Here is a 72,089-nt window from a genome sequence, read left to right as displayed (position 1 = left end):
TTGATTTATAATCCTAAAACCATGCTATTCCTTTCAAATTTGATGCAAAAGTGGAGGTAGTTTGCCTACCTTTCAAATTTGATGAGCATCCATAAAAATTTTGGGCGAATTCATTGATTTCTGGGCTTTATGTCCATGTGCGCCGCACGCAATGCCCAGTGCGCCGCGCGCTCTGAGTGCGTCGCGCTAGTGGCGGATTTACATGGTGGACGGGCTCTGTGTGCGCCACGCCCAGTGAGTGCGCTGCGCTCCTTTGTGTGTGCGCCGCGCGCTCTGAGATCACCCTAAATTTCTCCTAATCGCTTCACTCTTCAACTCTTCGACCTTGCACCTTTCTTCCACCGCCTTGCTTGCACAATGAGCTTGTCTTATGGTGATTTTGTGTTGACCGAATAGTAGAGGGCTAGGGAGAGGGTTTGGTGGTAATTTAGGGTAGGGGTTTTAGGAAAAATGATAAAGGGAGGATGGGAAAAATGATAGGTGAGAGGAAAAAGGTGAGTGGAGTGAAACATTGGCACTAACAACACATTTTAACAACCCTAGCCATCATTTTCTTGGTGGTTTCCTATAGTTGACCTTATGCATTTTGGTGACATTCAAACATCTCTATAAACACCATATCATTGATAAAATTTGATGAACGGGAGATGTCGTAAGGCCTACCTCTCGATCTGATAGCTTTCACCAAAATTTGGAGTAGTTTAGCAATGTTTTTCGGCCCTGGTCTGTGTGCGCCACGCGCAAAACCTAGTGCGCCGCGCGCTGGGTATGCGCCGCGCCTGTGGAAACTTTCAACTGTGGGCTGGCTCTGTGTGCGCCACGCCCGGTGAGTGCGCCGCGCTCCTGGGTATGTGTGCCGCGCCCTCTAAAACCAACTCCCACTCACTCAAACGCTCACGATTTCACACTCACACCTTTGCAATGTCTCTCCAAGGCTTGTAATAGCACAATGCCCTTGATTTGGATAAAAACATGTATATATAGCCTTGGAAGAGATGGGTTTAATTTTTTCTTCCTTGAAAACCCATTTTTCTAATGTTGTGTTTTGCACTTTTTCACTGACTTTAAAACACACTGATTTTCACTTTCCCTTTGAAATTTTGGCTCAAATGATGAAATTTTCGGCGCATCTTTGTAGGGACTGTATGACAGGACATTTGGCCACGAAAACCATGACTGCATCTGAAAAAGTCAACTGGCGATTTTTTGGAAAATTTTGTCATAAATGACACTGTTTGACTTTTCTTCAAAATAGAGTTTTGAAGAAGAGTCGAAGTCTATCCACATGACGATGAAGCTCTCTGAACCATAGCTGTGTAAGGGCCTCCCTCTGGCCTGCATGGCTTTACTGGACATGTTTCAAAGACCAAATTGATGAATTCCTAGACCTAAACATGGAAAATGACCTTTGTCCTTTAAAGGACCAGACCTTGATTGTCATGGACTTTGGTGATTGTTGACAAAAGACCTGAGCCAGCAGGAGCCAGAAATGAGGGGAAATGATTAGCATGACTTTCTCCATCAGATCATGGCATGCCCCTAGCGAAATGCAGCTGAGTGAATGGAGCGGGACACCTAAACATGAAATGCATAAAGAGTTTTGATCTCTGACAGAGGGCTGACCAGACCGACTCTAACATTGGCTCCAATGGGGGATGGTAGCTCCTTGGAGGTGCCAAGAACAGCAGATATCTAGAGGAGCTAGACAGTGCCTTTTGTCCATTGGGCTATGGAGTCATTATTTTGATAAACAACACAAGACTCTGACTTATTTATGAAACTGAAATGACCAAGAAATTGACTCAAACTTGACATTGAAATAACTCAAAAACTAACTTTACAGGCTGAAACCAAACTAAAATAAATATGGTATTTACAATGACAGTGGAAGCAGCGTTAATAAATCAGCAGTGATACCGCTTGAGCAGCCGACCATTGATCAGCCCTCCAGGACAATCTTCCCCGTTCATTTCCTTCAGAAGAAAGGAATTCCGACCCCTATATGCTGCAACCTTGAAAGGACCTTTCCAAAGATTTTCGAACTTTCCGTGCTAACCTTTCTCTTCATTCCTTGCATCCCACTTCAGCACCACATCATCCAACTGAAATTTATCTGCTTTTGCTTTTCTGTCATAGATTTTCTTTATTTTCTCCTGCAATTTGATTGTGTTCTTGAAAACTTCTTCTCTTGTTTGCTGCAACTGGATCATTTGATTCAACCTTCTCTACATGGGATCTTCTTCACTGCCGGCCTCCTGAAGAAGTCTAACCACCGAGGCAGCAAGAGAAACGGGAAATACTGTGTCAACTCCATAAACATGCTCAAACGATGACATACCAATGGACTTTTTCTGACTGATCTGATCTGCCCAAAGCGCATGGACCAACCTCTTATTCCAGCTCTTTTTATTTATTTCCAGCAACTTCTTGATGATGTTGACCAATGATTTATTCGAAGATTCCACCAATCCATTGCCTTGCGGATGATAGGCAGTTGAATGACCCAAAATGATATGATACTTATGACAAAATTCTACCATCCTCTTTGATTTGAAAGCTGCTGCATTATCGGTGATTAATTTGTTTGGACAACCAAAGCAAGACAAGATGTTATTTTCAAGAAATGAAATGATTACCGTGTTTGTAGCTTGTCTGGTGGGAGCTGCCTTAATCCATTTTGTTAAATAGTTTGTCGCTGTAAGGATCCATCTATGCTGTTCGAAAGAGGCGGGATGAATTTCCCCAATGAAATCCAACCCCCACTACTGGAAGGGAGCGCTCACCTCAATAGGCTTAAGTGGCAAAGGCTGTAATTTCTATTTTCCTTTGAAAATCTGACATTTATAATAACGTTTGACCATCTTATACACATCAGCGAACAAAGTAGGCCAGTAGTACCCTGCTCTCAAAATTTTGTTCGCTGTTGACTTCCAAAAAAGGTGACCACCACACTCTCCTCCGTGGAAGTCCTCCATGACTTTCTTTGCCTCCTCTTCCACCAAACAATTTAACAAAATGCCACCGGATCTTTCCAATACAGTGCAGAATTCAAAATACAAAACTTGGTAGCCTTCAATTTGAGTGTTCTCGCTTTATTTCTAGTCATGTCGGGCGGTGGTGATAGATTTTTCAGCACATATATTATATCTGAATACCATGGGGACAAAGAAAACATTTCAGATACCTGAATGGATGATATTTCCTCATTCTCATCGAACATGGCAGCGATCAGATTTATGTCCAAGGCATGCAAGTTTGATTCGGCCATTAGCTTCGCCAACCCCTATCCTTTGACCAGCTTTGTGGGCTTTATTTCCACATCATATTCCAACAAAGCAGCGATCCATTTGCCTCTTCTCCCTTCCGGATCGGTCTGCACTAAAACATCTTTTATAGCAGTATTAGGAACATAGGCTAGAATGTGAGAATGTAGGATATATACCCGGAAATCCTTCAATGCCTTCACCAATGCCAGGGCTTGCTTCTCAATGATGTTGTACTTTAAAGCTGCATCCCTTATAGCCTGCTGAAGAATGCAATGGGTCTTTCATGATCATCTCTCTTCTGCAATAATACCGCTACCATAGTGTGCTCAGAAGCAAATGAAAACAATATGAAATCCTGAGTGTATTCCGGGCTGCTAGCACTGGAGCTGAAGAAAGGGCCATTTTGACCAAGTTGAAAGATTTTACAGCCTCCTCTATCCATTTCACCTGGCTGTCCTTCTTAAGCATGTTGGTCATTTCTCTTAAGTGTTCTGCAAGATTAGGCACAAAGCAACGCAGAAAATTCATCTTACCATTGAATGATTGTATCTCTTTTTTGTTCCTAGGCAAATCGATTTGTTGAATTGCTTCTACGCATGCTGGGTCTATATGAATGCCATCCTTTGAAATGATGTGCCCAAGTAATTTGCCTTCCTCCATGGTGAACAAGCTCTTCTTAGGATTCAGCGATAGACCATATTTCCTGCACTTTTGAAAAACAATTTTTAGGTGATGCATGTGCTCTTCATCAGATTTGGAAAATACCATCAAATCATCCAGGTACACCACCAAAAACACATCCTTCTCATTTGCAAAAGCCAAGTTCATTGCCCGCTGAAATGTGGCACCTGCATTCTTTAAACCGAAGGGCAGTTTGGCGTAGTGAAAGGTTCCCCATGGAGTGGTGAATGTTGTCTTGTCTCTATCATCTTCATGGACAGAAATTTGGTTATATCCGGAATAACCATCAAGCAGTGACATACGAGATGCCCCCACTACTCGCTGAAGTATATGGTCCATCTTGGGCAGTGGATAGTTGTCCTTCAATAAGACTTTATTTAGATTTATGAAATCAATGCACAAGCGGATCTCACCGGTCTTCTTTCGTACAGGCACTAAGTTAGATATCCAATCTGAAAATCTGATGGGCACAATGATACCTGACTTGTACAACCTGTTTACCTCCTTTTCGATAGATGGCAGCAACTTTGGATTTATCCTTCTCAGCTTCTGTCTAAATGGTTTTTGATTGGGCTTGATGGGTATTGTGTGCTGAATAATATTGGTATCATAGGTCTTTAAATCAGAATAGTCCCAAGCAAACACATCTGCAAATGAAGCCATCAAACTAATGTATTTGTCCTTGATCTTTGGCGGTAATGCTTTAGACAATTTTACCAACTTTGGATGGGCAGTTGTACCGATGTTGACCTCTTCTACACCCTTCTCTGTTGGCTGCAATGTTGGCTTGCGGGCTACATCATCCTGATCAAAAAGTTCCTCTAGAGGTATCAAGCCTTTAGGAATGATGTTATTCCTCAGCTGCAATACGTCCATTTCATTGATCTGCACTTCATTTGTACCATTCCTTATGCCATCGTCATTTTCTACATCAATGGAGGTTTCTTTGAACTTGCCTTTGTTTAGCAGAAAATCCTTAATCTCCTCATCATCTTGAAACACTTGCCAATATCGCTGATTGTCTGGAATGGTTGGACGACGCTTGACATGGATTTCAAATTTATTGCTGGAGTTCATGGGGATCTTCAAAATGCTCGTTGCCTTGGCAAGAGCATCAACAATACTATTTTGTATACGAGGCACACATTTCAAGGTGTGTTCTGAAAATAACTTCAAGATGTCTAAAACTGCATTATGATAGGCCCGCATCCTAGGATGTTTTGCTTGATACTCACCTCTGGCCTGCTTTATTACCAATTCGGAGTCGCCATATACCGAAATCCTTTTTGCATTCAGCTTTCTGAGAATCTTCAGGCTAGCAATCAGAGCTTCATACTCAGCTTCATTGTTTGAACACTCAAAGGCCAGCTTGTAAGAGCAAACCCTCACGCTGCTAGGCACTTTTTTTGGGGCAGAGAAAGGACTATGTACCCAAATTCCAATTCCAGCGCCATCATTTCCTACTGCTCCATCGAAATCCATGGTCCACAAGCCTTCTTCTTCCTCTTGTAAGTGCTGGAAATCTGTTTGTCGTGCCTTGTCTGCTTGCTGTCCATTACTTTCAGCTGATTGCCCAACATTTTTCTGCTTTTCTTGTCCTTCTTTCTTCAAAATTTCTCTGAAATTTTCTGTTATTTCTGGAATGTTGTCTGCTTCTACTATCTGACTATCTATATCATTTAAACTATCTGAAAACAAAACAAAAGACTCTAAATCTGTATGTACATAGTTAATAGGATGATTTATAGGTTTCTCCTTGCTTGTGATCATATATTTCATTTTTTGTTCCCGATATAACTTCCTCATTTGTCCAAACACCGGGATTGTTGCATAGGAGAAATCCAGCTGTAGTGTCCCTTTCAATTTCGCTACCCAAGACCTGGAAAGAAGCATGCCAAACCTTGGAGGAATATCTGCTACCACCACATCCATCAAAACATTTTTCATAGGAAGCTAATCCAAACTCACAACCAAGTCTTTGATGAGTCATATACATCTTACTCTGCTGGAATCGAGTGAATAGAGATCATGATATTGCCGGGTGATGTCCAGACCAAGCTTATCCATGATAGCCTTGGGCATGAGATTATGAGAAGCTCCAGAATCGAACATGGCATTGTGTAACACAAAATCATGCAATCTTAAACTGATATAGAAGGGTGGCACATCGTTATCAGGAGACTCACCATTCAATGCTGGTCCCAAAATCATTTCAGGCTGATCATCTTCTACATTTACCATGTCGGACATTGGGTCCAAATTCAACATTTTAGAAATTTGTCCTCTATAACTGTTGTTCTTCATTATTTCAGTCAAGGGGATGGATACTTTTAACTTAGAAATCTCATTCTCTAAGCTAAAAGCGGGAGTCTTTTCTACCTCTTTGACTGGGATCTCTTTCTTTTCCTTTTCCTTTGATATAGCTTGCTGCTGTGATTGTTTTGCTGATTTTGATTTGCTGCTCTCCAGACCAACCGCCTCCTTTCCCTTTCTTTGTGTAGCTGATGAATCGTTCTTTGCTGCTTCAACCTCCTTCTTTTTCTGAATTGGTTTGGCCGGCACATCTCTGTTTCTAAGTGAATATCGTTGTTGTTGTGCGGATAAAGCATTCATATATCCCCTTTGATATTCTTCGATTCTTCTTCCAAAACAATGTCGCTAGCTAGAATAAAATCAGTCTTTGTGCGCAGTTGAATTCACTGCATATTCTTCTTCTTCGGTAATGTAAGTAGACAACTCATCTAGAGTAAAGAGGTGGTTTTCTTCACCTATTACATTCCCTTCCTCATCTCACTCTGGTCCATGCACAAAATTCTGTTGCAAAGGTGTTTGTACCAGCTGTTGTGCTGTCTGCTCTTGAGTTCGCTGATCTCTCTGTCTTATTCTATATTGTGGCTGCTGCTGGCCACGGAAGTTAGGATTCCTAACTTATGGCTCAGGCTTGTCAAGTTTTACCCTTTCAAGCATCTGCTCTACCTTTTTGAGTAGTTGATCCATTGAAGAAGACTCTTCTTTTACAGTGATTTTCTTTTCTGCTTTCGCTCTAGCTCTTTTGGACAGCAGATTCGCTTCAACGCTAACCGCGATTTTCTGCATATCTTCCATTGTGGCCGGTTCTCTCTCTCTTAATTGGTATGCCATGTCATCATCAAAACCATCTGGAAACTTCATCATTGCTAGTCCCACGGGTGGCTTTAGATGATCTGGAATTTCGTTATAGACTGCATTAAATCTAACACAATAGTCTTGGACTGACTCACCAGCGTTCCGTTTGATTTGTTCGTATTTGGCCAGAATTTGAAGGGGATTCTTTTTCACTTCCCACCGGTTCAAAAATTGTCTTTTTAGTTCAGCGAAGGTAGTATACTTGCTGCCGGAAAACCTCTGAACCATTTCCTCACATCACCTGCAAATGTAAGTACAAAGAGCCTCATTGCCACGTTCTCTGCATCAATCTCATGAAGTTAATAGAAGTCCGCCATTTTGTCTACATGTTGTTGAGCAGTAATGATGTTAGGAGTGCCATCAAAAAATGGGATTTTACTTTGATAATCCGTTGGCATGTCATCTAGGACTTGGGGTAGAACAAGGGGTGCGAAACGGGCAGCCATCATTCTCGGTGGATTTGGCCTTGGAGGTGTTGGAGTGTGCACAGTTTGCAAGGGGCTTGCAATTGGAGTTTGGGGCTGTGTTGCAATGTAATTATCAATTAACCTATTAGCTCTTTCTGTTTCTAGGTCTACAAGAAATTGTGGATTGGGGACAGTATAATCAACAACCCTTTCGGATTTAGACTCAAACAATGATATCTCAAACCGTTCGTTAAACTCAAGCTCTTCAAGATACTCAAAAATGTCGGGACATGAATGGGATTTGAACACGGGAGTTATGGTGCTTTCTTGACAAAGGAGTCTTGGGATCAAATTGGGGTTTTCGTAAATATGAGGAGGATCCGGGTCTGGATTGGCTCTGGTATATCGTCTCAAAGCTAGCGTGCTATTGAGAAAAATTACAGGACACAACCAACTTACTCAGCCTTTCCAATCCTAAGCTCATCATCCGGAAGCTTAGAATTATTATGAAACAAGGGGATTTGATTTCAGTTTGTCCCCAGTATGAGTCGCCACTATGTTAGCACCTAAATCTACCTTACGCTGAAGGAAGGCAAAAATTAGGGTAACCACAAACCACAGTCAGTCTGGTAGCTAGCCCTACCAAAGCACGAGAAGGCTCTCTCCGAGTCACGCTCAGTGAATAGATAATCGAAAACGGTCTCAGATGACTTACAATGTAATATTTACCTTAGGCTAGTAAGTGAAATAGGGATTTTGGAAACAATTTTTATGAATGACCGAGCTTCTGGGATGTTATGGGACCGGCGCTCAGCAAAGAACAGAGAATTTAATACAAAGGCACATATTATTCCGTGAGACAAGGTAGGTGGAAAATGTAACAATTTTAATTTGAAGTACCGCGACATGAATAGATTGCTGAAGAAAGTGAAAAGGGCATAGTGACATGAATCCTTTTCAACAGAAGAATAACACTGAACATGAAATTTTCCCACAGGCAGAGCAATAAAAATTGAATTCTACCTAATCTCACTCAGAAAATTTCACTGGAAATGAACATGAATTGAATTATGAAACATAATGAAATACTTTGAAAACATAAAAGACACATTTGCTACACTCACAACCACAAGAATCTCATGAAACAGAGCCGCTGCCTTTCATTAATTCTCTGTCAAAAATACACAGTGAAGAAACAAAGTTTCTTTCCCACAGTCTCCCAGAAGTTACAAGCCAACCAACCCTTTGCAAATAACTTGCATACAATATATAGAATGTGTGAGGAAGAGATGGAACACCTAAGGGTTTGGGAGTTACTCAAATCATTGCAAAATGGAGATGGAGAGCCAACCATCAGCTACAGGTGCAGCGCTACAAACATGACATTTGGCTTGGGTGACCGTTTGCCTTCCTTCGCCACTTGGATAGAAGCCAATCTGGAGAAAAAACTCTTTAAATGCCACCTTTGGTGCCAAAAAACCGAAGTGTAGATGAGCGGGCCCACTTGGAGAAGTCGCGAACCGAAATTTCGCGAAACGGAAGCAAATTTGCAATTTTTCCTCTGTGCGCTGCGCCATTTTCTCTGTGCGTTGCGCTACTTTGGGGCCTGTTTTGGGGGGCTTTCATGTGTCCAAAATTTGCCCAAGTGGGCTTTCTGGAAATCCTGTCCTGTCTACTTTCTAACCCAACTGGAATTTTCAAATTTGGTGCTCATTTGCCCCTCCAAATCTCCATTCTCCCAAGACTGCTTTCTGTGTGTCAAAAAAGTGGCAGAGAGGCCATTTTTTGGTGTTTTTTTACCTTTAGGAGACTCAGATCTTGCCCAAATTTCTTATCCGGACACCAGCAGTCATAATTTTCCATGCTAAATCCAAAACTGCAAGCCATTCCTCATTTGGAGCTCTAGAATTTTAGCGTCGCGCCAGTGGCGCGGCGCACAGGGAGAAAATCCCTGTTTTTTGCCCAAAAAATTACCATGTGACCAAAAATTCCCCAAATTTTTTGAAATTTGGGCTGGAGGATCTATATGGGGTGTTATGATGGGACAAGGAAGCCTCAGCCAAGATTCGAAGCCGATCTTGCTCTTTTGCCCTTTTTGCTCTTCTTGTTGCTTTCCTCAATTTTGCCTTCAAGTTCCTTATCCGGGCCTGTGCACTCATGTTTCGCACCCTGTAATGGAAAGCCATATGTCTCAGTAGAGCAAGGTCCTGGTCGGCCTTGTCCAGCAGCCTCTCCAAATGCATGTTGACCCTCTCAAGGTTGGCCTCCCGATCCTCATTGATTTCTTGCTCCAAAGATGTGAGCGCAACCCTTCTTCTTTGAGCAGCTTGGCGATGCTCACGAATGTTTTGCAGCTCCATGATCGTCTGTTGGTCCTCAAGATGCTTGTTTCTCTGCTCCAGGTACTTCATGTTCCACTTGGCCCTCTCCAAGTCAAGGGATAAGGACTCAATCACTGACTGCTGCTCCTGGATGATCTCTATAAGCATTGTTGGTTCTGCATCTGTCTCATCATCATGGAGGAGAACAAACTCGGTCTCTCGCTCACCTGATGGCCCTTCCTCCTGCACTGGCTCCTTACACTTGCCCTGCTCCTATGATGCTGATGTCAAAAGCGAGGCCCCTTCCACCCCGGCTGGAGATAACACTCGCTTTGCTGCTGCAAATAAGGGTCTACTGCCTCTCTGGTAGGTGATGTATACTGGCATAGTAGCAGTCTCATGTCGCTCATATTGATGATATGGGCCACCTATCTCATGCTCTGCCTCTGATACTATCTGTGGAGCGCTGAAGAAGACACGGGAGATGAAGTCCTCCAAGCAATACCCTGCAATCCCAACTCATGGTCCACCAAAATCCGGATAAGGGCAAAGTGATAAACACTGTTGAGCTGCTGTCGAGGAGTCTTGTGCTGCATGAAATTCTTCATCCTCTCTATGTTCCCGCACATGAAAAATGGGAGGTTCATCATTCGCATCCTGGTAAAGTGCATGAGCAACCTGATGTGATAGTGATAAAAGCAAGAAAACCTCCCCTCACAACTGAAATACTTCATGATCAATTTCATGAGCGGGGCATACTCATCTCTCAAAAATCTGAATGGAAAAACTCTCGTGAGGTGGCTCAAACAGCTGTCTTTGATGTAAGGCTCATAATGATGTCTCTCCACCTTCTTCTTCTTATGCCACTGCTCTCCAATGTTTGGTATGCCTGTTGCCACTGATATGGTTTCAGGTGTCAATGTGAAAGTGACCCCAGCCAAGATAGACTGTCCTCCATGCAGGTGAAGTGAAAAAAGACGGGTCAACTCGTGATGAACTCTGACATTTGCCACCCTCTGACAAAATTCAAAACATGCTAAGTGCTAGAAACAATACATAGCAAGAGGGCATGCCTGCAACTCGGTGCGGGTGTTTGGCTCATCTCTAAGATGTCTGCCACTCCGGTGATGTCTCCTGGGGGCCTGTTCTCCTGAAGCTGTATCACTGTGGGTCTCCTCCTCATATTCTGATGAAACTTCGGATGCCATTACTGTTGTTTGTACCCTGAGTTTTAGGCTGCCCTTTGATTCAAATGAAGCTGGTAGTCGCTTTGACAATCTGCCACCAAGGGGACAATAAAACAGGGAGTATTAGGAAGGGAATGATGTAATGGGAATAGGGGTTAAAGGGAGAGATTTGTCAGGGACTTGGGAGTAGTTTGGGTATAGTGTTGATGGGGTAGGGTTTGGGTTTTTTGAGCAATAGGAAAGGGGAAAAGGGAGTATGATTTTTTGGTAGGGTAAGGGTAGTGATTATGGGGACAATAGCATAGGGGAATGAGTAATAGGGGTAGGGTAGGAAACACCTTGGCAGCACTGTCACTGTAGCACAAACCCTAGGATCATGGTTTCTTTGTGTCTTCTTTTGTTTGCTTTATAAAAAATTTTGCATTTGATTTATAATCCTAAAACCATGCTATTCCTTTCAAATTTGATGCAAAAGTGGAGGTAGGTTGCCTACCTTTCAAATTTGATGAGCATCCACAAAAGTTTTGGGCGAATTCAGTGATTTCTGGGCTTTATGTCCCTGTGCATCGCGCGCAATGCCCAGTGCGCCGCGCCAGTGGCGGATTTACACAGTGGATGGGCTCTGTGTGCGCCGTGCCCAATGAGTGCGCCGCACTCCTTTGTGTGTGCGCCGCGCGCTCTGAGATCACCCTAAATTGCTCCTAATCGCTTCACTCTTCAACTCTTCGACCTTGCACCTTTCTTCCACCGCCTTGCTTGCACAATGAGCTTGTCTTATGGTGATTTTGTGTTGACCGAATAGTGGAGGGATAGGGAGAGGGTTTGGTAGTAATTTAGGGCAGGGGTTTTAGGAAAAATGATAAAGGGAGGATGGGAAAAATGATAGGTGAGGGGAAAAAGGTGAGTGGAGTGAAACCTTGGCACTAACAACACATTTTAACAACCCTAGCCATCATTTTCTTGGTGATTTCCTATGGTTGACCTTATGCATTTTGGTGACATTCAAACATCTCTATAAACACCATATCATTGATAAAATTTGATGAACAAGAGATGTCGTAAGGCCTACCTCTCGATTTGATAGCTTTCACCAAAATTTGGAGTGGTTTGGCAATGTTTTTCGGCCCCTGGTCTGTGTGCACCGCGCGCAAAACCCATTGCGCCGCGCGCTGGGTATGCGCCGTGCCGTGGAAACTTTCAACTGTGGGCTGGCTCTGTGTGCGCCGCGCCCAGTGAGTGCGCCGCGCTCCTGGGTATGTGAGTCGCGCCCTCTAAAACCAGCTCCCACTCACTCAAACGCTCATGATTTCGCACTCACACCTTTGCAATGTCTCTCCAAGGCTTGTAATAGCACAATGCCTTTGATTTGGATGTAAACATGTATATATAGCCTTGGAAGAGATGGGTTTAATTTTTGCTTCCTTGAAAACCCATTTTTCTAATGTTGTGTTTTGCACTTTTTCACTAACTTTAAAACACACTGATTTTCACTTTCCCTTCGAAATTTTGGCTCAAATGATGAAATTTTCGACGCATCTTTGCAGGGATTGTATGACAGGACATTTGGCCACGGAAACCATGACTGCATCTGAAAAAGTCAACTGGCGATTTTTTGGAAAAATTTGTCATAAATGACACTGTTTGACTTTTCTTCAAAACATGGTTTTGAAGAAGAGTCGAAGTCTATCCACCTGACGATGAAGCTCTATGAACCATCGCTGTGTAAGGGCCTCCCTCTGGCCTGCATGGCTTTACTGAACATGTTTCAAAGACCAAATTGATGAATTCCTAGACCTAAACATGGAAAATGACCTTTGTCCTTTGTCATGGACTTTGGTGATTATTGACAAAATACCTGAGCCAGCAGGAGCCAGACATGAGGGGAAATGATTAGCATGACATTCTCCGTCAGATCATGGCATGCCCCTAGCGAAATGCAGCTGAGTGAATGGAGCGGGACACCTAAACATGAAATGCATAAAGAGTTTTGATCTCTGACAGAGGGCTGACCAGACCGACTATAACACAGTGCAGTTGACTGCAGATTTGACAGGGTTGTTTTGACTTTGATTTGGCAAGTCAATTTTGACTTTTGTACTCTCTCTCCTGAACATTTGATATCATAATAAGAAGAATTGATCAAAGGGTTTCCCCACATTAGGGTTTTTCCCTGGCATCCTCCAAATCTAGTGTCCTCTTGTCTTTGCTTGTCTTCTGCATTTTATTTTATGTTCTATCTATATACATTGTCAATGTGATTTATGGTTAATGTGATTTCTATTGGAAACTAATTTGGAAATTGCCATTGGGCTGCTTAAAAGTACAATGAAGTAATTGTACTAGGCATAGAACATATCATTGTTAACTAAATTTAACTCGTCAAACCACATATTTTGGCACAAAAACAGAGGCATTTAGAGAAGTTTGACTTGGGTTGACAGCAAGAAAATTGCAGAGATTGACTGCAAAATTTTCTATCTCATTTGACCAAGTTTGACTAGGTGTTTTTGGATTGTTTTTGGCTTTGTTTGGCCAGCGCTTTAGGCCACACTATCTGACCTCTGACTGAGTTTGATTGGAGCACTTTGACCGCATGATTGTAGACTAGTTAGGGCATGTTGACTATTGTTAACCATTGACCAAAATTGCAAATTATGAAAGTTGACCAAATTTGACTAATTCTTCATTGGCATATTGATTTTTGGATGGTTGATTTGTTGTATAAGGAAAATTTTGACTTTGACTCTTATTTATGGATTTGGGCTCATTGTATTCTCTCTTGAACATTTTTTAACAATCTAATAAAAGAAAAAATTTCGAAGGGATTTCCCCCTTGTGGGGTTTTTCCTTGGTCTTTACCAAATCAGTGTCCCTTGTTGATTTTCTCTTATTGTCATTGCATTTATTGCTCTATCTTCAATTACTGTTGTTTATTGGAAGAATTAATTGTTACTAATAATATTGCTTAATGAAAGATTGAATTGGGTTAAAGTAATTGACATAGCATAAAGCCATGGAAAATTTAACAAATGTAACCAGCATCTCCCCAAACCCCAATACAACAAGAACCCCTAATAAATTAATGGGTCAGAACTAAAATAACTAGAAAGAGCTGCAAGTAGCAAAGCAAGACTACGAGAGAAACAACCTGAGCCACCTCGCCCACATTGCTTGTAATTGACTTTTGCTAACTATCATTATCAACATCCTGAACTTGCAAAGACTCCACTCACTGACGAAGTATGTCTTTGCACCTCCACTTCACTAGTATCAGGAAATATACAAGTCTCACCGCATAAGAACCGGACACTCCAACAAATGGCTCTCTCACTACATATGAGCTTAGGGATGCCACCTGTTATCCTCCACAATGTCTCAGGCTGAGAGGAATCGACGAGGTAACTACAAACCAAGTTTTCAGTTTAGTAGCTAGCTCTACCAAACCAGAGAGGGCTCTCTCTATGAGATCACAGCTAAAGAATTGACTGGAATATAAAAGGATTTTAGGCTAGATATGCTAGGCTCAGGTAGGGTTTGAAAATTTAAGATTTTGTTGCTAGACAAGGGATGAAAACCAGGTAACTAAGTCAAAGGATCAAAAGGGTAACAACAGCAGAGATATAAATGAGCAAAGTAGCAATAGTTTTGTGATGGCTTAGGGTTTGCCAGTGTAGTGTTTAGAAGAAACAAGAGGTCTTAATGAGCATGTACATCATGAATTCATTAAGAAAGAAAGAAAATAACACATAATGATATTCCCATCAAAACATAGTTTTGTGAAAATAATTCTACTTATATACCTAAGGAAAACGACTGAAGAACTTATGAATGGAAAGAGAAGATGAATATCTTTCATATAAAAATATAACAGAGAAAATACAACACCACAAACTCACTACACATGAATTCCTAAATAATAGTTGTAACTGCTCCTTTGATTCCCTGAAAATGCCCAAACACAAGCTACAAGAGTTCTCTCCTCGGATGTCCAATCTTTCTCTCTGACTGAGAAAATGATACATATAGACCAAAATAAACAATTTCCCCACCCTCAGGGGTCAAATCCATGAGTGGTGGAACAGTTCCCAGGAATATCTCAACCAATAACTAAGACTAAGAAGGTTGAATACAAACTCTTCATTTAGACTTTGACTTGAGTTTTTCCTCTTTAATGAGACCTAATTTTACATAAAACAAGACATAATTACCCACTATAACATCATATTTACATTAGGATTAATAAATTATATCATTTACGTAAGTAAAAAGTCAAACTAGGTCAAACTGATGAAGAAAATCATCCTCCTAGAAAAAGCGTAGCGAATCTGGAAAAAACGCAGTGTGGTTGAGAAAAAGCGCATTGCAAGATTGCATGCCACTTTTGGAGGCCTTCCTGAACTCCAAATTGAGCTCATGATAGCTCATTGGAAAGATCTTTCTATCTAGTTATCCATAGAGCCCTCAATCACTGAAAATGATGAAGTATAGCTCCTCAAAAATGACTTCTCCCAAGACTGGTCAAAAAGTGTAGCATGGCCTCCAAAAACAGGGTAGAAAGGTGTTTTTAAGGTGGTTTTTGGCCATTTTCACCCTGTAAAAGTTGATGACTTGGGCTGCCAGGTGTCCAAAGTTGATGTAGGGGTCAAAATCTATCCAACCATGTAGATTTTTTTCCATTTGGAGCTTTCTAGAAGAAGTGCAGCATGGCCCACGCTACGTTTTTGGCAGGGTGACTACTAAAAAAAGAAAAAATTGTCAAAAAACAAAAATTTATCCAAAACTCTTCAAATTTGGTATGTGAGGTCACCAAGTGCTATGCAATGCTTTGAGGGAAGCATCAACAAGCAAATCTAACTTTACCTTTCCCTTTTGCTTGATTAGAGTTTCATTGAGCTTATGTTTCAATTGCTTGACCTTAACCTTAGCAATCTGGTTTTTTGTGTAATAATGGGCAACCATGTGTTTCTGCAACCTTTTGTCTCTGTTAGCCCTTCTGAGAAGTTTTTCCAAATGATCATTGACTTTGCCTAGCCAATATTCCTTGTCTTCATTAATTTCCTTGTCAATAAGCTCATTCACCGTGATTTGCTTTTATTGTTGCTAAAGTGTCTTTTTAAGGCCTCTTGTCTTTAGTTTTTGTCTTGCCACTTGCTCTTGATGTTCAACTAGGTCCTCTGCCTCTATCACTAATTTACCTTTAGTCTCCTTTTGCAATTTCATAATGTGCTTCTCTTGAAGCATTCTATCAACTTTCAGCTGCATGTTTTCCTATTGTAGGCATGCTATCAAAGCATTTGCCTCTGTCAATTTGTCTTGCAACCTTTTGAGTTCATTCTCCTTGTCCACCATAGGTTGCTCAACTGTCCTAGGCTCCTCATTAGCCTTCAAAGTAGTCTCATCAACATCAAGATGAAAAGAGTCATCATCTTGGAAAAGTGTCTCATGATGCAAAGGTGATCCATGTTGTGCTGATGTAGAAGGCTTGGCCCCTTCCACAATCTGTGGAGAAAACACAAGCATGTTCCCTCTTTGATAAGTTTTGACCATCTTATCCCCTCCTTTCTTCTTCTTCACTGTAGCCCTACTAGATGAACCAATTTCTGTTTGAGTAGGGGGTGCTGATGATGAAATAGGTCTAGTAGGCTAGTTGGAAGAAGGCAAAAAGACCTCTGCTTCAATGAATGTCTCCCAGGCAATGTTTAGCTGCTTAAGATGATGAAGGACAATAATCTTGATGAGAGAGTGATGAAAGAGGTTGTTTTGTTGTAGCTCATTGTTTCTATGTTGCACTTTGTATGCCATCTTGTCTAGGCTTCTATACAGGTAGTAGGGTATGTTGAGCAGTTTCACCCTAGTAAAATGCATAAGCAGTCTGATGTGATAGCTGTAGAGTCTAGAGAATCTCCCCTCACAAGTGAAATACTTCATGATGATCTTCATTAATGGTGCAAACCTCTCAAGGAGCTGTCCAAAAGGAAATATTTTCTTGATGCTATCTTTGTATGGAGCTTTGAGGTAGGGTTGATATAGTTGAGCATCCAATTCTTGAGTCTTAAACCATTTTTCACCAATGTTTGGTATCCCTGTAGCTACTGCTATGATGTCAACTGAGATGGTAAAAGTTACCCCTGCAATAGTGACTTGACCTTTCTTGAGATTGGTGACAAACAATCTGGTCAATTCAAGATGATATTGCACTTTTTGCACCAACTCACAAAACTCAAGACACCCTACATGCTGAAAACATTGCTTTGCAAGTAGTGAAGACATCAACTCCTAAGTATTTAGAGGTTCATACCTTGACACCTTTCCACCCTAACAAGTTTTCTTCTCCTCCTCCATAGCAAACTGTGAATACAAACCGTAAGGGGCAAAACAGGGGAAAGGAAAGAGGAAATAGGATGATGGGGTTAGGGAGGGGAATTGAGTGTGGAAAAAATTAGGGAGATAAGGAAGGGTGTGAGGTAGTGTTAGGAAGTGATAGGGAGTGAAATGAGTGAGGGAGATGGGCTATAGAATTTATACACATGCCCAAGGTATTAGGCTGCCAGAAACGCAACATAGGGGTAGGGTTTGGTTTTAGGGACTTAGGGAGTATGAGTGTGGGGTATTAGGGCCTTTAGGGAGTAGATATGAGTGCGTAAGAGTGCAGGGAGATGAAATGAGGGGTTTTAGGGTTTAGAAACTAGGAATGAACAGTGCTATAGAAAAGCGTAGTGTGAGAAGAAATGGATGAGTTTTGCACCATAGAAATTGAGAAATTAAGTGATAAAGGATATGGAGTGGTTGAACTTACCTCTTGGAACCCTGTGGAGGCTTGCTTTTTGTTGGAAACCCTTTGCAATTCTTTAGAAACCCATTTGCCCAAAAGCGTAGCTTCCCTGTAAAAAGTGCAACGAGGACTGCAAAAAGCGCAGCATATGCTTGGAAAAGCGTAGCGGAAGCTAGAAAAACACAACAAAGCTAGGAAAATTTTGATTTTTAAGAAGCTTAGGCCCTAAAAAACGGTGAGGAGGTGCTAGATGATGGATGAGAGCTCCTTTGACAATGTGATCAATGAGAGGAATGAGAGAAAAATGATCTTTTATAGTTCTACAAAGTGACTTACTTTGATTATAATGGGGTGGCCCACCATATGCTTTTCTTATTTTTTATTTGAAAACCATGTACTTGAGAACCTTTGAATGCAGCTTTGGTATTATTTAAAGATTAATAGAACATATATTTTAAAATAGAACCTTTTTTGAAACAATTTTCATGACTAATCCTTCACATGTCAATTTTATGAATGGAATGAAGAATTGAATGAGTGAAAACCCTAGTGACCTAATGGATGAACAATGAACCAAATGAAAACCATGATACTGAAACTGAGATGACCATGACACTTTTCTGAGATGGCACATCCAAATGAGTGATGGCAGTGACCGGAACATGAAAATCTTGAAAGAGCAATAGTAAACCTAAACACACTAACCAGTGACCAAATTTTATTCTAAAAACCTAGTGACATGATAAAATTTGACTTTGAAAACCCTAACAAAACTTGGTAAAAGCATATTTGATCACTAGTGATAGGCAAAATTGACAGACACTAACACCACCAACAACGAGAAAGTCGATTTATTAACCTCACCACTGTCCCAAGCCTCCACCGAAACTGCCAAGAATAAGACGAATTCCCACCTACCTCCACGGCAATAAATAGCCATTTGTAGGTTTGCATGCATATGCACGATGGAGGCAAGTTGTGCCCCTTGCTCTTTAATGCGCGACACATAACACATGGCAAGTAGGATCCCAAAACACTCTCGAACCATGTGCTCACCCATCAAAAAAATTAATAAATAATTATCTACACTAAAAATTATAATTATATAATTATTTCTAAATTTAAAAACTTATGAAATTTATATAAAAACATCGGTTAAAAAATATTAATAAATTATTTTATGTGATCTACTTCTAACTTTAATATTTTATATGACGTACACTTCTAGATGAATACGCAATACAATGTATACTTAAACTTCATACATACAAAAACCAAACCATGGAAGAAGAGGTATAATAAACATAAATAAAATAAAATAAAATAATGACTCGATGTTGGTCTAACAGAATTTCAAGCTTTAATTTTAAGAAATCCAAGCTTAGAATTATGAATAATTAGTGCTTTGGCTCGTTGGATATCACTAAATGGCAATCACTTTCAAGTGGGTACTATTAAATCCCAGATTTGGAAATTAACCACACTAAATATTAATTGAATGGACGGTCGGTGTACCATAAAAACTATGACCACACTAATGGGAAGTCATTACATGTTTAATGAATGAATGGTTGGTGTACTATCGACTAACACCATTGACTACACTCAAGTTATTCCATGATAGATTTGACACCTCATCCAATTATGTCAATTGTGTCTTTTTCTCTCAAGAAACCTTCCAACTCCACATCATAGCTTAAACATAAAGACAAACTTATTTATTTGAACCTAATAAAATACTATAACAACCGCATACATCCATTTTGAGTGAAGCTTTCAGTTGTGACCATTTGGCCTATGTATGACTTTTTCATAAAATAGATGATGGAGTATCTGCCTTGCACACCCAAGTCAACAAAAGCAACGGGAAGAGAGAACAGGTGGACAAACAAAGGTGCACATCCTCTTCCACTGTACAGGGCAAATAGTCTTGGAAATCCTATGATTATCTTTCCGCATTTTCTCATAGGTCGTGGTTATAGCAGGGAATAAAAATATTTTTTGCTAAGGATCTTGTTTGATGCTTTGTTTATGGAATATCTTTATAATTGTACTACAAGAGATATGGTGCTTTGACAAATTGAGGTGAGAGATTTTTGTCATTGTAATTAATGTTAACAAATCAAATGGGAAACAAACTGGCATTTAGACTTCAGTAGTTTAAAAATATATTATGATTATCTTTCTGCATTTTCTCATAGGTCGTGGTTATAGCAGGGAATAAAAATATTTTTTGTAACTTTTTTGCTAAGGATCTTGTTTGATGCTTTGTTTATGGAATATCTTTATAATTGTACTACAAGAGATATGGTACTTTGACAAATTGAGGTGAGAGATTTTTGTCATTGTAATTAATGTTAACAAATCAAATGGGAAACAAACTGGCATTTAGACTTCAGTAGTTTAAAAATATATGTTTACTTCTTTTGGTAGATACAGATCAACCCATAAAGTCACAACCTATGGAGTTGTATTAAACAGCCTGTCCAGTGAATCAAAAGTAGAAATTTGAAATATTTTTACTTCTCTTAAGCAGCGCAGCCATTGCCAACCCATTGTTGTTAAAGCTGCATGACAACTTCCTCTGCCATTCTGCAAACAAATGATATTATTGATTGGGTACAAAATTTGCACCTTGATTTTCTATCCCAAGATTGATGTCAGCTCGTCATTATGCCACACATTATTACCACTCCTCCCAGTTGTCATCAAAGACAAGTTTTTTTCTCCCAAATTGATATCAAGAAAGTATTCCATGGACAAGAAGCGAAGCTTTCACTTCTTTTCATGTGTCGGGATTACTTTAATTAATTTCGAAGGGATTCGATTCAATGGCGATGAACGAAAAGTCTATCATCTAGATTCAAATGTTATTAGTGTTTTATTTACATAGTCAAGGGTACCCAGGACTCTAAATAGCCATTGGTAACCAGAAGGTACTGGTAAAAATGTCAAGTATATACATTTACTCACTCATGAATACCAAAATTTACTCAGTTTGATTTATTAGTTTATCTAGTAATTCAGGCAGTGTGTGACCACAATAAAGACCTAACTTCAAAGCTTGAATTACATTGAATCCAATGAATACAACAACTTCACATTAATGTGGAATTAACTCAAGATTAAGTGGGTAACCATATGGATGACATTGGATATTTCGTCATAAAATTTTATGCGATAGGCAGGGCAGTTGGAATTATACAAATTTGCAAAATTTAGACAGAAACCTTGTCACATCAAAATTTCTCAAAGATATTATGCATAAAGCATGTGGCTGATCACAAATTTTAAAAAGTTATTTACCCAATCAAAATATAAATATATATATATATATATATATATATATATAATGTCGAAGATAATTCGGTGAGTTAGCTTGAGTGATTGAATGCTGTAAGCTCAATGCATGAGATATCAGGATTGATTTTCCCACCTGGCTGCCTCTGTTGCCTTGGGACTCATTTCATGAAAATTCCAAGGTTTTCATATATAAGGCCCACTTCATGAAAATTCTGAGGTTCATATACACAATCATTTAACCGAAAATTCATATCCCCCCCCGATGATATTGTCATCTATGCTATTATCAAATTTACTAAACTTTAAGAAAGATTAAAAATATTCTTTAAGTGATCAGTAATAAATCCAAGATCAAGATAAAATCGACCTTTTCATCATTATATACTGAGAAACAGACCCAAGGATCAGGGTCACCTTATAGCTATAAAGCACCTGTTTCTCTGGATGTAATCAGCTGAATAGTTCTAAGTTTCCCAGAAGATTAAAATTCAGGCACTGTAATGAAAATGCACTTCTTTGATTGTTACATTTCATCTAATACACTTGAATATTTCCAATATCATCTTCTATAAGTACATCAACCTAATGAAAAATGAGCACAGAACTACTGCTGAACAACAAAGACATTTGCAGATATAAAAGATAAATAAATAAAAAACTGAATTTTACATAATCATTATCATAAGAAATGGTTGATCACCTTCAAACAGGGAAGGTCGATACTTGGAGCGTCTATGTCTCTTCCCATTCTAAAATTTGACACTCCCTTTGCCTTTCCTCGAATATGCATATAAAAAAATGCCAATCTCATACATTCCTTAAATGTGCAAAATAATTATAATCTCGTAATGTCATAAATAATACATTTTAAGGAACTTATCATAAATATCATACCAAGCAACTAACAGTAAGAAAATTGGATGCCAGACACTTTATTGACCAAAAACCAAGTGCAACGAAAGATGTTAATAACATATTGATGAAAATGAAATCATAAAATGATAAAACTATACAGCAGACTTGTCCATACAGTAAAAGATGAACTGACTTATCAAAAAACTCACGTCACTAAACAATATCTGTACAGAGGAACAGTGACAAGCATAGGCCTTCAGTTATACTGTTATCGTGTTCAATCATCCAGATTAAGAAGAAAGGAAAACCCATGACCGCGGGGTGGCAAGAAATCAAAAAGATGATTGACATAACACATCCCATTTGTTGCAATGATTCAACTGTATTTGCAACTAGGAGGTAATATTCTCCATTTTGCAGAATATTATTAGCTGATACTATCAGAATCCGGGTCACCAATTCATCCTTATACTACAACAATATGATACTTGTGCTGCAAATAAAACACACCTTCCATGAACACAATCACCATTATGGAACGATTTCCTAGTTAGAACCTTTAATGCATATTCATACTTAGATAGGTTGAGAAGTCAAAAAAACAATATTGAGAAACCAACCACCATAAATATAATCCCTGCAGAGAATCATTTACAGACCACAAAAGCTTAAGGATTACATTATATATTCTATGCAGTCAGAGATATTGCACGAAAACCAGTTGCTCTTACAGTCCAGGGTGAGAAGGATCTCCCTGTGTAATGCAGATTATATCAAATGAAGGAAATAAAGAAGAGAGCTTTAAAGGATTACAATATATATCCTCTGCAGTCAGAGATATTGCACCAAAACCAGTTGCTCTTACAGTCAAGGATGAGAAGGATGTCCCTGTATAATGCAGATTAAATTAAATGAAGGAATAAAAAGAAGAGAGCTTTTATTTCTTTAAATTAGCTTCAGTTTGACTTAAATATAACAGAGTATTCCAAAAATCCATAGATCCACGCTAGTATGAGATTTAGCAATGACAAAGATATGCATTTCTGAGTTCTTTGATCTGTCTCCTTGATTAATAAATCTAGGGTTAATATGGCTCTATAGTAACAGGGTAAAGGTAGGATAATCTCAGGGAGGGGAGCTAGCCATAAAGCAAAACGAAGAAATATTCAATATTCAAAACCTCGATGCAATAAATAAATAAGGATAAAACAGAACTTCTCAAACATAATCATCCAATATAACTCCATAATCATAAACATATTATTTTTGAACGAAGATAAGCAGCACTTAGCACCATACAATCAAAACCTACCATATGAGATCATGACACAAAATGATACTACGATTAAAAAAAAAAAAAAGCTGTAGAAATCCAACCAACCATTGCATAAAAGGCTAGAACAACCATCTTCAAAATAATTAAATTCCATGATCCATCACAGTCCAGGCAAGAATGTTTGTTTCTAACTCGTCGATTACGCCCATTCATAGTTCCTTTGCCAACTCCATACAATGCTTCCGCCACAGATACAGAATAAGGGAGCACCAAAGAAGGAAAACGAGTTCTCTCTGATAGTCTGAGATACTAATTTAATGCAACCAAATTACAAGTTTAGTCAAGGAGATTCTGCTTGTAAATGGAGCCTTTCACATTGATTGGGAGACAAAGTAAGTCGAGAAATCCAGAATAAGTATAGAACCAATGACCTTGAAGCATTTAAAAGTTCTTTCAAGAAAGTTCCCACGAGTCATCCGTGCTTTCGAAATTTCCAAACTCCTCCCGCAAATAGGCCTGATGTCTTGGACAATACTAGTAAGCATTTAAGCATATACCCCAGCAAAAACTAAGCAACAACCCAAACGAAAGCTGAAGAACTCCAAGTGTTTATGAGCTTGATTATCGAGGGGACTGCAAGGGAAATAGAGGAAGCAGCTCCGGCTCAGAACCACGAGGGGTGTTGAGTGGGGAAGGATGTAAGTAGAATCCTTTCTCTGCTATGGCTCTTTCCTCTTCAGAAATTGCAGATGAAGACGACTCAGATGTGGGTGTAGGAGGGCCATATGCAGCATTGCAGGAAGTTGGAGTAGTAGCGACACTAGATGGGCTATACCCATTTTCAAACGGATCCGATCCAAGAGGGGTAACAGGGCTAGGAACAAGCGCAGGAATATCTTGGGGGTTAGGGGATCGAAGCTCACCTGCTGTTCTGGGAGACAACCCACTTGAAGGATTGTGGCGAAGAGACGTTAGACCTAGTTTAATCTCCAGTTTTCTCATGCTCTGTCTTCTTTCATGGAGCTTGAAGGCTGACTTCCGAGGACCCACTTCAACTCCAGGCTTTGAAATATCCGGGCCTTGCTTGAAGTAGAGACCCACCCCTGCTACTCCTCCCCCTTCTGCCTGTGTTGCGTGTTGTTTGCCCGCGACTCCTCCTCCTCCACCTCCTCCCCTGTTTGCATAACGTGCAGGCATGGTGATAGGCAGCTTCTCCTGACTATCATCGGATATGCCTGTGAGTTTCTGTACCAGCTCTCTGAAGCTGCTGGTGTCTGCCTGAACAAATGTTGTAGGAACTGCAATCTGCTGAGTTCTGGCCACTTCGAAAGAGGAGGAGCTAGCAGGCGAATGGCTTGAGCTTGGATTAGGTTTCTCCATAGGCATGAGTCTGTTCTGCTTTCTGAAGCACTCCCCGTTACTGCTATTTGGAGAAAGAAGCGGATATGAAGAATTCAATGATGTCGGAGTAGACAGGTGAAAAGCTCTTCTGGAGTCCTGGCCGGTACTGTTGTCATTCACCATGGCATCCGCAGTTGGGTACTCGTCATAAAATGAAAGCAAAAGGAGAAAATAGATCACAAAATGAAAACCATCCAAGTTAAAACTGAAATGGGGGTGGGGGGTAGGGCGAGGTATTTATATAGTTTTCATAGGACAGAACTAGGCAGACACAACAGACTAGAGGAGAGAAAAAGTCAAGTCAGTTTCCAAGTAAGGAGTGAAAGTACCCAATCTGTATAACCACTTCCAACCTTATCACAAAACTCATTTTCAAACCCGAGTTCCAACGAATGCAGAGTCAGGGTCTGAGCTCACACCACATAAAACACACACGAGCTTTTCATGGATTGTGGTTCCAAATCTCGGGTTAAATTTGGACCAAAACCAGGACACATTAACGAAATTTCAATGCCCAAAACTGAATCATAAGCAAAGGGGATCTACAGTCAAAGAGCTGCCATGAATTTGGTTCTGAATAGGCTTGAAGATATCAACATCCTGAATCTCGAGGTCTGGGTGGCAAGCAATGGAAGCCAAAAAGAACTCGGAAGTAAAACGCACAAAGTATGTACATCCCAGAAGCAACGATTCTTGTCCTGTCCTGTCCTATCAATAACAGAGGAGGAAGGGAAGTAAACCAAAACCAAGATCTGGAGAACCAAAATAAAGGACGACTGAGTCACATAGAAAAGGCTGTCAGAATTCTCGACAGAAAGAGACCCAGATAGGTGGGCAATGGACTGCAACTCCTCGTGAGTGAATAAGCCCAATTGCGTGTGGGGAAGAGAGCAAAGCCCAATTGCGTGTGTGAGGGGGCATTCAACGCTATAATAGCACACTGCACTACGTACACACTTGGATCACACAATACAATGCAAATCTAATTAAGATTATTATACCTCCGGCTTGTAAGGTAACTTTGTAGCCCAAAAGATCCTTTGTGATATAAATTGGGTAGAAATTCTAGGCATGGATAGGGTTTCACTTTCTTTAGGTTTTGCTGATGGTAAATTGATCTATTTGATGGAAAACTATGTCAAAACTTTGAGTGGAATTTTAGCTTTCTATTTCCTAGAAGAATAGATCAAAATTTTGATGGGTGGAATTTTCACTGTTTGAATTATTAAATTTAATTCAATAAGAATGCGACAGGATTAAAGTACCACCAAAAACCCTGTGGCGAAACAATATTTTAAAGATTTTGAACTGAACCCTAAAAAAAAACTCAAATTCGAAATCAGTAAAAGCTTAACTACAAATAAATCTTGAGTCCGACAGTTAACAGAAAGTTACTACAGAATTAGACTGCTCGCACACATAATAATAAGTGTTAGAATTGTAAACTCCGTCTAGGCCGAACCCTGCGTCTGATTGAATAAATGAGGGTTTCGATGCGTATTTGTAGGCAACTTCTTACCCGTCGTACAAGAAAGGCCGTCCCTTCTCCTTGACTTTATAACCCTTCGCCCACCTGTTGGCTCACTCTTTTCACTTGACATGGACAGCACATTGTGTGTACAGTCTCGTATATGGATCGATGGAGAAAGCAACGGGATTCGAGCTTTTGAAAAATAGGAATCAAACGGACGGACAGCCGATGTGTAAAGGAAAATCATAATTGATTGCGTGAAAGAGCGATCGATGACTTGTTTGGCCAATCATTTTTCCGATGCATCCAGCCAACATTGTTCTCCTAATGCGGTCACAGTCAATGTGCATGTGAATACTGCGGCGCAGAGGACCAAGGATGTCTTTATTTCAACCATACTATTGGCGCCCTTTGCTCGATTGAGATGCAAGAAAGCAGCGAAATTCAACATCAGTGTGGGGATGGTGGGGCAAAGTATGTTTCTTTAGATCTGCATACTAATTTTGTTGAGGTGCATTATATTTTAGTATAATTTTATGTGAAATTGTGGTTTAAGGGTTTTGCTTGAATGAATAAACGGATTCTCTTAAAAAAATTTAGAAGCTTGATTATATAGATTTATCATTAGATTATATATATATTTTTTTTTTCAAAGTTCCGAAAATTTATCGTAATTAAGTTGTCAAACCAAGAGTGAGTACTACCATCTGTAGTTGCTATTTATAAATGCACGGTGACTTATCACTATTATTTAAGGAAAACCACACCACCTGGAATAGCTTGTTGGTGGTCCGTAAGGGGGCATGCTTTCACTCGCCTCTCGATCTTGGGTCATTAACCCGTTTCCTTACCTTCGAGGAAGACAAGCTCCCATAAGGGGGCAAGCTTTCACTCTTGCCAGATGCCTCTAGGTTTTGGGTCGTTAACCTGTTTCCTTACGTCCGAGGAAGACAAACTCTTAGCCAAACAGAAGCAGTTTTAGGGCATAGTCCAAATCCTCATTATATAGATTTTATAACTTAAATTTGTATATTTTATAACTTAAATTTGTAATTTCCATTAAATTTTAAATAGTCTTTTAATTGGCCAAAATTTCCCTCATAAAATAATGAGAATTCGCTGAAATTTTTGGAAATCCTAGTTACAACGTTGTGAAGTTTAAAGATTTTGGAAATCCAAGTTACAACTATCAAGTTTAAGGATTTTTGAATCCTTAAATATTCTTAATATTGTTGAATTTATTTCCACCATAAAAAACACTACTCTAACACTTTTATCACCAAAAATCCATTTCTTATGATCCCATAAAATTGTAACATTTATAAACAACCCACTCTATCTATATATATAAAAGATTTAAAAATTATGACACTGGCATAAATAATTCCTGCCAAAAAAAACGGTGAAGGTATTCAATGTGTTGAAGGGTGAAGTTCATTGACTTTAGCCATGATTACTCTTTCTTATTTTCGCTGAGAGGTCTCCTTGACAGTTTCCCTAATTCTCCAATGTTTCGACAGTACTCGATACTCGGAATGCCAATTCTACCATACTCTTATGCCCATGTTCCTCCTGGCGAAAGGGACACGTGAGGCACAAAATGTGCCACCGGTGTAAAGAGAACGGATGGACGTAGATAAGTTTTTGTCGCTGAAATTTATCATCAAATTTAGCGATATTGCAATATCTATGATTTTACTATATTTAGGTTATGGTTATGCAATTGATGGTTTTCATATTTGTATTTTCTTTTAAGAAAATAAAAAATTGCTCTTGAAATTTTGAAATTTTTTTGGAGTATTATTATTGTTTATAAGTAGAATTAAGTTGTCTCAAATTAATTAGTAGTTTGAGTGGTTGGAACATGTTTTGTATTTTTTTTCAAAACAGAAAAAATGTTCTTATCGATTTGAAAAAAAAGTATATCATTTGAGAAATAAGACTTTCGCGTTGTCACCGGAAGGAGAGAACAGGAGTTACATATATCAATGAGACCTCATCTATGAGTTGTTTATATATATTTATAAAACAAAAATTGCATCGAACATCATCTCCAAAAAAATTGTTGAGATCAAAGAAAAAAATGAGGATCACGAGAAAACAAATCTTTAGAGCAAAATGTGACCAGACCCCTGCAACATGCCATTATCAAAAGACTAGAAGAGAATCTTGTCTGGTGTCACCCTGCATCCAACCGTTGGGAGTCTGTCAGCTTCACTGTTTTGAATCCACATCGCAGCGCAGGAGTTCGATCAATAGCAGCAACAGAATGCAAGCAAACATGTGTACATTGCGGCCTCATATATAAGTCACTCTAATGTAGGAGGCTCTATTGTAGAAGTGCTCAAATGTCGATGTGTCTGAATTCTGAAGGAATGCCTTAGATAAAGGATTGAAAGAGGATCTGTCCAGGAGCAGCACTGCAACCAGATTTGGAAAGAGCATCAACCTCGCCATTGTGGGACCTGTAGATGTAGGAGATGGACAAAGAACTGAAGACTTGCATCAAGACACGAACTCTTTGTTTCCAATTTGAGAGAGAAGGGGTGTCCAATTTGCAAATTCCATTAGCCCATTCAATGATAGATTTAGAATCTCCAAAAACCACGAAATCTCTAATATCAAGCTAGATAGCACAATGTAGAACTCCCCAAAGAGCTAGGAGTTTCGCTTGAGTATTAGAGCCCAAACTGCAGAACCAGTGAAATCTGAAGTAAACTTCAGGACCCAAGTATATAGCCATTCCACAACCACAAAGATCGAAGGAGGAAGCTCCATCGAAGAATCCCACTGGAAAGGTGGACCAAATGTTTTTTGGAGGATGGGGGAGTTTAGGGCGACAAATGGGGGAAGAGATGAATTCCCTGTAGTAAGCAGAGATCTTATTGCTAGTCCTCCAAATATCAGTCGGAGTCTGTTCAAAGATAAGGGTGTTTCTAGCATGCCAAATACCCCAAAGGACATAAAAAGGCAGAGTCCAGTGATGAATATTATCCAAGGTCCACTGATGAAGGCAAGTGACAATGTCAGATCGGTCCCATGCCGCTTGAAGTTGAAGAGAATGAAGCACGAAGAGCCAAACTGATACAACAAATGGACAATGTAAAAACAAATGATGGATGTTTTCAGGTAGTGTCTGGCACAAAGCACACCTATTGGGCCCTTGGAATCCCTGCTTTGTAAGATTGTCCCAAGTCAACACTCTGTTGTGCGCCACCAACTAGATAAAGCAATTGATTTTTAGAGGGGTATTCCATTTCCAGGATCGTGATAGCCAAGGAAGATGATAGGATGTTCCATATGGATGAGATATGAAATGATAGGCCTCCCGAACAAGGATTTGACCTTTCGAGAAGCCACCTTGCCAAATAATTCGGTCCTCCTTAGGAGTAAGGATGATCCTAGCCAATTTATGTTGGAGATGTAAGCATCCCATTCTGAAGCAAGGTGTGAGGGCAAGCCGAGATCCTCAGATGATTTCCAATTCATGATAATAGAGGAATTCTGGGCAGGAGTGGCAATATCCTGCAGAACACGAATTCCCAAGTTATGAATAAAGTAAAGTAGCTGGGGAGAGAGAATATGCGTACCATACATGCCACTGAAGGAATCAAGACCAATTTCTGGAATTGTTCCAGAGCCAATTTCCCACTTAAGGTTGCTGAAAAACCAATGCTTGGTGAGCAACAAACTACGCCAAATTTGAGAAATATGTAGGGGAAATGGAGCACCAGACCAAATCCAACCCAATAAGTCACATCCCCAGAGATATTTATGCTTAATTATCTGATTCCAAAGTCCAATGCCATTAACTAGCCGCCACAAGTTTTTGAGAAGAAGGGCAGAATTGAAGTTTTATGTGGCTTTAAGGCCCCATCCACCGAAGACAACTGGATGACTTAATAGATCCAGACGGACTAAATGGATTTTTCCAACCAAAGAGGGGCCACCCCAAAGAAATGAGATATGATAGAGTCAATTTTTTTTTATGATGCCCTGTGGAAGCTTGAAAATATGCATCCAATAAATTGAGAAGTTGTGGAGAACAGATTGTATCAAAATGACATGACCACCGAGAGAAATCCATTTGTGAGACCATTGTAGAAGCCTCTTTTCTATCTTCAGAAGAAGCCAATTCCAATCCATATTCTTGTAACCATTGTGTTTCAGTCTGAAGCCAAGGTATTTAAATCCCTGCTCCAGGGCAGTGATTTGAACACCAAACAGATCTTTGATTTCCTTAATCCTTGATGCAGAAGGATCACTAGAAAACATATCTGATTTGATTATGTTCATCAGAAGACCTGAGGCAAGACCAAAATTTTGTAGAATGTCTTAAAGAATCCGCCATTCTATGGGATCTGAAGGCCTGATTGCCATAATATCGTCTACGAACATCAAGTGAGACATAGAGACATCGTTGGCAATTCGGCAGCCAAAGAGGAGGCCCTTGTCACGAGCTGCAATGATATTTCTACTAAGACCATCAATAACCAGAAGGAACAAGACTGGGGGAAGGGAGCAACCCTGTTGAAGGCCTTGGGAGGCTGAAAAAAATTGGAAGGGGAGTCGTTGATAAGGATGGAAAAATTAACAGATTTGATGCAGGATTGAATCCAATGGATTATGGATAACCCAAGACCAATCTTGTGCAAAATCATCCACAGGAGTTCCCAATCCACAGAGTCGAAATCTTTGGTTAGGTCGATTTTTAAGAGGCAGGCATCCAGATGACAAGTCTTGATGGAGTGAATACATTCCTGGGCAATAGCTACAACATCGTGAATTTGGTGATGTTCTAAGAAACCAAATTGTTCAGCCGAGATAAACTTGGAGAGGAGAGGTTTGATCTGATTGGCTATAGTCTTGGAGATCAATTTGTAGATAGTATTGCAGAGGGAGATGGGTTGGTAGTCTAAGAAAGAAGAAGGTTGAGGGACTTTGGGAATAAGGGAGATGAAAGTGGCATTTACCACTCTAGTGACCCGACCAAGTTTGCGGGATTCCTCCACCATGTTAGTCAGTTCATCAATCATGAGATCCTGGAAGTGTATAAAAAGTTCCATGGTCCAGCCATCAGGGCTAGGGATTTTGCCTCTAGCCAGGTCTTTTAAAATAGATTGGACTTCCTCCTTTGTGACTGGTCGATCTAAAACAAAGTTATCTTCATCATTGGACATGATAGGGAAGAGGTTGTAGATGTCCATCTGGAAATTTAAGGGGACAAATTCTCTAGCACTATAGATAGATTTGAAAAATAGGAGAGCCTCTCTTTCAATATCACATTGTCGGGAAATTTGGATCCCGGAGTCTAAGACAATGTTCCAAATGGAATTATGTTGTCTCCAAATGTACACTTGTTTATGAAAGAAGCGAATATTTTTGTCTCCATCTGCCACCCACATAGCACGAATTTTTTGTTGCCATTCCTCAGCTTGTCTGAGAAAAATTTGTGATCTACGATGTTCCAGAAAGGAGGATTCCAGTTTGGAGGATTCTGAGAAGTATGTTGGATTGGAAGGATCTACCAGGGAGATTAATTGATTTTCAATTTCAATAAGTTCCTAAACTAAGGTCCTTTTTTTTTTTTTGAGCCCATCTACAAACCTTGAATTTAAGAGCCTGCAACTTGTCAGATAAGCGATCCATTTTTAGAGAATCATCACTCCCAAATGGCTCAAACCAGAAATTCTGAACACAATATCGATGAAGTCTGGTTCCTTCAGCCATAAGTGATTGAATTTAAATGGGAAGGTTGTTGTTGGGAGTGTGCCAGACCAACCAAGGAAAATAGGAAAGTGATCAGAGATGTGAGATGGTAGAGTCCAAGATTTTATGTCCTTGAGGTGAATGGAAGTAGCCTCCTATACAAAGAAGTGATCTAATCGCTTTGAAATGCCATGACTACCACATCTGCCATTTTTCCAAGTAGGGCCAATGGAGTCCGGAGTGATGTCCCAAAGAGATTTTTGCTGAAATAATTCCTAGAAGAATCTGCCCAATGGATCAGGTCGGCCATGTGAACCCCAAATCTCAAAGGATTCCAGGGTGAGATTAAAATCCCTTGCTAAAATCAGTGAGTTGAGCTCGAGAATACCATTGTTGTCTACCCTGTTCCAAAATTATTTTCTGTTAGAGTAGGGAGCATATATATTGATGATTCTGAGTCTAGAATTAGAGCCCCGTTGTCCCCCAATCAATAATAAGCCAGCTGAGGTTTTGTAGGCTTTTAGGTTGAATTTGTCTGGATTCCACATCACTCTCAGCCCTCCTGATATTCCATTGGCACTTGTAGCACATACTAGCCAATTTGGGCAGATCTGGAGCAAGAAACCCCAAGTTTTCTCCCTATGAGTCATTGTTTCTTGAAGAAGCACTAAATCTGGTTTATATATTTCAATAATGCTTTTCAGATATCATCTTTTTAGGGTCGATCCCAAACCCTAGACATTTAAAGACATAATGGTCATATTGAGGGAGCAAATTCAGGGTGCTCTACTCTAAGGACCTGAGGCTCATGGAAGGCCACAACATGGTGTCCCACTTGGAAGGAAACGGGATTAGGAATGGGAATAGCTGAATTCAAAGACTCTTGAAATTTAGCTAAAAGATTAGCTGGGGCAATAGTGCAGTTTGAGTTTTTTTTAAATTTTTTTGTCCCTTTTTTCCTTTGAGTTGTGACATTTTTAAAGGACCCAAGACTAAAATGAATATTTTCAGCATCATAAATAGATCTCTTAATTGACAGGGGCTCCAAGGTATTCAATGAATCACGAGCGAGGTCGACCAATTCAAAGTCTTCTGCAAAGGGAGAGAAAGTTCGGCCAGAAGGGGCTCCAAATTTGATTGGTGAGAGGAAGTATGGATCCCTTGGAGGGAGGAGGTGGATGATGGAGTTAGGGGAACTGTGAATGGAGCAGGAAAAGAAGGGGTAGATGGGAGGATGGGGATCTTCAGATGCAGGAGCGTTGATAAAGGTTTTGAGAATGCCAGTGAGGAAGACTTAATTATCGGGTTAAGGCAAGACTTGGAAGGAGATAATCGGGGGGGGGGGGGGGGAATTGATAGGAGGGTAGTCAACATGGTCAGAATTTTTTGGGGGAGAAGATTTAGTATTATCAGCCTCCTGATGTAAGATTGTAGAGAATATCTGGGAAATATTCTTTCTTCCGACCATTTAGAGCGGTCAGCATGCAAACGATATGCACGATGTGGAGGAGGATCATGGATGGAATGAAACATGCTACGAGGAGATGTCCAGTACCATGACAACACAAGCAACGAAATGGGACAACCCAATAGTCTAAAATATGTTTCCTAGAATAAGGACCCCAATAGATGTCTATTTCTACTGGAAGACCGCCAGACAGGGATCATTCCATAAGGAACCATGTCATTTGTTTGTCCATACCCCCAAGACAACCTTCATCAAGGTAATATAGTTTTCTGATGGCAATGGCGATATCTATAATTGCGTTCTGGGTCCATAGCTCCAGTGGAAGATCAGGGGGATTGACCCAAATGATATATCTTCGAGATGAGTTAGTGGTTGGGTCAAAGATGAATGACCATCTCTAAAGGGATAAGAATCCACACCCTTTGACCCAGGGAGAGGCCATGATACGCTTAGCATTCTCTAGTGAGTGGAAGTGAAAGGAAAACAAGCCTTTTTGTAATGAACTGATTCAAGGGCGATACTTTAGAAGGGGGAGCCACCAAGTCTCGACCTAGGCTTTCATCTAAGCCCCAGTCAATCTGCAATATACCCAATGACCTACCAGAGCTTGTTGTTTGATTTTAACCGCCTCGTCCCAATATCCCTCTGCATCAAGGACCAAACCTTTAGGAAGCTAAGTAGTTTTTATGGGTTTTCTTTTACCAAGATTGGGATATGTTGGCACTGAGATGGGAGGATTAGATGAGGGGAAGGAATGACCCGGAGTGACAACCAATGATTATGTTGTCTGTAGTGTTCTTTAGCCAAGACTTTTACCTCTATGAGTCGCATAGATTCAGGCGAAGATGGCCGAGATTGGTGTTCCATCGACATTCTTGACCAAGTTTAGGAGAATAGGATGTAGAGACTCAACGAAATGGTCAGAGATTTTATTTCAACCAATCAAATAATGAGCAAGTACGTGTGCTAGCCAATCAAATAAGATGAGGTCTTCCCTGCAGTTGAGTTGTTGCGAAGGCGAGCCTGAGCACTTTGGTTTGAAATCATATGTCGATCAACTGTATGGTCTAAACAAGTGACTGTACACCACCAAGTGGAATGCTATTAGGTCCATCGTCACATAGCCAGGTGTAGTATGCAGTGTAGGTAAGGCGAAATGGAAAGACTAACAAATCACCTAGCAAAATCGTTGACAGAATCTGATAGAATATGGAGGGAGATCCAATGGGGAAGGGAATGTCGACAAAATGTTGGCTAGGTGTTTTTACCAATTGTTAGGCCTTATAAAGACCCCAAGTTTGTCAATACTAGCAATCCAACTATTTTTTTTAATCTGTCAGAACACGTCCAAGGGGAGCCAATCCCAAGGGGAATTTGTCACCTACGACACTCCACATTTGAACTGAGTCATAAATACCGAGGCACCAATATGAATGAAGGGATGTACTATTTTGCTTAGAAGGCGTAGTTATTGAAAATTCCTTGAAACTCCAAGTGTTGGTAGATTGGATTTTGATTCAACTTACCAACTCCCAACTAGCCATTAATTGCAAGGAATTTGAATTTTCACCAATCCCGCAATGAAGCACGAGACCAAGGGTCAAAACTCGCAAGGCAACATCTTAGGGAAGATAGTTACGTAGGAAATAGGCTCTGCAACTCCTTCTTAATATCTTTCGGATAGGTTTTCGGCACAACAAGCACAAAAGTGACACCAATGAAGGCTAATCCATATTATCCAACAAAATCAAAATTTCTCAACCATGCACTCTTTAGTGATTTCTTCATGGTTTTTGGGCAAATCCTCCCCAGGAGTGCAAAACATTTTGACAATGTCTTCACTATGATATGTTTATCTTGTGGACTAGCATCTTGTGAGATTCGATGATTTCCAAAATGAAGTTTAGAAGTAATAAAAATGCGACAATAATAATTCCCAAAGTTAGCAGATAATCATTAATAAGGACGAAGTCCATAATTTCCAAAGATACTAATCTACTAGAGAGGGATTTATGTTAACCCAAACCATTTCTTTATCTGGAAGGCCTGAGTGAGACAACTTTATCCACCATTAATAAGATATGGTCCACCCACCATGCAGCATCCAAATCCTGAACCCCCGCTGGTTCTGCCGCTGGCCAGAGACGAGATGAGAGAAAATAGCTACCATTCAAAGCCTTGTTTGGTCATGGACAGGCACTAAAAATTATCTACATATTGCAAATCCTTCCGCAAGTGCCACTGAGCTTCCCTTAGTTCACATTCTAGTTGCTTTTCCCTTTCACTGTTGTATTTTTGGGTTCAACTACTTACCAATTAAAGGCGTTTCCTCTTATCATAGTGATGCTTCTTTTCATTTCTTATGAGCATGGTTACTATAAGGCTTATGTCAGAGCTTGAAGGTAGAGTTGAGACGATTTCAAAATTACTCCACCTCTTCCAATGCCATACTTCTTGCTCCATGAATGGTGAATCTGTTAATATTTTTCCTCCTCAACGCAAGCCCTGAACAATAACCTACTTCCTTTGTTCTTTTATCCACCAAGCGATTCAAAGGGACATGTTTGGCCTCCGATGATAAGGCTAGAAGAGTAGGGCCTTGCCCACATTATTCCAACAAAATCACTATGGTAAAAAAGAAAAAACAGTTAAGCGAGGAAAACCCTACACTAAAGGGACAAGTGTAAATATTTTATGTTATATTTTTTATAATACCATGATTTTTTATTTTCTAGTAGTTAAATTGTATTTTTGAGTGCATAAATCTATCAATTGTCATGAATAACATCCATCACTCAAATTTGCGATTCCATAAGTCATTCTAAATTTCTCGCCAAATTTTAACCAAAAGTCTTTCTAAATTTCTCACAAAATTTTGAACAAAATTGATGAAAATGTATTAAAAAAAAAAATTTAAGCTAGAAATGTATTAAAAAATGTTAAAAACCTAGAAATCTTAGACTATGTACTCACAAAACCTTTGTAATATCTAGTGTTTTCATAAGAGTGAATTAATAATTGGATAAACTTAACTTTTAAGGTGAAATTAATTTTTTTAGAGAAGGCAATATTCTATTTTGATTTACTCATTTTTCTAAACCCACTAGTTTTGGATCATTTTGATTCTAAGCTTTTAAAGGGTAAGATTATTTGTAAACATATGTAGTTATTCCATTGGAATAGTTCATCCTAAAAAATCTTATAATATTCTAAAATCTTACATTATGCAATTTATTTCCCAAATTAATTATTATTTTCTTCCATAAATTTATGAAATAATTGAAATAAAATATGAGAAATATGAGCAAAATAACACATTATCCACACAAATGAACAAAATATGGATATTGGGAAACCCAATATGGCAAAAATTATGGTTAGAAGGCGAGGGATATACTTTGCTCTCTTTTCTTCAATTATGGAAATGCAAGTAGAAAGAAAGAGACTAACTTAGGAGTTGACTTTGAGATTATAGCCTAGATTGTTGCCATAGAATCTTTCCCTCCTCTTTCATGCTCTTAGATCCCTCTCCTAGATGCTATGTTCAACTATGGCATAAGTACAATACTAAAGAATGGAACTCATTCTCCTCCTATTGTCCCAATGTTTAACAAAGTCTAATAGTGTCTTCCCTCACTCCTCCTTGCTATCCATAGATAGTATCCAAGGGTGAAGGTGGAAAATACCCAAAGAAAGCTTCAAAAGGGGGCTTATCAATAGAAGTACGACATGCTCTACCATAAAAGTGTTGAGTGTAGATCATATTTCCATTCCAAGTCTTCAAATGCTTCTAGTTGTAACCCTCAAAATTTGAACCAAAGTCATGTTAATTATTTTTGTTTACCTATATCTATGTCAATAGAATGTTGTATATCTCATCAAGTTAGTGCTCATCTTTTCTCAAAGTGTAGTCTAAAAGGAACTAAGAAATCTCATATCTCCATCTAAGATGTTGCTTCTTGGTATCCCAAAGTGCACCTAGACTTATTCAAAGAACATGTTTGTTGCTTCTTGTCCTTTGATGGTCCTTTTATAAGGCATGGAAATGCATATCTTGTTGAACCCTTCAACTACCACAAATATATGGTCATGTCCTTTCCTAGTTGTGGATAACCACCCAAAAAAATATATGGAAATGCTTTCTCACAACTGAGTAGGTACAAGAAATGGATGGTATAAACCATGTTTTTTATTACTAGGCTTGCTAGTACAACAAAGCCTGGCATCCTCTAATGTATCAAATTATATCTTCTTGCATCTTGGGCCAATACACATACTTATTAAGTTGACAACTATTTTCCCAACTCCAAAATATGAAGTACTATGGATATTCAACTAGAACCATTTGTCACAATAGAACTTGTAAAATTATATAATCTTAGATTATGCAGATTTATTATCCTTATATTCTAGTTTAATTAATTGCTAGCTTTATTCAAATTTATGAAATTATTGAAATAAGAAATGGAAATAAAAAGCACACAAGAATACCATCCACACAAATGAACCAAATATCTAGTAAATGCTAACATAAGAATTTGGTGATTTGCTCTTGCACACTTTTCCCTTGCTTCTACATGATGTGATGCCCAATGTATCCACTAGTCGTATATATAACCAATAAGGTAGAACTAGTACTTGATGAGGGTTTTAATATCCTCCCAATTATTCATGAGTGGATCACCATCAAACCTAATTATCTAAGTGTGGCTTTCCCACTAAGTTAGTGCATGGCCCTCTAGTTTTAGTCGGGAAAATGAAAATTTATACTCTTCATATATATTATGGACACTAAAGTACACTTTTAATTTTTGCAACCAATGGCTCAAATTAATATCATGGTATAAGCTTAATAAGATTTGATATCCACTTTCACTTCCATTTTGAATAAAAGTTGTGAAGGAGTAGTGACATTGGAACTAAGTTTCTCTTTCTTGGGCTCTTTTCTTGACTCCTTTTATAGGCCTTCACTATCTTATGGTTTGTCTTTAGATCCATCTTTTGTGTTAGAACCACCAACCTCCCCAAATGATTTGAACTTGCTTTCTAGAGCCACAATGTGGAGGCTTGTGTTTTGAGAGATATCAACAACTTTCTCTTCCAACCTCAAGAATCTCTCTATTTCTATATCTTGAGGACTTTTATGAACAAACTCATTTTTCAAGGTTATGCTTTTGTGACTTCCATCTTAAGCCAATTCCTAGATCTTTCAACTTTTCAAAAATACCCCAAATAAAACTACACTAATACCAATATGATCTGTAAACTACCACGGATATTTTAGAAATTTGATAGAAATTGCAGCTGCTCAAGATTTCAAACTAAAAAACAAGAGACACAATTCTACTCTACTGATCTGTGGAATGGAAATCACAATTTAGAACAACATGCATAGACATGCAATAAGAAAAACCACAAATACATAGTGATTTCTAGGGGAATCCAACTGGGAAAAGCCCCTCAAGCCTCTTTGCAGTAATCAATTGAATAGAGAAACTATTACAATTGCTAGCTCTAGCTCTGAGCTAAACCTGCAAAAGAATAATTGTTCTATATGCTCAATGACAAACTCTGGCCAACACTTAACTAATTATTTGTTCACCAAGCCTCCTATTTCCTTACACAATCCTTGAGGAAATTGGCCCCTAAAAGATAGGAATTTCCTACAAATTAATTGCACAATTCCCAAGGATTGATCATTGACTACATGTAAAACCTATACAATCAAAACTTGTATACAACTCTTGTTACATTGCCTTGTCATCTCCACTTCAGCTGAGGAACTCAAATTCCTTGCATGCACTAGTTCTTTTGGGTTGATTGATCAATTAACTAACAGATCTTTGAGTTATACTACTATCCCATTGCACAACTGAACTTCAACTGACTCTATCAATAGTTAGAGGTCAGTTAACTGAATACAACTGGAAATAACTGAACTGGATTACTAAAATTTAGCAATCGCACATGCATAACTGAACTCCAAGCCCTCGAACTTAAATTTACTAAGCTAACTAAGTGACAAGATCCATGTCACACTAGTTAATTGCCTCCAATTTGTCCTGCTAATGTGGAAATTCAATTTACTCAATTTGGCTAAGGCTTTAAAAGTCAAATTGAGCCTTTCTTGCTACATTTTATAACACTCCCTCTTAGAAAGAAAGGGGTTTTTCACCACCCCTATCCTGCATATATGGAATTCAAATTTTCCTCTTGACAATGCCTTTGTCAAGATGTCAGCATATTGGTCATTAGTTGGAATGTGTTGTGGCAACATAATTCTCGTCTGCAAACAGTCCCCACAAATGATGATACCAGATATTAATGTGCTTGAACCTGTCTGTAGAAATTCTCACTATAGATTAAATTGATTATGCAATGTACTAAAGCAAAATACTTAATCTTCTTCTACAATCAAACTTGCGGAAGCTTAATTGATTTTGAGCAAGATCAAATAGAACACATATAACAAAAAAGAAGAAATCATACACATGAAACACATAAGAATACTCTGGGGAAAGCCTCAGCTAAAAACCCCGATCTCTGTATTATCATACGAGTGGAAATATCTCAGGATTACAAAAAGCTTTAGCTCACAAGCTATCTAGCTCTCAGTACAGTCCCTCACTGCTTCTCATAGACAGTCAAAGGCTTCTCACAAACCTTCTCCTCTGCCCTCAAAGCCTCCTATTTCCTTGCGCAGTTTCTCCTGGGGTCCAATGTTGCCACCTGTGTGAATTCACCTCTCACACAACTCACCAAACTCAAAAGTAACTGCGCAATCCTGAAGGAGATGAATTCCTTCTGCATGGACGAGTTTCCTTTATAGGAAAATTCCTCCAACGGATAGTACATTGTCCCTTCCTTTAATATCAACTAGGTCTTTCTCTGAATTGACATGCATGAGTTATTTATGAGAGAATATTCAGTTATCTGGAGAACACTAGTTGCATGCATGCATGCATTAACTGACTGAACTCGCAATTAGTTCCTCCAACTGTTTGGAACTAATTTAACTGGACTTAACTCAGTTAACTGAGCTAACTAATTACAACACAAATACAACTCATCCTTATCTCCTTAATTAAGGGATAACTTCCTCAATCAAAGGGATAACTGTTGCATGTCTTCACATAGACTTCATGTTTAATTTTCTCTAACTAATTAACTCAAGATGAATTAATTAATTATTTTACAAACAACTGTTAAGATCAAATTTGAATTTTACTTCTCAATTTTAGTTCAGGGACTAACTAAAATTCGAATCTATCCCGAAATGCTATTTTTAGCACTTCCATTTTTCATTCCTTGTTGCTATGTCCAACACTGGTACCTGAAATTCTATTTATAGAAATGTTATTTTTAGCATTTCTTGTTGCTATTTCCAACACTATCATGAAATAATGGATTCTCAAAGAGATTAATGCAACTCTGATTTTCACATAATATCATTGTCAGATCCATCTCTTGATTGAAAAGACCCACAAGTATTTTCCTCATCCATATGGTCTCACGTGTTGCTTGACTTGCAACCATGTATTCAACCTTTGCTAAGTTGAGTACCACAAACCCTTGCTTCCTGTTGTACCAAGAAATAGTTGTAGACCCAACATTGAAGATAGGATTTGAAGTACTTTTCCTATCTAATGGACTCCCTGCCCAATCTGCATCAGTGAAACCCTAGATCATCGCTCCCTCTGTTCTCTTGTACCATGATCCATACTCGGTAGTTCCTCTGAGGTACCGTAACACATGTTTTGTTTCCTTCCAATACAGCTTGGTAGGCGTCACCATATCTTGACTAAGCTGGTTTATTGCATAGCACATGTTGGGTCTGTTAGGGTCCTATAATAATAGGATTCATACTTTTGAATTGTCTATAATTAGACTTGTAATATTGTACATACTTTTTCTTTCTGCAAAATGTTTTACATATTAAAAATTAAAAAATGTAAAGAGGGTATCTCCTAAAAGAAATATCAAAGGACAAAAAGAATAAGAAAAGATAAAAAAAAGTGAAAAAAATATGAACCCTAAACAAAAAAAGATCATGAAAGTGTGCAAGTCCAAGTGCCACTACTTTTTACTTTACTATGCAAAATAATGGTTGTGTGTAGCTTGTCATAAATGCCACAACCCATGATAGTCAAACTGTTTAATCTTGACTACTTCATGCTTTAAATTTCATGTTTATAGATAGAGAATAAAGATCTAGCCAAACTGTTTAATCTTGGCAGATCAGTAGTTAGGTAGAGAAATAAAATGTGCTCATAAGCTTAATCTGAGCCATTGGAAGATATAAGGTTAGAATTAGATAGTTTACTTTTCAAAAGAAAAAGGAAAGAAAGGGTCTGCTAGTTTAAATGCACCCAATAAAGTGAAGAAAAAATGTTAGGGTAAGTAAAGGGTAAGTAGAAGAAAGGTTGCAGAAGTACAAATTTGATTGAAGCATAAGCACATTTATCATGCTTAATCCTATGTTTTAGTGTGCAGGAGCAGTTTTGAAAGTGAAAGGATGTTCACAAGATGTTCACAAGTTGATTTGGTTAACTTCCCCTCATTTCATTTCACCCCCCACTACATACTTACTAATTTCTCCATTATCCCATCATTTCTTAAGAAAATACCCTTTTTCCCTTCATTTTCACCCTTGCCTCTTGGTTTCACACATTTCCTTAGCAAATTACCCTCCAAAGTCATTTCCTAACCCAAAACCCCTTTCCCCTAGTGTGAAACCCATTCCCCTTTGAATAAATCATTTTCCCTTATTAATTTCCCTATTTCACACAAAAAACCCCTAGAAACCCATAAAACCCCCTTGTCCTAAGTTTAAATCCCCCCCCGCATTACTTTATTAACTTCGCCATTCGTATATTTCCCGACAAAACCCTTTTAAACCATAAAACCCCATATTTCCTAAGTTTTGTCTCCCTTCCGCTTTATTTAAATTAACTACGCAAATTCACATTCTCCCGATACAAAAACCTTTTAACCCACCCCCTTGGTGTGGTTAACAAACCCCCATCATATTAAACCCCAGTCCCACTATATTTAAACCCGTGCATTATACTTTTAACCCGCACCACTTATTCATTAAATAATTACAAGTTAAGTGTAATTATCCCCGGGCCCCGCTAATCTCCGCCTGATTACCCTCTGTGCAACTCTACCACACGATAGCTGTTAGATCTTGCACCCCCAAATCTGACGGCATGCATCCATATCACGTGTTCTTGACGTCCGACCTTTACCAGCCCGAGAGCATGCGAGATTCGTGGTTTTGCTTGGGCCCTTTTTGGCTACGTGGTAGCTCCACGCTAACTCACGTGCTCTCATGAAAATACCACCTGATGGCCAAAAGCGGTGCGATGAGCCTTAATACTACCTCCCCGCTAAAGCCGAAACCATCATTGTTCATATTATGAAATTCCGCGCCAATTCTAGCCGTTACCCGTTAAAACACCAAAGACGCTCATTTTCGCTCTTTTCACTTGTTTTTCACTAAAAAGTTGCCTTAGCCATTTATGCCACCTTGAGCCCCTGCGACTGGATTTCACCATGGATTACCTCTCGAACACGCTTCAGACTCCGTCCACAGTTCTTCCCCATTCAAATACAGCCTTTGGTCACCTCCTCTCAGACCTGGATTTTATTAATAATTGTTGTATTTTGCAGGTAATTAGAAGACCAGAAGCTTGGATAAAACAATTTTGATACTAGTTTCAAAACCTGTTTACTCCAAGATTCACAAGGAAAATGTATTCAAAAGCCTTTATCCAGAGGAAAAAGACAATTATCACAGAGCAGAAGGAAACAATTTACACAGTAATGGTAAAAACAAAGAAGAAATCATTTACACAGAGACAATAAATGTTAAAACAGAGGAGGCAGATAAAACATACAGTTGAAAGACAAACAGATGAAATATACAGAAAAATGATCAATATCCAACTACCAGATGCTGATACATGGAAAAAACTAAATGATTTACTATTGAAATACACAGTAAAAGTTTGAAATGTATAGTAAAAGTAAAAAGCACAGTAAAGGATATTGACAGGTCAGCAAGGTTAAAGTGTATCAAATGGAAGTGTATCAGATGAAAGGTCATAAGTAAATATGACATCCAGTGTGAAGACCAAACAACCAAGCAGCTTAAAAGGCAAAAGATCAGAGACTAAAAGACAACAGAACCTAAATAATAGGGACAACCAACATCAGTTCAAAAGCTGTCTCTATCTTCTTGCACGAAGATATTTCCTTTTCCTAGATTAGTTCTCAATGCAGTTTGAGATATTTTGTAAATTCTTTTTGTATAAATATTTCATAATTCGAAGTACTTTGGGTGGATTGCTATACATTTATAGAGTTATTTTGATCTTAAACCTAAGGGTGATTGTACCAATTTTCAAGTCAACGGACTGGAGCAAGTAATAAAAAGATTGCACTAGAGGATTCGTGAGATGAGCTATTGCAGTGAAGTATCTTCTTTGTCTGATTTTGTTACTTTCTTATGTGTTTCATAAACTTAAATGTTATCTAAGTTTGAATGAATTAACTAGAAATTTAACTCAGAATTTGTTTAAGTACACTCTGTTTTGCACAGTTAGTTATTTATATGTTTTCCTTTGATAACCATATTTGAGAACCCTTAATTGCTCTCCCATCTCGGTTGACCTCTTTCACTTCTCTTCATGATCCGGCCTAGGGAACCCTTAATTTCTCTCTGGATCCGATTGGAAACCATTTCACCATCAAGCCTTTGAGATTTGTAGTAATTCCTCTATCTTGCCCTCTAGACATTGTTTCTAGAGCTTGATCCAGTCTTGTTTGTCTGACATTTGACCCCATAGCCCAATGGTAAAAGACAATCCTTTTCATCTAAGTAAGTGATCCCACCACCCAAATTCAAATCAAATACCCAAGCATAATCATAACTAGCCTAAAATCCAATAACTAAACAAAGTTAAAACATAAAGAGAGAGCCCTCTCTAAGATTAGAAAGGCTAGGTCTTGATCTCCAAAAGTGGTTTGTGGTTACCTCTATTATTTCTTTTTCTGACAACTTTGAAGAAATTTTGGAGTGATAACATCATCAGTGACCATACTGGGGACAATTCTTTCCTCAGTCTCATAAAAACTTTAAGGAAACCTTAAATTTCATCTTGAGTCCCTTAAGGTCATTTTTTCAAAGTTGTTTTTGAAAGTTTCATAAAAAATAGTTAAAAAAAGTTATAATTCTGGCTCCTAGGAAGACTCACTATACCAAGGAAAATCTAGATCCAAACCCTGCTACTATAGTTGATGACCCAGACAGAATTTTAAGAAAACCAAAAAAAGTAGAAACTTAGGCAAGTAGGAGCCAGTTAGTCAAAGAAAACTCACTCCCTGAGGAGTTGTCAACTTTAGAGGAAATCCCTTTTGACTTGTCATTTGACCTCTCGTTATTTAGAACTAAATCTGAGAATGCAATCCATGAAACAGTGTTAGACCCTGAGTTTGTTCCACTCATTGAATAAAAATGGGTGATTACCCATCAAGATTTAGATAAATTTGTCTTGGAGACTTTTGACAAGTTAGAAGCTTTGATCTCTACATTGATAAGCAATATAGATGATGCTTACCTTCAATAGTCTGTTGAACTAGCTGTCCTCACTACTACTGCCTTTGAAATTTCTGCACAATCTTCAATCACTATAAATGCACCTTCTTTTACCACAACCTCACCTGTAGTATCCACCACAGTCCATTCCCCTAAACCAATTATTCATCAACCATCCTCACCATCATCTACTTCATCTCCATCTAGTTCAAGCCCTTCCTCAATTACCAACTCCTTACCCCCTAGTCAAGCCAGAATCCAAGCCATGGTAGACCAATATGCACCTCTGTTTTTACCTACACAACTCCATGCCATGCCCCAAGATTATCAAAGCAAAATCTTTTTGTTTGATGCTACTGGTCAGTACACTACCCAACAACATGTGAACAAAATGACAGATTATTTTGAATTGCATGAGGTAGATGAATCAGATGTCCAAATGAGGTTGTTTGCCCAAACATTAACTAGGGATGTTAAGAAATGGTTCAAAGCTTTACCTGCTGCCCATATTGCAGACTTAACTTCTTTTCATAGATTATTCCTTGATAGATGGGAGAGAAAGAAAACCCCCCTACAAATACTTTCTGAATATGATAACATTAGAAGAGCTCCTAATGAGTCAGTTCATGATTATTTTATTAGGTTCAATAACATCTACAATGCAATCCTTGCTAATCTTAAGCCTCCACCTGACCTAGCATTAATCAAATTCCCTGATGGTTTTGACACTGACATGTCATACCAGTTAAGGGAAAGAAACCCTCAAACATTGGAACAAATGCAAAGTAATGTTGTTAGTGTAGAGGCCAACCTATTAGCCAAGAAAGCCAGAATGAGAAATGAAAAGGGAGTTGTAATTAAAGAGGAACTTCCACTTCTGATGGAAAAATAGATAATTTAGCAAATAGTGTAGAAAGAATAATGGATAGATTAGAAAACATGGAAAGAAAAACTCAATGGGAGAATCAACAACCACCCCCAATAAGAAACCCCAACTTTAGAAAGAATCCTAATGCTAGAAAGAATGCTATACTAGATCAACAAATTAGGCCTCCCTTCCAGGAGAACTATGCTAAGGGTTCACAGAGTTATGAAGAATAGGATGATACCCAGATAAACTTGTTAGGAATAAACAATGAAAATACCATTTTTCTTACTCAAGAAGAACATGATTTGTACATGTTGCAACAATTGCAATTAGAATTTGGTGAGTCCTTTAACTTTAAACAGGGTAATGAGTCAGCTATATATGAGGTTCACAAATAGTATAGCTTAAGAAGTAAAAAGAACAATGAAGCTCCCACTAGAAGATCAATCCAGACCCAAACTAAAAAGATAACAGAAGCTCCTGTCACTAAAATTTTACAAATCCTCCCTAGGGGAACACCGGAGACTTCTACCCAAAATTTGTAGATATAACCTCCAATGAAACTCAAACTGAAACAATCACTCAAAACATTCCAAATAGGAGTAATCAAAGCAAAACAACTGAACACAGACTGAATTGCCTAGTACTGAGAAACAAGATAAACACACACAAGCCGCATTTGTTAAGGAAGATCTCATCCAAACAAATAGAGCTCAGATCCCTTTCAGCATCAAAATTGAAATAGAAAAATTAAAGATATCAGTTCCTTTGACCGAACTAGTAAAGAATGAATCCTATAGATCATAGATAATTGAAACTTTAAATATAGGAGAGGGAGAAGATGCATTCAATTTGAATGATGATCAACCTGAATTATTGTTTGGCCCTGAGGCCAATGGTATTCATCAGCAAGGGGGAGTCCCTCCATTCTACATTAGCCTGAACATTCATGACAAAATATTACATAATGCTATGTTAGACTTAGGGCATCCCATAATTTGATGCCAAAAGAAATCATGGAGAGACTAAACCTAGACATTACTAGACCATATAAGGACTTGTTTTGCTTTGACCGTAGCCAAGTTAAATTCCTTGGTTTGATCAAGGATTTATGTGTAACTCTAGTCCAATGCCCTGCAAAGAGTATTTTGATGGACATAGTAGTTGCAGATATCCCACCCAAATAGGGAATGCTGCTATCTCGCTCATGGGGAGCAAAATTGGAAGGATCCTTGTAGTTAGATATGTCTTATGCCACCATATCTATTTTTGGCCAACAAAGGAAACTATATAGAGAGACCTTGATGAAATACATGGTGATTAGTTTAGAAAAACCACAAAACTTTCCTATATACTCCATGCATTCTGATATGGACTCTTTCATTTTGTACAATTCAGACCATGACAATAATCAAATCACAGCTGAAGAACTGAAATACAAAACTACTGACAGTGAAAACATTTTTCATGAGTCCCTATCGCATCTAGATTTTGATGGATCTGTGAATAGGTTAGGAGCTAGTGCAGGAGTGTGGATCCATAATATGGAGAATAATCCTTCTGAGGGACATGCATTTAGATTGAACTTCAAGTGTACAAACAACATGGCAGAGTATGAGGCTCTGATCTTAGGATTACAAATGGTTAGAAAACTTGGAGCCAAGAGAGTTTCTATACTTGGAGACTCAGAATTGATTATTAAACAAATTAATGGTGAATACTCTATAAACAATCCTAGAGTTAGTCAATATAGGGAGACTGTCCTAGATTTTATTAAGATCCCCTGGAAACAAACTTTGTTGCCATTCCTAGAAAACAAAATATGCAGGCCCACAGTCTTGCCACTTTTGCTAGTACTTGCAAATTTCCCTTCCAACCCAATCATTAGTACACTAAAGAAGTGAGACATAGGCCTATTATACCAGACAATTTGAAGTATTGACAGATTTTCTCCCAGGATTCTCAAATTTATGATTTCATGAATGCTGAAGGTGAGTTTCAGAATTGTAAAATAGACAGAGACTGTACAGTAGATAATAACATAGATAGTGACATAGATGTAAATATTTTAGATATAGCTAAACATACTAATTTCACTAGATTAGAAGTAGATAACTTAAAAAGTGTAGAAATAGAAGAAATAGTGAATGATGATCCTGAAATTCTTAATCTTAAAAATAATTTTTTGCCTAAGGGATTAGTCCCCTTATAAGATTTGTTTGATTCAAACGATGTAGCTAGGAAGCCTAAGATGGAGCCTTTGGGAGCAGATATAGAAGAATGTAACATAGGAACTGAGGAAAAACCTAAACTCATTAAAATATCAAAAACCTTACCTCTAGAGGAAAAGGTAAAATACAAAATCTGTTTAAAGAGTTCCAAGATGTTTTTGCCTGGAGTTATGAAGGCTTGAAATCTTATGACATTAGCATAATTCAACACAAAATACCTCTCAAAGAGGATCATAAACCTTTTAAACAGAAACTTAGGAGGATTAATCCAGTTCTTATGCGATCTATTGAGAAAGAAGTTAAAAGAATGTTTGATGCCCAAATCACAGCCCCCATTAGCTATTCAGATTGGATTTCAAACTTAGTCACTACTAGGAAGAAAACTGGAGAAATCAGACTTTGTGTTGATTTTAGAAATTTAAACAAGGTCTCATTAAAAGGCAACTATCCTCTACCAAAAATGGACTATATCCTTTAGAGGGTAGTAGGCTCATCCAAAATATCCTTACTTGATGGATTCTCTGGATATAACCAGATCTTAGTTCAACTAGAGGACCAAGCCAAAATGCATTTACTACTCCTTGGGGTACCTTCATGTATTTGAAGATGCCTTTTGGATTAATGAACGTAGAAGCAACATTTAAAAGAGTTATGGATATAGCTTTTTCCAAGGAGATCCATGATTTCTTAGTAGTATAACAAGATGACATCACAGTCTTTTCTAAATCTAACAATGAACACCTAGATCACTTAAGAAGAGTTTTCACTAAATGTAGAAAATTTGGGATTTCTTTAAAAGGCATATGAGTCTGTTTAGGTGGAGTAGGGTGTAAAAGCTGTGGTTGAGATGGAGGTGAAGGCAATAAATCTGGAGCATTGTTGTAGGGGGGCCTCCACCCCTGAGGTGGTGCATTCCACTGAGGTTGTGGAGGAGTGTATCGCTAAAATGGCTGGTTGGTCGGCTGTGAATGGTATTGAGGTGAAAAGGACCAGGGAGAAGGTGTAGACCAAGAGGGATGAGTAGGGAGGCCCCAAGAGGGAATGGATGTGTTTTGATTAGGGTTGTCATATGCATAGGATAACCCTTGCATACCCTGTTGGTATGGTTGAGGCCCATGAGGCCTCCTTTGATTTATGTAGCAGAGTTGTTTAATCACTCCTTCAGTTCCCTGATACACAGCTTTTAGTCCAGGAAGAGAAGGTCACTTGTCTGTGGAGTGGTTTTCTTCACAGAGCGAGAAGATTCATATAAGGTTTAATGGAAATTCATTCCTAGGGTGCCTCCTTATGCATCTAGCGCATAAGATATCTAATGCTCTCTCTGCTTCCTCTTGCTTCCTCTTGATTTGCATAGTGTCCATTTGCAAGGTAAGGGTTTGCAACATTTCACTCTTAAAATTTTCCAACATGTTCCTGATGAGCTGGTCACTGTTTGACTAACCCTACCCCTCTTTCTAATTTCCCTAGAATGATTCTTGGAAACAGTCTTGATATCCTCATAGGGTAGCTGGTAGATGTCCCCTCCTGATAGCAGGTTTAGGGTTTCTAGGAGATCTCCCTTAATCCATCTAAGAAGGACTAGCTTAAGTGACTCAGGATCAAGTGTGCAACTGGCCCTTTTATAGCTGAGTTGGAATCTTTCCTCATAATCCTCTAAGGACTCATCATGTCCCAAGGCCATTCTAAAAATTTCCTCTTTGGTATCTTTGGACTTGTGGTAGTCCCTATATTTGTTGTTGAAAGCTTGATGCATCTAAGCTCGGGTGGTGATACTATCCCTTGGTAAACTCGTGAGCCAGTGTAGGGTTGCATCCTTGAGAATGAATGAGAATAATTTCAACTTTTGATCATCGTAGGTGTAATCATAAGTTCTGCATATGACAACAAATTCAAATAGAATAGTATTTGGATCTTCTGAGGTGAGGCCATGGAAGTGAGGAAGAGAAGAGGGGCTTATGTTTTTCATCTTGGCATCCCCATTGGTTTCTTTGATGGGAAAACACCCTCAATTCTTTCTTTATCTCCCATTTCATTTCTATTTTAAGCCATTATGTCAGTTGGAATGGTTTCTTCTTCTTCTTCCCTTATAGGCTCTTCAAAAATTTCTGGTTGTTTACCTAAGGGTTCCTCTAATTCATAGCCACCGAAGAAGAGGGAAGGTTGGTTGTTCGAAGTGGTGGGGGTATTTGGTAGAAATTTTCCTAAGTTATCCCTATTCCTACGAGGCATGAAATGAGTGTTTTTGTTTTGTTTTTCAAGCTTTAAGACTGATTTCAAAATTGAAAAGACAAACTGAATTGAAACTAACTACTGAATGGAATCAATTACAGAATGGAAAGGAAAGCAAACCAACTTACAACTACTTTGAAAAATGGAACTAATAGCAGAATGAAAGAGATAAGAAATGGAAGAAAGAAAGCAGAAAACACATCTACTCAGATACCTCCCCGCCAACGGCACCAAAAAGTGATGAGCATCGGTATTGCAACAACGATGTTTCAACTCCTAGGGCTACCAACTTTACCTCATCAACCTGGGGTTTGTACAAACTTGAAGGTGATAGTGTTGTATACACAAATAGATGTAATGGGTCCATTCTTTGTCACTGCTGAGCTAGGGCGATAGACCACTAGGGCTTCTCAAACCAACCTTCTATTGATTTAGAAGAAGTTTGATTATCAATTGAGAGAGGAGTTTACCCTAATTGAGAGAATGAAATGCTACTTATTGCAGTAATGAAAGACTGAAATAGATGCCTACAAAACACATAACTCATCTAGCTATTTGTTAATATACCTTACTTTTCAAAAGAATTCTAATTTAACACATGTGAAATCTTAACTAACATAAGCATGAAATATGATCTAAACAAGCACTTAACTGCTGTGTGCATGAATAAATATAACAACCTTTTTCTTTTTATCTTTTTGTAAAAATATAAATGCTAATCCTTCTTGGTTGCATGGAAGGTGAGATAGGTGTGGAGGGAGGTGAGTGAAATGGTTCAGATGGCTTGGGAGGCAAGTAGGGGTCTACTCCTAGCTTTGGTGATGCATTTTTCACAATTCGGGCTCAAAATAGGCCACTACAAGTTTTCTTACAGGATATCTATAGGATGTCTTAGTTCACCTACAAGATCCCCTATTTTCCTACAAGAGCAAGCCGAAAGCATAGGCAGTGGGTTGGAAGGTAGTATGGAGCTTAAGGAAAGTGAGGAATGGAAGAAATAAGGCAAGGGAGTGGTAGGCACTCACCCAGAACTCAAAGCAAAGCTTTATGATGTTTGGATTTGATCAATAAGCATGGCAAATTGTCCTTATAAAATGATAACTCGAATTGAGAACTTAATGGCTTTTGGTGATCATCGGTGGATATGGTGATGAGCACCAGTGTTACAGCAAGAATGTTGCAATTCTTGGGGCTACCAACTTTACTTTATCAACCCAGGGTTCATACAAACTTGGAGGTGGCAGTGTTGTATACACAAGCAGATGCAATGGGTCCACTCTTTGTCACTGTTGAGCTGGTGATAGACCACTATGGTTTCTCAAACCAACCTTCTATTTGTTCAGAAGAAGTTTGATTACCAAAGAAGAAAGGGGAATTTTATCCTAATTGGAAGAATGGAAATATTGTCTACTGCAGTAATGAAAGACTAAAATAAATGCTTTAAACACACCACTCACCTAACTATTTGTTAAGGTATCTTGCTTCAGAGGAACTCTAAGCTAACATGTGTGTAATCCTAACTATCCTATGCATTCAATATGAAATAACCAAATATTTTACTGTTATTCATATGAATGAACACAATAACCCTTTTTTCCTTTTCGTCCTTTCTTGTGAAAATGTGAATGCTAAATCTTATTGGTAATGTGGCAGGTGGGTTAGAGATGGTTGTGAAAGGTTAGATGGATTTGGAGGCAAGTGGGGGTCTTCTCCTATCTTCCTACATGCTTTTTCCACAAATTGACCTCAAACAGGCCACTACAGGTCATCCTACAGGATGTCCTAATGCTTCCTACAGGATTCCCTAATGCTCATACAAGATCCCCTGTATTCCTACAGGATCCGATTGAGAGGATTAGGATTGATTTGGAAGGTGGTATAGGCCCTGGGGAAGGTGAATGATGGAAGGAACAAGGCAAGGGAGTGGCTAGGACTTCTTCAGAGTTCAAAACTGAGTTTGTAAGATGGTTGGATTTTCTCAACAAACCTGGAAAGTTGTTCCTATGGAATGATGATTTGGTTGAGGAACTTAGTGGCTTTTGGTGATCAAGGATGGATGAGGTTAGGTTGGGGTTGCTTGCATGAGATCTTCCCTGTTGGGTCCCTATAATACTAGTGATTACCCCATTACTATTGTAGTTATACCCCTTATTTATATTGTTGTGCCCCCATTGCCCCCCATATTGTTATTAATGTGCCCATAGAATCCCTCTATTGTTATTTTTGTGGCTTTATATTATTATTGTTAGGTCGGCTGGATTATATTGTGACTCCTTAGACTCCTATATATAGAAAGGAGGTTTTGTCATTTGAATCATCCAAGAATTGTTCATTTATGTAATGTAAAGGAGGTTGCCCCCTCGAAGAGGCTGAATTCTAAGGCGTTGATCTCTCTTTTCTATCTTTTCTTGAGCTGGTTTCATAACATTTGGTATCAGAGCTTTGGATTCTAGGGTTTCGCTGCTCCAAACAGGTCATCGTGGCATTTTCGCTATAACTTTTTTTCTGTGACGTTTCAGAAGTCGCAAAAAAAACCCATTTGAGAAGAAATCGCGCTGAACCTTGGGTCCGAATTTCAGAGATTTTCGCGTGATATTTTCGGAGATATGATCTGAGGAAGTTGGTCTTTTTGCAGACTCCTGAATTACACTCAAAACAGGTGACCTGGGGAAAATCGTCATAACTTTCTTTCTGAGCATCGGATTGAAATTTCGTAAGAAGGTCACTGCGGGAGATTGTGCATAACTCTTTCTTGGAGAATCCAATTTGGATCAGACTAGTGGCATTGGAAAGAGGACATAGAAGGCTACTACAAGTCAAAATTTCAGAACTGGATGATTCGAAATTACAGAGATACATCAGATTCAATATCAGGCTTCTACAAAGAAAAAAAAGGTGTGTAGTTTTTTTTAAATTTTTGCATAAGCTTGGTTTGAAGGAATTCAAAGGGCATAGTAAAGCATTATTATTGGTAACTGATGCCCCGAGGAAAGAAAATGCAAACACCTAGTAAGGAACCTGAAAGCTCTAGCATGACTCATGAAGAAGAGGAAGAAATGCTACATGATATATCAAAATTACAAGAACAAGTGCAACAAATGTCACGCTCACAAAAGCTAACAGATGCTAAGATAAATGGCATGGAATCTAAGATAAAGGGCATGGAAGCTAAGATGGATGGCATGGAAGCTAAGGTGAATGGCATGGACGGTAAAATTGATGGCATGGATGATAAGATGGAAGAATTGAAGATAAATATGAATAAGTTGCTACAAGAAATGGTCACTAAGGGTGAAAGAGTACTAAAGGAAACTCATGATGAGAACAAAAGAAATGTTAATCATGATTCCATAGACTCTAATGTTGGATCGAAGACTCACCATATTCCAAAAATCGATATGAGGAAGTTTGATGGCAAGGATCCCGCCACATGGATATTACAGATGGAGCAATTCTTCGATCTCAATAATGTGCAAAACACACAAAAGGTACGTATGGCAACTTTATATTTGGAACCAAATCAGTTTGTATGGTATCAATGGCTTTGTTCTCGTAAACATTTATCACTTGGGCAATTTTTACGGAAGAATTGATAGCACATTATGAGGATACAAAAAGCAACACTTTTTTTAGCCAATTGATAAGTCTCAAACAAAAGGGTTCAATAATGGAGCACATTGAGGAGTTCCAAAAATTGAACATAAGGGTAAAAGATATTCCAGAGGAGCATAGGATTGATGTGTTCATAGGGTCTTTAAAGGATAATATCCAACATGATGTGCGCCTTTGGGAACCTGATTCATTAGAGAAGGCATTCAGGTTAGCAAGAAAAATGGAAAGCAAAATTATGGCAACTAGGAAGCATACCATTCACAACTATAAAGACGGAAGTGTTGTTGCCCATAGTCTTCCACAACCTACAAGGTTGACACCACAACAATTGGAAGAAAAAAGAGCAAAAGGGCTTTGTTACAATTGTGATAACAAATACACAAAAGGTCATAAGTGTGCTGAGAAGAAATTATTCTACATAGATTGTGAAGAGGAAGAAGAAAAGGAGAAAGAAAGGTCCAAAGAAGAGGATATATTCCAGGAACAAAGCCTAGATGAAGAACAAATAAATCCGACCATATCTTGTAATGCATTGGCGGGAATTACCACTCCTCAAACCATCAAGATAGAAGGACAAATCAAGAAGAAAAAGGTAATAGTGTTGATTGATTCAGGAAGCACCCACAATTTTATTCATTGTAGGGTAGCAAAAGAATTGAATTGCTTCCTATATCCAGCACCAGAGTGTCAAGTGATGATTGCAAATGGAGGAACAATAAATTGTTCTGGAAAGTGCCATAATATCAAGCTATCCATGGGAGAATATGTATTGACTAGCCCAATGCTTTCCATTCCAATGGGAGGTGCTGATGTTGTACTAGGAGTCCAATGGCTACAATCCTTGGGTACAATAGCTTTTAATTTTCAAGAACTTTTCATGAAATTTTCTGTGGAAGGAAAGGAAGTTGAATTAAGGGGTATTGCAGGGAAACCAGGAAAGATAATCAGCTCTAATGGCATGACAAAGCTTCTAAAAAAGGAGCAAAGAGGTGTAATTGCACAATTATGTTCGCTAGATGTTTCCACATTGGAATCATCTATTTCTCCAGATCTCCAAAAAGTCCTGGACAATCATTCCAAGGTATTTGAGACTCCCAAAGGTCTCCCACCTATGCGTGATCATGATCATGCTATTCATCTGATTCCAGGAAGTGTTCCTCCAAACATCAGGCCGTACAGATATCCCTATGTCCAGAAAAGTGAAATTGAACGTATGGTTGCAGAAATGCTAGAGGCTGGTATAATTCAACCGAGTCAAAGTTCTTTCTCTGCTCCAGTAGTATTGGTGCACAAGAAGGATGGATCATGGCGCATGTGTCCGGATTATAGGGAGCTCAACAAGCTCACTATTAAAGATAAGTTCCCCATTCCTGTCATTGATGAATTACTGGATGAATTGCATGGATCAATTTACTTCACCAAGTTGGATCTTCATTCAGGATATCATCAAATCAGAATGAAGATTGAAGACATTCCGAAAACGGCATTTAGAACTCATGAGGGTCATTATGAATTTTTGGTCATGCCTTTTGGCCTTACCAATGCACCTTCAACATTTCAAGGTTTGATGAATTCAATTTTCAAACCATTCCTTAGAAAATTTGTGTTAGTATTTTTTGATGATATACTTATCTACAGCAAGTCTTGGAAGGATCATGTTGAACATGTTGACAGGGTGCTACAACTATTGGAGGAGAAACAATTATATGCCAAAAGATCCAAATGTTTTTTTGGAGTCCAGGAGGTGGAATATTTGGGTCATATTGTATCTCATGAAGGAGTTAAGGTAGACCCTAGCAAAATTAAAGCCATTAAGGAATGGAAAATCCCCACATCCATAAAGCATTTGCGCGGATTTCTTGGGTTGACAGGGTATTATCGCAAGTTTGTTAAGAATTATGGGAGAATAGCAGCACCTCTAACAACATTATTGAAGAAAGATGCATTTTCATGGACTCCGGAAGCAACAAAGGCCTTTGAACATCTTAAAGAGGCAATGTGCCAAGCATCGGTCTTAGCTACACCGGACTTCACAAAAACCTTTATTGTGGAATGTGATGCTTCAGGAAATGGAATTGGTGCTGTTCTAATGCAAGATGAAAGACCCATTGCTTTTGAAAGTCGTCCAATCAAGGGAAAGTTTCTAAGAAAAGCTATTTATGAGAAGGAAATGTTGGCAATACTCCATGCACTTAAGAAATGGCGACCCTACCTAATGGGAAGACACTTCAAGGTAAAAACGGATCATGATAGCCTTAAATACTTTTTAGAACAAAGATTATCCTCTGAAGAGCAACAAAAGTGGGTCACAAAGATGTTGGGTTATGACTTTGAAATCATCTACAAAAAAGGGAAGCAAAATGTGGTGGCAGATGCACTCTCAAGAAAGGATGAGGATGTGGAAGCATTGTTGTGCGCTATTTCTATCATCCAACCAGATTGGATAAATGAAGCAAGGGAGGAATGGAAGAATGACGAAGAAGTGTGGGCACTTATTCGAAAGCTACAACAAGATTCCAGTACGTCTGATACATTTAGCTGGAAAAATGATTCGTTATGGTACAAAGATCGCTTATACCTCTGTAAGAATTCCCAGCTAAAACAAAAGATTCTTATGGAATTGCACACTTCTCCCTTAGGAGGGCACTCAGGATTTTTAAAAACTTACCACAGGGTTAAGAAGGAATTTTTTTGGGATGGCCTTAAATCAGATATTCAAAAGTTTGTGGCAGAATGTTTGGTTTGCCAACAAAATAAAGTTGAAACAATTAAGACACCGGGTCTATTACAACCTTTATCCATTCCAAGCCAACGTTGGGAGGAGGTATCAATGGATTTTATCACAGGTTTACCCAAGTCTGAGGGAAAGAGTGTCATCATGGTGGTAGTTGACAGACTTACCAAGTATGCACACTTTTGTGCATTATCACATCCATTTAAAGCCAGTACAGTTTCTACTGCATTTATGGAAACAATTCAAAAGCTACATGGAAACCCAAAGATTATTGTAAGTGACAGAGATCCCATTTTCACTAGAAATTTTTGGACAGAATTATTTTCTCGTCTTGGTACTCAGTTAGCTCATAGCTCATCTTATCATCCTCAATCTGATGGGAAAACTGAGATAGTAAACAAATGTTTGGAAGGATATCTTCGTTACTTTGTATCTGATAAACAGACACAATGGGTCAAATGGTTGCCTCTGGCTAAATGGTGGTATAACACTTCCTTTCATACAGCAACAAAAATGACCCCATTTATGGCACTTTATGGGTATCAACCACCATCCATCACATCATATTTAAGAGAAAATTCTAAGGTTCAGGAAGTGGAACATCACATCGAACATCAACAACAAGTCCTCCAACTCTTAAAGGATAACCTTGTGTTGGCACAGAATAGAATGAAACAACAGGCAGATCAACATCGTAGTGAAAGAAGTTTTGATGTAGGTGATTGGGTATTCCTACGGCTACAACCATATAAGCAAATGTCCCTCAAGCAAGCTAAGAAGGATAATAAATTATCACCAAAGTATTATGGTCCGTACAAGGTGTTGCAAAAGATTGGTACTATGGCATACAAATTGGAGCTTCCTGCAGCTTCTCGATTGCACCCAGTTTTCCATGTTTCATGCTTAAAGAAGGTTATAGGCGACAAGCTCCCAGTTCAAACAATATTGCCAGAACTTGACGAGGAAGGAAAAATTATATTGGAACCGGAAGCAGTTATAGAAACAAGAACTCGACAGCTACGAAATCGATCAATTTCAGAGTACCTTATCAAGTGGAAGAACTTATCCGCTAAAGATTCCACATGGGAGGATGAGAATTTTATGCAGAAATATCCAGAACTACTCAAGTGTTGAGGACAACACTTTTTTGAAGGAGAGGGGCATGTTGGGTCCCTATAATACTAGTGATTACCCCATTACTATTGTAGTTATACCCCTTATTTATATTGTTGTGCCCCCATTGCCCCCCATATTGTTATTAATGTGCCCATAGAATCCCTCTATTGTTATTTTTGTGGCTTTATATTATTATTGTTAGGTCGGCTGGATTATATTGTGACTCCTTAGACTCCTATATATAGAAAGGAGGTTTTGTCATTTGAATCATCCAAGAATTGTTCATTTATGTAATGTAAAGGAGGTTGCCCCCTCGAAGAGGCTGAATTCTAAGGCGTTGATCTCTCTTTTCTATCTTTTCTTGAGCTGGTTTCATAACATTCCCGCACTATTGAAACTCTTGCAATACATACATCAATGGCATTTATCCATGAATCATGTCAAACAAGAAAGATTTCCAATCAACTTAAGAAAACAAAATTTCATTATTTATTTGCCCAGTGAATGCATGGAAATACTTGCAGAATATGGAGAAACACCATGAGATCTAATACAAAGCTAAAGACATCAGAAATGACAATTGAAACCTATTCTTGAAAATTGAAAAGACGCTGGCCTAAGTAGTAAAAAACCCTAAATTCCATAAGAAATCAGAATTCTGTCATTTTGGGGCTGAATAGAAGTTTTTCCTCAAATCATGGTCCCTGAAGGGAGGAGTGAGGCAAAATCCACCTGCTATCAACCTTTTTGGTATTCCTTTATCTCTCTAATGTTATTGCTAAAGCAATGCACAAATGGAAGCAAACTAATCAAATTCACCACTACTTGCAATGAAACAATGCTAAAACCAATCCAACTATTAATCTATGAGATAACCTAAACATACAAGTACAAGAAGAGGAACCTTTGCTGTTAGGGTTGGGCCCTAACCCAAGAGCTTCAACCCTCTATGTCAACTCAGTGCTGGATCAAGGAAATGCTCATTTTCATTATCATATTAGAAAAATTACATAACAATGTTTTGCCACAAACTTGCACTCGAAAATGCTTAGCGCTCTTACATAAAAAATATGAATCCTAATGAGGCTCTAGGCCTCCTTATTTATACCACTGAAGTCTCCAAAAACTTCCTTAAATCTAGGGAGGCTTGGCTCCCAAACTCAAGATGAACTGTCTCTTAATTTCACTAGCTCGGCTGCCCATGATCTCCATGACTCGACAGTGTGCAACTTCAAGCTAGTGTGATTTGATTGCGGAATATTCGAATGAGTGAGGATATAATGAGGAGGATCTATCTCCTATAATCTCTCCTCCTTGTCTCATTTGATTTTCTACCCTTAATTAGCTAAAATTGCCATGATTTTCTCTTAAAAATCTGCAACCACTGCACATTAGACCACTAGACATAACATCTTACTTTTACTCATCTCATTAAACAAAATATAATTAAAACATGTAAGGAATTATGAGAATAGTTGATTTTAGTAAGCCTGGAGGTGTATTAATGTCCATATAATTACCCAATGATGAGGCTCATCATTACCCCCCTACTGAAAGTGTTGCTCATCCTCTGAGAAACTTAATATATATCCATGTCCTTCATTGCTCTGGTGGCGTCCCTGACATCCCATGCTTCTGTTGTAGTTTCTTCTTCCCATGAATAAAATCCTGTCTTCCTCTCTATCTCTTCCCACTACTTTATTTCTTCTTCTTATTTCCTTCCTTCCAACATTCCTAAAAGCAGTGGTGGACTGAATCTCAAGCCAATCCAATTGACTTTGAGTCTTTGTAGAGCTTGCTTGCACATGGGTGTTCTGTTTAGTGCCTCTCTCATTCTCTGATTTTCAGGCTGTAAGGCAATGTGTTCCATCTCCTTTGGCAAGCTTTCATGCTGTCATCTCCTATCAATCAGAATATGTCTTCAAAGTGTGTGTCTGCTTTCTCTTGTGCAACAAGGTACCTAGGTGCAATCTTAGGATCATTTGCAATCAGGTTGTGGGTGTTGATGACAACCATTGGATTGGATTGTTCAACTCTGATCATAAGTGGTTCTATCTCTTCCCTTGCCATTACCTTTTTCATCTTTGCAACTCTTGCCTCCTCATGATTCATCCATGATGCTAAGGCCATCAATTGCAAGTCTACTAGATTTGAATTTGGGTCCCACATATTCAAATATGTCAAGGCCAAGTTGTGTAGGTAAAACTCACACATCTTTTCTCTATATTCCAAGGTTATTTGATCACAAAGATCAATGAATTGTTTATAGTATTGGAAGGGCATAGTGCGTCTCTGTGCTAAAGTATTAATTTGGAATTGTAGCCATTGTTCCTTGAGATACAAGGCATAAGACTTGGCTAACATCCTACACTGGATTGCCTCTAAGGATAAACTAGCCATACCTGCTAACTAGATTTCCATTTCTTGTAATTGTCCCCTTAGCCATGCATTCTTTGCTTCTAACTGAGATTTCATATTGCCTCTTTGTCCCTTATGTTGCTCAGTTCTCTGCCCATCTCCTTTAATTTCTCCTCCATGTGGCCTACATCCTCCACTCCTTTTGATTTGGAAATTTGCATCCACCTATGTGTCCTTGCCCTTTCTTTCTCAAGTTCAAAGAATAAGGGGATGGAAAACTTCTGTGGGATAAACCTACCCCCTTCAATGAACCTATAGTAAGAGTTGAGGTTGGATTGTGGACTAGGTTCTCTGAGTTGTGGGACTTCCTTCTTTGTTTCTTCCCAAGTGATATCTTCTTGGTCCACTTTCAGAGTTTCTTGTAGGGTTAATAGAGTTTCTCGTAGGATGACCTCTGCTTCCTGTAGGTCTTTCTGTGTCTCCTGTAGGAGACCTTTTCCCTTTCATGAGGTAGACCTTGTGACAGACCTCCTAACATAAGTGATGGGAGATTTGGGAGAGGCTTGTCCTGATGATCCTTCTCCTTGATTTTTCTCAAGAGGAACTATCTTTTCTTTCTGATTTGGTGAGTATTCAATGACAATAGGAGCTTTGGCGGGTGTTTAAGGTCTTCCTTGCCTAATCCTTGTGCTCTTTCTTGTCCTAAAGTACAGTGGGGTTTGTCTTTGTCTCTTCCCTTTCGACTTGATAGGTGTACTTAGGGCAGTAAGAGCAGCTGCTGCCTCTTTCTCAGTGGGCTCTAGAAATACCCTTGGTGATTCTTCCCCTTCTTTGCCTTGTACTGTAACCCTATGTTCTTCTTTATGTTCTGCTTCCCCTTTTCCATTCTCCTTCTCATCCTTGTCTTTCTCTTTCTCTTCTTCCTCTAGTTCCTCACTCTGCTCATTTGTCTCCTCTTCCTTTTATTCATCTTTTTCCTCCTTTGTTTCCTCTTCATTTTCTCCTTCTGTTTCTTCATCCCTCTCACTAGCAGTGGGGCTTTTGTCATATTCAAGAGCTTGAATTTCTCCCTCTGCTTGCATGTCTCTAAAATTTGTCCATGTAATAGGGAGTCTTAGGTTTTGTAGAGCATCTTCTAGGATAAGTTTGATCAACCCATGATGGGCTAGTTGTTGATGTTTTCCCTCCTACACTTTGATGCTCATATCTAACATTGATTGAAGAGGAAACTAGGGTATAATTAATTTGTTTTGAGGAGGTGTGTCTACTGCATATCTCAGTTCTTGGAGGAGTCTAAAATGGTATCCATACACCACACTGTATCTCCCTTCACATGATATATATTTAATGAGGTGGTAACTAAATTAATTCCAAGGGTATGAAATGCTTTCTCTTTTGACCCCAGTTTTTTCCTCCATTGCCTCCTCCCCTTACAAAAATAATTTCTTCTTTGCAAGGGTGTTGTTACCCTTATCTTCTTTTCTCCAAGGTAACTCTAAAGGGAGTGTGGTGATTTTGCTTAAAAATTTAGGGGTGATTATTACTGATTGGCCTTTCACCACAATAGTGGCATAGGTCCTAGTGAGGGGTATGAGTGAGAGAGCAAAGTCTTTGGCCACCTCATCATCGTATCCTCTCATTCTTTCAAAGAACCCCATCCAATTGTGCCTTGTGAAAACTTACTGTGTTTATGGGTTCCCTCCTGTTAAAACCCCCTGTCATCTTTCCCTGGTAATTGTGGAGGCTTGTATGGATATAATTCAAGAATTCTGGTGGGTGAGAGAGATTTAAATGTTAACTCTGCAATATAATTCTCTTAGACTCCAACTCCCTTAACCAAATGATGATTTTTTTTCTTCTTTTTAATTGGAAGACATGGGAAGGTATAACTCCTACCTGACTGGTTACATTCTGATGAGGACAACCTTTGATCTCTCCTTCCTTAGTGCCCATTGATAATCCTGTAGATGATTGTTTTGTATCCTGTAGGTCTTCCTGTAGGATCCTGTAGGTTTTCGTGTAGGATCCTGTAGGTGCTTATGCACTGCAAAATTCTCACCGTCTCCTATAGGTGTTGCTTCAAGACGCCTGAGGCAACCTCTTTTCAATGAATTCTCGAGATTGTGAATGCTCTTTTAGTGCGGGAATCAGTGTTTTATTTCCTTATATGGATGATCACGTGGGATGGTGTGCTGGTTGTCTAAGTACGAGCACCTCCTTTTGGACCGTTGGTCCCACTATCAGTCCATCATTCCACTTACCTTGTAATCATCTCCCACTTCGTTCCTCTGTAACTTAACCATTTTTGGCATTATCTCCTTTTTCTTCTGATTTGACTGCTGCCATGTGTGGAGTGGTCTAACTATTTTCTCCTCGTCGACTGGCCAAAGGTGGCCAAGTTAACTAGCCACCTTTGCTTATAAAACCAACTCTTACATAATCCTACATTTTTTATTATATTGTGCTAACGAGAGAGCATGAGTAAGATGACATACCTGTGGGTAAGATGCTTTGATGATGATTCTTGTTAGAGAATGATGTCCCTCTATTGTGTATTTGCCTCTTTTGATGCTTGTTTCCTTGGATGTGCAGGTACTAGAGAGTGATGCTGATGATCTTGCTGCTGCTGCTGAGATCTAGAGGAGCTTCCTTAACCTTGGAATCTTTATGCTGAAGATGGCTGCAACCCTGTGAAATTTCCTTTGTGGGATAGGCTGCTACAGGATTTCCTACAGGAAACCTACAAGATGTCTTGTACCTGCCTCTCCTCTAAACTTTCATATTTTTTCACTTCTGGAGAATGAGGATTGTTGACATGGGTAGAGAAGGGTTCTAGTGAATGGTAGGTGAGAGGTATAGCCTTAAGGTATTGTCCCTCTGTCCTATTTTTTTGAATTGACTTATTGGATGGATGCAGGGGTAACAAGGTGATGAAAGGCATGGTGATGATGTGGTGGAGTGATTTTTTTTTTGACACAAGCTGGTCATCCCCTTGCTCTAGGGTCACTTTTCTTGGGATTCCAAAGCCACTGTAATTCCTACGGGAAACTCCTGTAGGTTTTCAAGGAATCTTGTAGAAAACACAGAGCCTAGGTAAACTGAGCTGGAGGAGTTCATAAATGGAAGGATTGATGGAATAATGAAGAATATGAGATGGGGGAATTACGCTGACCCTCCTCCTCCTGACCTATAAACAACATTTTCAAACATTTTCCTTTCTCTTCTTTTTTTTTTTTAAACAACTAGTCTGCCTCCAAGGAGGTTTTCACCTAGAGATTTTTTTTTTTTTTCACACCATTGGGCCACCTCAAGAGGTTTTCAACCCAACAGTCGGACTTAGGTGCCTCATGGAGGTTTTCACCTGAGTCTCTTTATTATTATTTTTTTCTCTTTTTTTTTTCCTTTCTTTTTTCAAGGACTTGATGGGGTAGAAGCTGAGACTTTCTACACCACCATCATTGCCTTGCTAATGCCATTGATGAATTCTTGCTTTGACAAGGGCTTCTTGTAGACCTAGAGTCTATACCCATTGATAAGTAAAGGGATGGCCTCTGCATCAATGGTTATTACCTGTACTAAATCATTATCATGACATTTTTCTATGACATAAGGCCCTAGCCATCTAGTCCTTAATTTGCCTTTAAAATCCTTGTATCTGGAATCATACAACAAAGCCCAATCACCTTCTTGAAACTGTTTATCCTTGATGTTCTTGTCATGCCAAATATTCCTTTTAACTTGAGACACGTCTGTGTGCAGGAGGGCCTGTATCCTAAATTCATCTAACCCATTCAGCTAGAGAAATCTTTCTTGTTGTGCCCTGGTGAGATCTAGATCCAGTTGTGCTACCATTCTTAAGGTGTTGTATTCAAATTCAATGGACAATAGGGCCTTCTTCCCATAGACTAGCTCATAAGGAGTGAATCCAGTGGTAGTCTTCTAGGTGGTATTGTAGGCCCAAGTGGCCTCAACTAATCTGTCTACCCAGTCCTTTCTGCTACTATTAATCACTTTGGCCAGAATACCTTTCAGCGCTCTGTTGGTTACCTCCACTTGCCCATTAGCTTGTGGGTGGTAAGGAGTGGATGTTCTATGCTTGATCTTGTGCTGGATTAACAAATTTTCAATCATTTGAGATGGAAATTGACTGCCTTGATCACTGACCAATTCTCTAGGGTACCCAAACTTATAAAATACATTTTCCCTTAAGAAATCAACCACTTTCTCTTTTGTTGCTGCTTTGATGGCCTTGGCTTTAGCCCACTTGGTTAAATAGTAAGTGCACACAATGATGTACTACTTTTTCCTAGATTGAGGGTTAATGGGTCCAATGAAATCCATGCCCCACTTGTCAAATGGCTCAAAAGTCACTTGAGGTTGCAGAGGCATTTCATCCCCTAGTGTAGGTTTCCCCATCCTTTGGCACCAATCAAACTGACTAGTATACCTCCTCACATCCTGGTGAAGAGTGGGCTAGTAATAACCAACTTGTAGCACCTTTAATGTTGTCCTTTTGGCTGCAAAGTGACCTACACAAGGCCCATCATGATAGGTCAGAAGGATGTCAAAGAATTCCTCCTCCCTGACACATCTTCTCAGAATTTGATCCAGGCCTAGTTTGAAGAGGGGTCCCCCAATCTAAGTGAATGGGGTGCTCTTCCTCACAATCTTTCTCTTTTCCTTGTGTTAGGAACGAGATCCCCCAAGGACCATTTTGGGGCTCAAAGCCTATGTTTTGGGTCCAAAGTCTTTGCATGTTGTCGTCGCAGAGCGTGAAGGTGTCATGAGTCATAAAGGGTTGTTCGCCCTTATTTTGTAAAGTGTAAAGTCGGCTGTAAATATCTACCCATGGTACGTGGACCATGGGATTGTATAAAAAGAGCTAAGTAAGTAAGCTCTAAGTAGTAATAAGTTTTTGGTAGAGAAGTAAGAAGTCTTCAGCGATAAGGAGGAAGTCTTTAGAAGTCTAAGTTTTGGGTTGTAGCGTAGGTAGAGGATCTGCAGCTGAGTGCGCAGAGGCCTTGGGTAGAAGTTCGCAGCTGTGTGCGTAGGGCAGATAGGGTTTGTAACCATCTGAGTATATTAATAAAGAGAAGCATTCTACATATTTTGTGTCTTTGTTTCCTGTTAATACATCTTGTCTTATTGTGTATGAATTTCATTTACAATGCTTATGTGATGCGTGAATGTATGTAATTACGTTGGTTAATTGAACACAACTAAGAATATGTGTTTACGCAGTGCTAATCGTGATTGTTTAAGTAAGATAAATAAGACACTTAAAGATAATTGGGAACTCGTACAATTCGCCATCATAGCAGTGCAAAAGTACCTGGACCGCAGGCCAGGGTTGCGCGAAGATCAATCGTACTCTTTCGTAGGGGTACTGAAGGGCAGAATAAAGGGCTAGACTGACAGAGCCCTAGAACTTAACAACCTGTGTGAAAGTAGGAACAGAAGGAATAGAACGAAATCACGACCATCTCAGGGTGCAGAAACTTGGTTCCAACATCCCCCCATACTGCTTCACGAGAGACTTCGGTTTGTGCTCTGCGGGCTGATGCCAAAAGGGCCAGTAGTGTAGGGATTTGTTTGGCTAACTAATGTTGAACTTGGGTCAGGCCCCACGCAGCCAACAAATGGTTCTGTTGCCGAGACAGGAATCTCCATAAGAGATGTGTGATGTCGTATCACTAGAATCCAACTAAGAAAGAGATCGAAGACTGGTTGGATAGGAAGATCCATGAATTCACGGCGTAGGAGAACAAAAACCTGCGATTGACAAAGGAACAGTGGTTGGACAGGTACCTATATACAAAGATCCGAGATCTTTTTTTATTCCTTTCTGGTTGAGCTATACGAGTGGATCGCGAAGCTAGCGGATAGCCAAGGAAGGTGGAGACTTAACAGTCCTATTGTCTGGACCTCAGATTTAGTACAGAGATTGGAAGCCTCTGAGGATAAGATGGCCTGTGTTATCGATCATTGGCTCGATCGCATCATAGGAGGATTTGTGACTGAATTTGTGGTAGATATCTCAGTCAGCTATAGCAAGGCGGATGGATGCTTTTTCAAAGGTCCGCGAGTTAATTACTTGAAGTCTTTGAATACCTGGATTAAGATGTTATTGTGTGAAAAATAAGTTATGCAGCTACCTTGATGTTCAAAACTACGTGAAGTGGAAAGACTTATAGGAACGAAGGAAGAAGGGTCCTGAATATAGTCCATTGATTTCACCTCCATTAGGTGATGAAGAGGGAGTAGCACAGGCTTCTTTGCGAAGTGTTATCCAGTTAATAAGACAAGGATTCCTGCGACTGCCACCTCCACCCACACCACCTCCAACTTCACCACTATCACCTGTGACTTCACCCATACCACCACTGCCTCCACCGCAGTTTAGCATGGAAAATTCACTGAAGCTGCCTTTGTTCAAAGGCTTGGGAAATGAGGACCTGAACCAGTTTTGGTTTGTTGTGAAAGTTGTGTGGGAAGCTCAGGGCATTACAGATGGTCACATGAAGAAGGCAACACTAGTTAGTGCTTTGCAGGACTATGCGCTAACCTGGTACATCAAGTACTCTAATGATAACCCAAACATTGGGGTGGCGAACATCTTGACTACACTAAATAAAGAATTCAGGAGGCCTACATCTGAGGCACAGTCAATTGTAGGGTTTAAGGAAATCATGATCAAACCAGGTGAGACACCTTGGGAATTAGATCAGAGATTGAAGTGTAAAATCCGCGAAGCTAATATGAAATTAACAGCTGGACAACACCGTGAATGGTTCGTGGATTCGCTCCTGCCACACGTAAGGGTTGCGCTGTCACAACAGAAGATAACAACTCAGGCAGAGGCCTTGGAGATTGCAGTGAGACTGCATGAAACATCGATGCAGGATCTGAATCTGGGGGTTTAGCAGATCCATGTGCAGTTGAAAAATCTTTCCATTGAAATGCAAATCTTGAAGCAAGACATGACAGTTCAACCGAAGGTGCGTGAAGAGGTATGGTGCTTGAAATGTAAAGGTTAGGGGCATGACAAAGACCATTGCTTAGTCTTTGCGAGTTATATTGCAGGAGGAGAACCGATGCCTTTGAGGCCGAAAGCTCAAGCAGGACCAAGCATGGGGCTTGCGTTGTGGTGCGCTATATGTCAGGTAGCAGGAAAACATACAACATATAACTGTCATTTGCTATAGAAGTTTGTACAAACACCGCAACAACTTTTCTGCAACTTCTATAGGTCGGTAGGGCATGATGAGTACAACTGCAGAAGTTATGAATTAATGATGGACATAACACCTGCCTATAGGGTTCAGGCATAAACACGGCCCCCTGACCAGAGCACAGGGATGGCGCGAACAGGCTTTCAGGGGCGCGGATGAGGTCGAGGCAGAGGAGGACTTGGTAGAGGTTGGGGATAGCTAATATGCTACAATTGCGGAGGACCAGTCCATCGTGCAAATATTGCACCCTGTTTGACCATGAAATGAAGGACTTTCCTACACTGATAGTGAGGATATGCGACAAAGAGGCACTACCACCTCAACCGACTCAGAACCTGTAGATGATGAGGTTTGAGCCTCGTGAAGAAGATCCGAACATGAATATAGTGCTCCGAAGTGGAATTGCAACAGGGGATGATAAGGGAAAACAATCCGAAGACATTGCATGGGTTCACAAAGCTTCGGCGAAGGAAGCTAAATTTGATTTGGAGCGCGCACGTGAAACGTTCATGGAAGAAAAGAAGAGCTTCGTTGAGGCCTCCACGTCAGGGAGCAAGGATAAGCCTAATAAGGAAATGGACCCTTCTATGCTTACAACCTTTCTAGAGACCTGCAAGAAGTTGGTTTGCGACAGCAAGGCTGTGAAGGGGTTACAGGAGCTTATAAATAGATGTGCCAGAAACACTCCAGGTGAACCGCACATGGTACGAAAGATTTGTAAGCATAAAACAAGGACGGGACGAGAGATGAGACTGACCACATAGATAGGAGAGTATGAAATGGATTAGGTTATTTTGGCTCTGGGTTCAGACGTGAACATCCTACCAAAACAGACTTGGGAATGGATGGGAAGACCCGCGTTGCAGTGGTCTCCGATTTAGTTAAGGATAGCAAATCAACAGAAGATCATCCCCATGGGGCGACTGCAAGGGGTGACTATAGATATTGAAGGCGCGAGCGCGTTGGATTACATTGAAGTAATAGAAATTGTGGATGACAGCAACCCCTACCCTATGCTCCTTGGCATTGATTAGGCTACTGATATGAATGGGGTAATCAACCTAAAGAAATGAAAGATGATATTTGAGAAGAAATTGCTCCACGTAATAGTACCCCTAGATCCTGCCGAGGGGTTGCGTTATACTGAACCAGTTCACGATTATGAGAGCGATGAAAATTTGGACTATATATATAAGATAACAACGCGAGACCAAGATTGGGTGAATCCAACAACAAATGGATGAATTACATGGGATCACGAGAGTTCTTGCACCTTGGACTTTGATGAAGAATTAGAGTGTTGGAAGAATCGGTTACATGAAGTAACCATGCTAAGCTGTAACATGATGACCCAGTCGCTGCGCTGTGTGTCGTCAGAGGTAAGAAATTTACCCACTTATGATGGCTTGAATGATGTAGATATCTTTTTGGATGCATTTGAGAGGGAGGTACCAAAAAAGCAGCGCTTCTAGGCTTTGGACTGGGCACTGTGCGCTACGTCTGCAAGGTGGTGGGGTACACACAAGGGTAGCTTTGATGATTGGTGTGAGTGTAGGAGGATGATGAGAACATGCTTTGGGAAGCCGAAGGTATGAATAATGAACAAGTATGATGGGAAGGATGATCCGCGCGCACATTTGGCCAAATGGGTCGAGGCTTATGGAGTGAAGCCCCAACCTGAATGGGTGCACTTGTTCTGTCACACCTTGGATGTCATCCCGATGAACTGGTACTTGGAAACAGAGCTCTGCCATGGTACAGGTGAATGGGATATTCTGCGCGAAGGATTCATAATGACATTCAGCTTTGAAGACGGGTTTGACTGTATTGACGAAGCACTACAAGAAGTGAAAGCAACAATCTTTAAGATACCGCAAGATCCTTTGGACCTGATTCAATCCGATTGGACTACTCAGATGAGCCACATGCTAGAATGCTATAATGTGACTGCTAAAGAAGAAGATGAGGATCCGCGAAAGATTAACATCCCTAAAACAGAAGGTCACCGTGAGGTTGAGGGACAACAGATTGAGAATCCTGATATAACTAGGCCACTAAAAATGAAATAGGTAAATATTGGTACGGAGGCAGAGCTAAAATTCATGAAGATTGGAGATTATTGGGATGATGCGACAGTGGATAAGGTCGCTGAATTGCTCCGTGAATACTAGGATTTGTTCCCTACCAAGTTTACGGATCTAAAAGGGATAATAGGAGACCTGAGTGTTATGAAGATCACGTTGAAGCCCGACAACCGGTTAAGCAAAGGCCTTACCGTCTTAATATGAAGTATAAGTAGAAGGTCCGCTTAGAGCTAGACAAGATGCTCGCGACAGGCATCATTGAGCTCGTAGAAGAATCTGATTGGGTAAGCCCAATGGTGGTACAGGAAAAGAAGCAGAAGGATGAAATAAGGATATGCGTAGATCTCAGAAAGTTGAATGACGCTTGTGTACATGATCCTTTCCCAACTCCATTCACTAATGAAGTGTTGGACAATGTAGGTGGCCAGGAAGCATATTCCTTCACTGATGGGTTCTCTGGGTACCATCATATCAAAATTGCGTCGGAGGATAGAAGCAAGACAACCTTCGCGACTGAGTGGGGATGTTTTCAGTACACTGTAATGCCGTTCGGATTGAAGAATGCGCCTATGATTTTTTCACGCGTAGTCATTGCTACGTTCAAGGAATTTATTCATAAGTTTTTGGAAGTGTACTTTGATGACTGGACTGTGTTTGGGCTGGTGAAACACCATGTGGCAAGTTTGTGCCTAATGCTAGATACCTGTCGAAGATACCAGATCGCGCTCAATATGAAGAAATGCCTATTTTGTGTTCATTTTGGGACCCTGCTAGGTCATGTGGTTTGTAGACAGGGATTGATGGTAGATCCCATGAAGATTGTGGTGATACTTAACTTAGAAGCACCAAGGAGTGTGAAATAGCACGCTACCCTAGGACATATTGGATATTATAGAAAGTTTATCAAAGGCTATGCCCAGATCACCGTGCCTATGGAGAAGTTGTTGAAAAATGATGTCACATTTTGCTGGAACGAGGATTGTAAGAAAATCTTGGGTGTATTGAAAGAAAATATGGTCATCGCACCGATTTTAGTCTTCCCGGATTGGAAGAAGGAGTTTCATGTACATGTCGACGCGTCATGTATAGCGCTAGGAGTGGTACTGACACAGGCTGGCGGAGGAGACTTGGAACATCCTATAATGTTTGCAAACAGAAGGTTATCCAAGGCAGAGAAGAATTATTCCACCACCGAGAGTGAAGGGTTAGCCATGGTATACGTGCCCCAGAAGTTTAGACACTATTTGCTGGGTGGCCATTTTAAGATGTATATGGATCATTCCATGTTGAAATACCTGGTCAGTAAGCTTGTGTTGGGGGGGAAAATCTGCAGGTGGTTGATATTGTTCCAGGATTATGATTTTGAAGTTATTGTGAATCCTGGATGACTGAACGCGAGATCAGACCATCTGTTGTGCATCGAAACAGAGGAAGAGCCCACTAATTTGGAGGAGGGATTCCCTGATGTGCAACAATTTGTAGTGCACATTGTGGATGGTCATTTTGAAGATATCATACACTTCCTAATGACAGGAACTGCCCCAGAAGGATACACTGTCCAACAGAAGAAGGAGTTTGTGGTACGCGCGACAAACTTTTCTGTCATTGCTGAGCATCTGTACAAAATGGGCTCTGATGAAATATTGCGATGATATGTACCGGAGTTTGAAAGGAGTAGTATCCTCACGGACGCTCATGGGGGAGCCGCAGGAGGACATTATGCAGGGAGAGTAACCACACAGAAGATTCTATGCGCAGGGTTGTGGTGGCCAACCCTCCATCAAGATTCAAAAGCTTACTGCAAAGCATGTGATGTGTGTCAAAGGACTGGCAGACTATCATGGAGGGATGAGCTACCTCTGAATCCATAGATGATGTTACAACTCTTTGAGAAATGGGCGATAGATTTTGTGGGACCCATTCACCCCAAGGAAAGAAGACGGGAGGGCGGTACATTATCACCGCGATGGAGTATTTGACTCGATGGGTGGAGCCACAACCTATGAAGGATTGTACATGCACGACTGCTGCAAAGTTCCTCTTTTAGTATGTATTGACGCGATTTGGGTGTCCATAGATTTTGATGAGTGATCATAGTACGCATTTTCAGAATGAGACGGTCATCGTGCTAATGGAGGAATTTTAGGTATATCACCAGAAGAGTATGCCTTATCACCCATAGGATAAAAGGATGGTGGAAGCATTCAATAAAGTGTTGGAGAACATGTTGACCAAGGTTTGAAATGCTCAGTGTGGTGATTGGGACTTGTGCATACCCGCAGTACTATGGGCCTATCAGACGACATGCAAGAAGTTGATTGGACAAACACCCTTTAGGCTTGTATATGGCGTTGAAGCGGTGATGCCCATGGAATACATTGTGCCTAGTCTATGCATAGTGGAACTCATAGGTATGATGGATCGCAGGGCCTTGGAAGAGAGGCTCATGCAGCTAGCTGACCTTAAGGAAGAAATATTTCTAGCTGGATTTCACCAACAGGTCCAAAAGCAGAGCAAAAAAGAATGGCATGATCAACACATTAAGCTATGCACCTTTAAGGTAAATGACCTAATTTTTTTATATGACACCAAGTTTGATAATTTTCCAGGGAAATTTAGAATGCACTGGTTAGGGCCCTATGTCATTAAGGAGATTACCGACGGAGGAGCAGTTTAGTTGGTCAAATTGAATGGAGATCCCTTCCCAGGAAAGGTGAATGGCAGTCGATTGAAGCCATACA

At 39.5% G+C, this 72,089-nt stretch overlaps 1 protein-coding gene across 1 annotated transcript; it reads right to left on the bottom strand.

Moving 5' to 3' along the window:
* Window positions 1–23,340: 23,340 nt before the first annotated feature.
* Window positions 23,341–26,070, bottom strand: LOC149140847 (VQ motif-containing protein 4-like). Its single transcript, XM_089446851.1, has one exon. The coding sequence runs from the start codon at window positions 24,755–24,757 to the stop codon at window positions 23,855–23,857; it is 903 nt and encodes a 300-aa protein (XP_089302977.1). The 5' UTR covers window positions 24,758–26,070; the 3' UTR covers window positions 23,341–23,854.
* Between the last annotated feature and the right edge of the window lie 46,019 nt (window positions 26,071–72,089).

The sequence above is a fragment of the Pinus tabuliformis genome, chromosome X (assembly GCF_031772625.1).
Source record: "Pinus tabuliformis cultivar Carrire ecotype Pingquan chromosome X, CPIR1, whole genome shotgun sequence".
Classification (NCBI taxonomy): Eukaryota; Viridiplantae; Streptophyta; class Pinopsida; order Pinales; family Pinaceae; genus Pinus; species Pinus tabuliformis.
This window is presented reverse-complemented; position numbering and strand designations above follow the sequence as displayed.

What these genes read in the sequence shown, in the direction of transcription:
- LOC149140847 (XM_089446851.1), bottom strand. Translation starts at nt 24,757, where the DNA reads ATGGTGAATGACAACAGTACCGGCCAGGACTCCAGAAGAGCTTTTCAC.